The sequence below is a fragment of the Paramormyrops kingsleyae genome, chromosome 19, assembly GCF_048594095.1.
Source record: "Paramormyrops kingsleyae isolate MSU_618 chromosome 19, PKINGS_0.4, whole genome shotgun sequence".
NCBI classification, from domain to species: Eukaryota; Metazoa; Chordata; class Actinopteri; order Osteoglossiformes; family Mormyridae; genus Paramormyrops; species Paramormyrops kingsleyae.
The window spans coordinates 11595723-11665815 of record NC_132815.1 but is presented as its reverse complement, the minus strand read 5'-3'; the positions used below and the strand labels follow the sequence as shown (position 1 = coordinate 11665815).

The 70093-nt window shown below is 43.5% G+C and overlaps 5 protein-coding genes, 1 long non-coding RNA gene and 1 other non-coding gene across 23 annotated transcripts in view; 5 read left to right on the top strand and 2 right to left on the bottom strand.

The window, feature by feature from the left end:
* The window catches only part of mthfd1l (methylenetetrahydrofolate dehydrogenase (NADP+ dependent) 1 like), a 39277-nt gene extending 29121 nt beyond the window's left edge, over positions 1 to 10156 (bottom strand). The window contains exons 1-15 of one of the 3 annotated variants that reach the window (XM_023836965.2): positions 9829 to 10156; positions 8575 to 8659; positions 8128 to 8178; positions 7983 to 8036; positions 7020 to 7144; positions 6709 to 6809; positions 5944 to 6080; positions 5574 to 5685; positions 5296 to 5360; positions 4713 to 4810; positions 3591 to 3764; positions 1567 to 1703; positions 1401 to 1447; positions 983 to 1090; positions 439 to 513 (exon numbers count right to left, since the gene is read on the bottom strand). In XM_023836965.2, coding sequence (XP_023692733.2) covers positions 439 to 513; positions 983 to 1090; positions 1401 to 1447; positions 1567 to 1703; positions 3591 to 3764; positions 4713 to 4810; positions 5296 to 5360; positions 5574 to 5685; positions 5944 to 6080; positions 6709 to 6809; positions 7020 to 7144; positions 7983 to 8036; positions 8128 to 8178; positions 8575 to 8659; positions 9829 to 10055 — 1596 coding nt within the window. In that variant the 5' untranslated portion in view covers positions 10056 to 10156. Of the gene's footprint in view, positions 1 to 438; positions 514 to 982; positions 1091 to 1400; positions 1448 to 1566; positions 1704 to 3590; positions 3765 to 4262; positions 4270 to 4462; positions 4473 to 4712; positions 4811 to 5295; positions 5361 to 5573; positions 5686 to 5943; positions 6081 to 6708; positions 6810 to 7019; positions 7145 to 7982; positions 8037 to 8127; positions 8179 to 8574; positions 8660 to 9828 lie in introns of those variants that run through there. The other 2 variants (XM_072702752.1, XM_072702753.1) reach the window with 2 other exon arrangements.
* Positions 10157 to 13074: 2918 nt separating this feature from the next.
* stx11b.1 (syntaxin 11b, tandem duplicate 1) lies at positions 13075 to 15542 on the top strand. 2 transcript variants are annotated; one of them, XM_023836228.2, is made up of 4 exons: positions 13075 to 13148; positions 13537 to 13576; positions 13874 to 13899; positions 14660 to 15542. In XM_023836228.2, exons 2-4 carry the CDS (start codon positions 13569 to 13571, stop codon positions 15538 to 15540), a joined length of 915 nt encoding a protein of 304 aa, XP_023691996.1. In that variant the 5' UTR covers positions 13075 to 13148; positions 13537 to 13568; the 3' UTR covers positions 15541 to 15542. The 2 variants fall into 2 exon arrangements, with proteins under 2 accessions (XP_023691996.1, XP_023692005.1); XM_023836237.2 differs by lacking the exons at positions 13075 to 13148; positions 13874 to 13899 and having other exon boundaries at positions 13431 to 13576.
* A 49-nt stretch (positions 15543 to 15591) lies between these two features.
* On the top strand, positions 15592 to 20074 carry LOC111856351 (syntaxin-11-like). Of its 3 annotated transcripts, none has more exons than XM_023836262.2 (2): positions 15592 to 17433; positions 18423 to 20074. In XM_023836262.2, the coding sequence occupies exon 2, from the start codon at positions 18428 to 18430 to the stop codon at positions 19298 to 19300; it is 873 nt and encodes a 290-aa protein (XP_023692030.2). In that variant the 5' UTR covers positions 15592 to 17433; positions 18423 to 18427; the 3' UTR covers positions 19301 to 20074. The 3 variants fall into 3 exon arrangements, with proteins under 3 accessions (XP_023692030.2, XP_072559061.1, XP_072559063.1); XM_072702960.1 differs by having other exon boundaries at positions 15598 to 17485; XM_072702962.1 differs by lacking the exon at positions 15592 to 17433 and adding an exon at positions 17494 to 17815.
* A 2746-nt stretch (positions 20075 to 22820) lies between these two features.
* LOC111856861 (uncharacterized) lies at positions 22821 to 48409 on the top strand. Of its 5 annotated transcripts, XR_011984055.1 has the most exons (5): positions 22821 to 22849; positions 23500 to 23651; positions 46438 to 47561; positions 47681 to 47724; positions 47908 to 48409. It is a non-coding gene; the product is annotated as an uncharacterized lncRNA (long non-coding RNA). The 5 variants fall into 5 exon arrangements; XR_002841246.2 differs by having other exon boundaries at positions 46438 to 46489; positions 46565 to 48409; XR_011984054.1 differs by having other exon boundaries at positions 46438 to 47724.
* On the bottom strand, positions 25103 to 44197 carry LOC111856825 (uncharacterized). 5 transcript variants are annotated; one of them, XM_072702598.1, is made up of 24 exons: positions 43600 to 44195; positions 43273 to 43361; positions 42935 to 43158; positions 41582 to 41693; positions 40677 to 41166; positions 40156 to 40215; positions 39839 to 40040; positions 38650 to 38706; positions 38464 to 38575; positions 37559 to 38048; positions 37034 to 37093; positions 36715 to 36916; positions 36419 to 36476; positions 36030 to 36142; positions 35336 to 35447; positions 34431 to 34920; positions 33901 to 33960; positions 33584 to 33785; positions 33263 to 33320; positions 32583 to 32695; positions 31891 to 32002; positions 27055 to 27276; positions 26009 to 26938; positions 25103 to 25887 (listed from the first exon to the last, which is right to left on the bottom strand). In XM_072702598.1, exons 1-24 carry the CDS (start codon positions 43637 to 43639, stop codon positions 25465 to 25467), a joined length of 5031 nt encoding a protein of 1676 aa, XP_072558699.1. In that variant the 5' UTR covers positions 43640 to 44195; the 3' UTR covers positions 25103 to 25464. The 5 variants fall into 5 exon arrangements, with proteins under 5 accessions (XP_072558699.1, XP_072558701.1, XP_072558700.1 ...); XM_072702600.1 differs by having other exon boundaries at positions 42935 to 43171; positions 43501 to 43612; XM_072702599.1 differs by having other exon boundaries at positions 43501 to 43612.
* Positions 48410 to 51232: 2823 nt separating the features above from the next.
* trnal-uaa (transfer RNA leucine (anticodon UAA)) lies at positions 51233 to 51315 on the top strand. The gene has a single exon. It is a non-coding gene; the product is annotated as a tRNA-Leu (tRNA).
* A 5279-nt stretch (positions 51316 to 56594) lies between these two features.
* Positions 56595 to 70093, top strand: part of utrn (utrophin) — a 113293-nt gene continuing 99794 nt past the window's right edge. For 3 of the 4 annotated variants that reach the window (XM_072702686.1, XM_072702685.1, XM_072702683.1), the window contains exons 1-2: positions 58787 to 58934; positions 65226 to 67634. In XM_072702686.1, coding sequence (XP_072558787.1) covers positions 67550 to 67634 — 85 coding nt within the window. In that variant the 5' untranslated portion in view covers positions 58787 to 58934; positions 65226 to 67549. Of the gene's footprint in view, positions 57111 to 58774; positions 58935 to 65225; positions 67635 to 70093 lie in introns of those variants that run through there. The other variant, XM_072702684.1, reaches the window with a different exon arrangement.

The window sequence follows — 70093 nt, the reverse complement described above, 5'->3', positions numbered from 1 at the left end:
ATATCCTCCCTGCTTCTCCTCATCCTTGCAGACTTGGCCCTTGCTCTCCCCCCCCCCCCCCCCCCCGGCAACTCCTCGGTCCTACAAAGCCCCTCACACATCATCCAAGTACATAAGTGTCTCACATCCCAACACTCCTGAAGTTCAGACCCAAGACAAACAGAACATCCCTTTGTTTACAATTTGAGGATGAACCTCAGTCTTATCTTCTATTGTTTTTATTGTCCACAATGAGACACGTTGACCTTTGCAATTCCAGCTGTTTGCAGTTGTAATTGTGAACGCTCCCCTCTTCCCATTCAGTTATGGGTAAATTCATTTAGAAAGGTATTTCAAGTAATATTTGATTTCCAGCTCAGTCACGCCCTCTAGTGGAGGTATTAATAAGTGCAGTCACAAACATAATCAGGCAATATGACCCGAACGGTCCACACTTACCCGTAATCTGGCTATCTGTATGGGCGAGAACTTCCTCAGTCCATTAACAGAGGGCACCAGTCTGCTGTACAATGCCTGATGAGCATGCCGAAGAGGAAAACAGGAGGATTAAATCGCCGGCTTCCCACAATGGCCTGATATTTATCTCTCTGTTGGTCTAAATAAAATTTCTCAGAGAGATGCACAGTCAAAATCAAAATATTGCTAAGGGCTATAACTTGGTAGAGCAGAAATCCCCTCTGAAGGATTTCCACAGGCTTGGAGAGACATCTCCTCTTATAAAGGTTGCGTATATAAAACTATTGTAAACAAACCCAAATGTGTTACGATGCCATAAATAAATGGACACTTAAGCAATTAACCTGTGATGATGAATAGGAAATATTACAAATAAACAATAATAAACAAAAAGACAGCATAATTTACAGCTTTGTGTTAGAGTGGACCTCCATCAGGAGAATATGTGGCAGGTAAAAAAAGTTACAAAGAACATTAAAGGGGCGGAGCAAAGCACTAACAGGCCACGCCCTGCCGGACACCCTACCTTGTCTGATTGGGTGGCCTCATGTAAGATGCGAGCGTCGACAGCTGCAGCGACCAGGTTGTTAGCAGCAGTGATGGCGTGGATGTCTCCTGTCAGGTGGAGGTTGAACTGGGGGGGAAGGGCAGCATTCAGTGTGGCGAAAAGCTACAAATGGCGTAACAGTGGCCCTAATATTAACATGTGCCAAGTAACATCTTCAGTACAGATACGCTAAAAACATGGTGATTGACGTGGAGCTCTATGGGGAAAAATGTAGCTATGGGGCAAACAAGACTTCTAAAGTGACCAATGGAGAGTGATGATGTCACAGGAAGTGGGATGGAGCTAGGTAATCCCGCCCACTCTCAGCTTCAAAGCCTGAAGCTTCAGACCTGCTGCTGCTAGTGTAGAGCTGCCAATCCTGTTAGACTCCACATACCTCCTCCATGGGAATGACCTGGGCGTACCCTCCTCCTGCAGCTCCGCCTACAAAAAGAGGAAGCAGAAAATGACGGTGACCTTAGAGATGTGTGTGGGGGCAGGCGTGCCGTAAACCTCAAGGCCACTCCCAGCACCCCAGCCCCCGCCACCCCCACACTACTGACCTTTCACCCCGAAGGTGGGTCCCTGCGATGGCTGCCGGAGACAGGCGAAGGAGTTGACCTTCAGGTGGGCCGTGAGCGCCTGCACCAGGCCGATAGTCACCGTGCTCTTGCCCTCACCCAGCGGGGTGGGGGTGATGCTGCAACAAACACACACAAACGCTTTAATCACAGCACTCACGTCTTCCCCCGACGGACCGACACCGCAGCAATACAACATGAAGAGACGTCTTTATCCCGATATACAAGAACCACCCAATCCAAAGGATATGATGGACTAACAAGTAGCATATCATGGACCTTGGTTCTTATCCCCTCAACAGAACTGCAGTAAACTGTGGTCAAGGAACCAGCAACAGCAAGGTAAAATGTCCTTATTGTCACTGAACATGTGGCAAGTACAATGAAATTCTTTATTCGTCTGTCCCATTATGTGAGACTCAGCATAAAAAGCATGGCGTCAAAGGGCAGGGTCAGCCGTTTACCTGGCGCCCTTAGAGCAGGTAGGGTTAAGGGCTGTGCTCTGATTACCACAGGACTAGAACCAGTGACAATCTTAACATAGGCATGGGATCCTGACCTGCACAGCCACACAGTCCACGCAGATTGCATCAAAAACATCTATATTTTGCTAATGATATTAATAAGCGAAATGTCACATGATGCAAATCCCCGCATGCAACAGGGGTGGCGAGAACTTTCTGACTGTTAATCTTCCACGACTGCACAGCTAAATGGTGCCCTGCCTCCGGAGAGCCACATGACTGAAGGGCTTAGCGCTTCCAGGGCCCCAAATCGCCTGCTTTTCCCACGCTGTAATCTGTATCATCGGACTGAAAAACACATGTGATTTAATCGGTGTATGCAGTGCTCCTGGTGAACACAGGACCAGCTCATGTGACACATCAGAATTTGCCAATGCTCCTTAAATGAGCCAATGCTCCTTAAAGTCTGGCCAACCAGAGCAGGAGCGGTGAAAGCAGGGAGGTTCAAAGCTAGCTGTGAGACCGCTAGGGTCAACTGAGGCCATAACGCACTTATTACGGGCATCTCTGTGCTAGGGTAACCAGCACAGACGCGAATTTTCAGGGTGGGTTAGGGAAATCTCATTAATATTCATGAGGGAAGCGCTACCTGATTGGCTGGTGAACATGCAAGCTATTCTGATCCTTGGACACATCCTCTTTTTCATCTCACCAAATATGGTGACCCTGCTCCAGGCACAAATTAGCACTAACCAGATTAGCGGTAAACAGCTGGCAGCTAGCAGTTAGCCCTGACACCATGCAGGACAAAACTGTAAGAGAGCTGGCAACGTGTGAGCTAGCCACATGAAAGCTAGCTATCCAGGAGTTAGCTGTTTAGCAATAGGCTAGCAAGAACCAACTGAAAGCACAAGGGAGCTGGTCACATGTGGACTAACCCTTTGGAAGGCAACCGCATGGCTGGCTAACATGGCTAACCTGTTAGAGCTAACATTAGCTACACGAGAGCTACAGATGGTACAGAAATGCCCGTCTGTCTACATGATGAGAGCACTGCCAGGCCTAACTTGACTTCATGCTGGGTTTCTCCCACAGATCACTGGAAAGAGGAGAATAAGACATAACAGCTCATGGGTGACAGGGTGTGGGGAGGAGTATGGGGGGGGGGGCGACACAGCAGTCTGGGGGGAGTGGTCTTGTGCTGTTCCCACAGAGATAAAAAAACAAGCATCAGAAGGTTGTCCCAGCCATATAAGATAAGGCTGCTGCATGGTTTTGGTTGGTGGGGGTGATACTACTCACATCGGAATTTGGTAAAAAAAAAACCTGCAGATTCCCAGCTCCACCCACGCCGCCCTCACCACCATGGAGCCCCCAGGCACTACAGCCGAGCTACGCTGGGGGAAAATGGGCCTCTGTGACTCCTGCTGAGTCCAGGATGACTCCAGGCTTGTGCATTTATGCACCTAAACCAGCTTCGAAAAAAAAACACTTTTCAGGAAACATGGCCCTAAACGATAGAAGGGCAGAGGCGTCCCTCACCCAGCTACTAGGACGTATTTCCCGTCCTGCTGCTCTTTCAGCCTCTCCAGCAGGGACAGCCGCACCTTGGCCTTGGTTCTGCCGTAGGCCTCGATCTCCTCTGGCAGTAGGCCTATCTCCTTGGCCAGCAGTTCGATGGCCTTCGGCATCTGGCTCCGGGAGATCTCGATGTCACTGTGAATCATATCCGGGGTTTGCACATATTATGAAGAGAGACCCCAGCTGGTCAGGAGGTGCACCTACATCTGAATGTATCCTTTCATGAAGCTGGCCTTGTACATGATGTTCGCCTGGACAAGGTTGCCACCTCTACCGCATCTGGCGTGACACTCACTCTTTCAGACTCTCACGCTCATGCAAGCAATCTTAGGGCAAATCTAGATTATTCCATTATAAACCTAAAATTAGCTACATCAAAAGCATTGCTTTGCAAACCATACAGACTATTTGCATGGTACTAAAACTGTTACATACATGTAAACGCGTGTGCATGTGTGTGCAGACTGGAATCGAATTGAAACTCTCACTCCAGCCAGCTGACCAAAGTTGGCAGCCCTGCCTTTACCCTGAGTTTAGCTGCTTGGTCTATTTTTGGTCAGAGTTTCTGTGAGACCAAGAAGCAGAAGGTGGAGAGCACAGCTGAGGGCACGTCCAGGCAAGACCCCGGCCTGCCTGGGCACAGGGCCCAGCGGAGGGCACGTCCAGGCAAGACCCCGGCCTCCCTGGGCACAGGGCCCAGCGGAGGGCACGTCCAGGCAAGAGCCCGGCCTACCTGGACACAGGGCACAGCTGAGGGCATGCCCAGGCAAGAGCCCAGCCTCCCTGGGCACAGGGCCCAGCGGAGGGCACGCCCAGGCAAGAGCCCGGCCTGCCTGGGCACAGGGCACAGCTGAGGGCACGCCCAGGCAAGAGCCCGGCCTGCCTGGGCACAGGGCCCAGCGGAGGGCACGCCCAGGCAAGAGCCCGGCCTACCTGGGCACAGGGCCCAGCGGAGGGCACGCCCAGGCAAGAGCCCGGCCTACCTGGGCACAGGGCCCAGCGGAGGGCACGCCCAGGCAAGAGCCCGGCCTACCTGGGCACAGGGCCCAGCGGAGGGCACGCCCAGGCAAGAGCCCGGCCTACCTGGGCACAGGGCACAATGGCTGCAGCTTCAGGCTTCTCAGTCTCCACGGCTGGTACTGCTGCTTCTCCATCCACCTGCGGCTGCTCTCTACCACATTCTGCACAGATTGGGTTGGGGGGGGATTGTTTGCTAAGACATGCTGCATTCAGCACAGTGTTTTACAGATCCATGTGGAGAACTCCCAGAATCCAAGCTGCCACATGCACAAATTCTACAGGATACTTTTCAAGACTTGTCACACAGAACTGAAATTATAGGGGCCATAAACACACAGCACATTATATGCATATTTTCTTGTATTATATAGCACTCTGTTTGATATACTCGCAGTAGGAATGCCAATATGCCATAAAATGTGCCATTAAGATTTCTGAGTGCAGTACATCTTCCTCAGGGTTGAAGTCTCTGAGATCAGAAGAAGTCTTTGGGGTCACCAGCGGAGCAGTGGCTGCGTCAGTAAGTACAGAACCACAAAGATCCATTCAGCACCCAGATGCTGAAAAACTACAGCTGCAAAAGCAGAATTTATGCTGATCTAAAGAAAAAAATTAAAAATAAACTACATGACGATCTATATTCTACCTGCATCCTGAGAGCTGCAGCCAGAGGCTCCACCCTCAGCATGTGAACGGGGGCATCCTGGTGCTCTGTGAACACATGGAGACAGAAGGAGTCAGAGATCAATCCAGAGCCTGGGTTCCTCTATGATTTTATACAATCAAACCAATAACTGTCAGCTAAACAAATGAGGTTTGAAGCCCACATGTGGGCAGCTACTGTATAGGCTGTGAACCTGTATAACCCGCTTCCCACTGGACATTCAATTGGTTCATGTGATACTTTGGGTTACCATGGGTTACCTGAGAAATTGGCATGACGACAGTTGATAACAGAAGTCCCTGGTCGCAGCCAGCTGGCCAAAAACTCTGCAGGTCCTGTGCTGGTCAGTACGACAACATCTGCCTGCGAAACCTGCAGGATGGCAACTGGTTTAGTTATCGAACTGATTCTGAATCAGACACCCTAACTGGATCATTGTTATTATTGTTCCCATTCTAGAACTACAGCCGTTCTGTAACTGTAATTCTTTACTGCCACCTTGTGGTTAATATAATCATTGCATCAAAGTCATACTACAATGAGAAGGAACTGGCATGACTTAACTTCAATAACTATACATAGCAGAAGCTGTGATATTGTTTGTCCTGCGCTATAGATCCATAAAATAACCTGTTTCTGCAGGTCATCGGCGTTCCACACACTGCTGAGAGCCAGCATCCCTCGCTGTTGTATCAGGCACTGCATGGCCACCTCAAGGGGTCCATTCTCACCCACAATCACCACACTCTTCCCTGGCGCACACAGACCTGTTAGAAGATGATCAGAAACACCAAAGTTATGCCTTTCACTGCAGTTAGCGGAACCCAGGTTAAATGTGTGTTACTTTATCATTTGTTTGTGGTAAAATATATCCAGATTGACTACAGGACTTAAACACTAAAGACACTAAAGGATTTTTAGGAAATGACAGGCACCAGTAACACTGTATTTGAGGGGACATGAATAATGTAGTAGTATATGCTTACGTAATACATTAATTAACTAGTAACTAAGTGTTTAAGTACTGATCCCATGTTCATTCATCATTACTCATGCATGACAGTTCATGTATTTCATGGGGAAACCTATATTAGTTCATGATTTGTTCTTGAGTAGTAAATGAGTTAAGTAGTTTTGCCCCCTCAAGTGACGTCTTACCATAATGAACTAATTAGCGAGCTGTTAAGTAGTATAGTGCCTGAATGGAATACAAGTGTCATGATTGATTGACGAATGAACATAGGATCAGTAAATAATCACTTAGTTACTGGTTAATTAATGCATTAAGTAAGCATGCACTGCTACATTATTCATATCCCCTCAAGTACAGTGTGACCCAGGCATCACATGGTCATGCAGTGAACTTTGTGGGCACCCCTCATTACACAAACACACCAAGTCGTTCTAAGAGCTCCATCACTGCGCTGGCAAATGGAGGGACAAAGCTGTCTTTGAGATCGCCCCGCACAAGTCTTCCCAAGTTGAGGTCCGTCACCCTGGAATATGAGGGGGGTGGTTAACCTTCATTATCAACCACCAAAGCTCAGAAACGTTAAGTGAAGGCTCAAACCAATGCTATCCTACACCGAAAACCAATAGCAAGAGGCCCTGTGCAGCTCTACCTACAGAACTAACTATCTAGGAGGGACAGCCAATCAGCGTCCAGTCTAAGAGGTTCCATAATTAGTCCCCACTTAGACACATACCCTTCCACGTCCTTGTCTGGGGCGATGGCGTTGAGCACACAACTGGTGAGGGATGCGTGCGGAAGATGCAGGATCACACCATGCACTTTAGGATCCTCATTGAGCCTCTGGATCTCCTCCATGATCTACACACGTGGGTGACCCAGCAATGTAGAAGGTTCCACACACAGACTCTGGGTATAATTAATCTACTATAATTAAACATGGAAAAAAGCTTTCTCCTTCACTTACAGATAAATGCTTCTCACAGTAAATTTATTTTCAATACTATACAGACTTTACAGACTATACAGAGTTTATACATACTGGACAATCAATCAGCAAACTGAATATTTTCACATTTTAAATAACAACCAATCATAAAATTTGAATAAGCTGAAACAAATCACATCAGACTTTCTCTAAGGAATGTTGTATACAATCATTTTTCGGCACCAAATAATCCATCCACTCTCTAAACTCGTTTGTCCTATGCAGGACTGCGGGGGGTCAGAGTCTGACCAGAAGCCAGCGCAAAAGAGCATGTGACAAAAACCATAAGAAATACCTCTGGTTGCATTCCTGGACATTTCCACCAGTTGTAATATTTGACTATGTTTCTTGTGAAACAGATGCGAGCTAGCTAGTTAGCGGCCAGTTACCCTATTCCACTGAAATGTTTTAATATTATGAATTAAATTTCATTTTAATTTTGTTCTCTGCTGTTGTCGGGGGGGCTCCAGACACCCAGAGCCGGCCCTGCTGGAAGCTGGAGAGCAGCCTCTGTAGGCCTCTGACTTGGGGGGTCTGACAAGGGTCACTGTCCCCGGCCGGAGGTTAGGTGAAGCCCAAGAGCTACAGCCGGTTTGCCAGGAGGGAAGGGGAGGAGGGCGGGGGTGTGGCCATTTCAAGTGCAGAAAGAATAATTGTATAAGAAAAAAGCAAAAAGTTATCTAGAACACGTTTCCTGCCTGCACTCTTTACCTCATCTTCCATGCAGTCCGTCGGCAAGCAAATCTGCATGACGTTTAACCCAACCTGCGGAAACAGACGGAAACAAACAGTTAACCACTTCCTTACAGATTATAGGGACATTAGAACTAGATGAGAGGACAGGGACACAACTGACCTTCCCAGCTAGATCCTTGTTGGTCGTCAGCAAACTGTCGTCCTCACCGGCCTGTGGGGATGGGGGGGGGGGTGTGGAATAGGGGATGGGAGGAGGTGATAGTTCTTTAAGACAACAGGACAATGAGAGCAAATTTGGGGGGGGGGGGGGGGAGTGTAAAAGAGGGTTCTTGAATAATGCATGGGGATCTTTGTCTGGGGGGGTGGGGTGGGTGAGTGAACAGGCATTCTGGATTATTCCATAATGATGAAATTCAAGAGTATGCTATGAAGCAAATGGGATGATGAGATTGGAGGGAGTGTGTTTCAGCCCCAATAACCCTACTACCCGCAGTTATTATTCCCTTTAATGCAGCCCCACACTGGGATCCATCAACAGCAGCGGTGTCATGAGGTACTTTGTACAGCCGAACTAAAAACCAGGCAAAGGTACGGAGCGCCGGCCAACCTGTATGATGGCCAGCACCGGCTGGGGGGCGGGCCGGCACTGCTGCAGCTGGGCTATGCCATCTCTGGACTTCCTGATGATCTCACTGTAAGGGCGAGGGGACGACACTAGATTAAAGTAAAAACAACTTGCAGACCGAAGCTCTGAAATATAGAGCCGAGGCTGACAGGGGCATTTTCAGACTAGGCACAAATCGAGGGACACCTTAGCAAGCCTTTCAGATCCACTGTAACACTGTACTTGATGGAGCACAAATAATATAGTATTATATTATTACTTATGTACATACTGATCTCATGTTAATTCATCATTGATTGATTGATGCATCTTTCGTCCCAAGCAGTTACTATATTTGTTTGTGAACTCCTGAAGGAACTACTGAAAGAACAGATCATGAATAACAAAAGTGAAATACTGATCTCATGTTTGTTCATCATAAATGAATCGTGACATATATTTTTTCTCAATTAGCGAATATATTTGCTTAGGATTTGTTCATAATTTGTACTTCAGTAGTAACTGAGTTATTATTAAGAATTTGAGCCCCGTAAAGTAAAGTGTTACCCCTTATTATGCATAAAGACGGAACCGTTACGACCCAAATAAGGGTCATCTCCCTCGCGGAAAACCTGGTGGCAATCTGCCACGGTCTACGGTGCCTTCACCCTGATCGCTCATAGCCTAACTAAAGCGATAATAACGCGCTTGACTAGAAGAACACAAGTCCGTTCATATGCATAATCACGTGGATATATTTATCAGCTAGATACCACGAGTGAGTGACACGCATACATGTATAGTATTATTAAGAAATCACTAGATTAATAACTCTGAAGACAACCAAGAATACAGCGGCCACCGTTTGTCAGCTGCAGAAAAACGGCATGAGTAAGAACTCGGGAAGGTTGCATAAGCGGATCCCCCCCCCACCCAGTACACAGTATCACACGTGGTGACCAGGCGCTGTTCCGCATTCATTCAGAGCCGACAGCGGAGCCGGACACCGAGCTTGGAAAACCATCGATTCTCACACAAATCAAACTGCTGTGCTGCTTCACATGCAGGTTACTAATGTCAAATCGCAGCCGTTTGTCTCCTTTTTACTCTACTATCAGCAAGGAAGTACAATTAAAGAACGAAAGTAAAATCTATCTCTTGTAAAATTCTGTTCAAACAGGAAATTGCTTGTTCGTTGACCCAGCTGTAAGCACCATACGGTGTTATAAACTGAAACAGGATTTCTTTTTAACTTACCCGATCGCCTCTTCGTACCAGACATCGCCGCTTCGCTCCCGGTATTTCTCCACATTCCTGATCACCGCTTCTGATGAACCACCAGCGCCGGCAGAGGCAGCATCTCGGACCGGCGAGGTGCCGATAGCAGGAAAGGTCCTCAGGAGCCCGACACCGGAGCGGCACTGTCCGCGGGATGAGCCGGGAAAGATCCTGCAGGCGCTCCGAAATGCGGCGGACAATCTCATGATGTAAACCCGAAGGAAGTCCTGACGGCGCACAGACCTGTGTCTGCTCCCGAGTTCAGATGTTACCCTCTAAAGAGCCGAGTGCGGGGGCGCGACTAGTCGACACGTGTGCGCGCACGTCCCCATAAGGCAGAAATGTCGCGTCGGTGCCCTCACATCTGCCACTCACACCGAACAGATACGCCAGTTTGTTCGCAGATAAATAACACATTTTTAACCAGTTCCCTGTTTATGGAAATGTAAATAATTTACCTAATTTTTACGTTTATGGGTAAGGTTTGCCACATAGCGTTGCCATGATTCATACTTTCATATATAACTTGCCATAACACGCAAACATGTTTATTCGTGTTGTTAAGTTCTGCAAGGCGTAGCCTATCTCGAAATTCGCCCACCCCCCCAACAAAGTGTCATCTAGTCACCAAGCCCCCACCCCCCCGCCTTCCCTTAGTGTTGCCACAATACGGTATATGGCATTTGCTGAGCGAATGGGGGGCGGGTCCCACGTTAGAATTTGCCGAGCAGAGATATAATGTTCCACGAGGATACATAAAATATATATTTTCATATTTAGCAGCCCCTATAAAGTGCTTCCCCCTGAACGTATAGGAATCTGCCAGGGTATCTGTGTCTCTTTCATGGCCCTATTAGTATAGTGATATTTTATTAGCCCCGTGGAGAAATTTGCTTTGCCACATCTTGCTTTCCATACAGATGAGAGCAAGCTGGGGGGGGGAATCACAGACACCATGCAGTCTCCAAAGAGCTGGGGGTTAAGGGCCTTGCTCAAGGGCCCACAGACATGTTACTATTCTGCCAAATCAGACACGAAGCAGCAACCTTCCAATCACAGTCACAGAGGCTTAGCCCGCTGAGCCACACATACTTACTGGAACCTTCCAATCACAGGCACAGAGGCTTAGCCCGCTGAGCCACACATACTTACTGGAACCTTCCAATCACAGGCACAGAGGCTTAGCCCGCTGAGCCACGCATACTTACTGGAACCTTCCAATCACAGGCACAGAGGCTTAGCCCGCTGAGCCACGCATACTTACTGGAACCTTCCAATCACAGGCACAGAGGCTTAGCCCGCTGAGCCACGCATACTTACTGGAACCTTCCAATCACAGGCACAGAGGCTTAGCCCGCTGAGCCACGCATACTTACTGGAACCTTCCAATCACAGGCACAGAGGCTTAGCCCGCTGAGCCACGCATACTTACTGGAACCTTCCAATCACAGGCACAGAGGCTTAGCCCGCTGAGCCACGCATACTTACTGGAACCTTCCAATCACAGGCACAGAGGCTTAGCCCGCTGAGCCACGCATACTTACTGGAACCTTCCAATCACAGGCACAGAGGCTTAGCCCGCTGAGCCACGCATACTTACTGGAACCTTCCAATCACAGGCACAGAGGCTTAGCCCGCTGAGCCACGCATACTTACTGGAACCTTCCAATCACAGGCACAGAGGCTTAGCCCGCTGAGCCACGCATACTTACTGGAACCTTCCAATCACAGGCACAGAGGCTTAGCCCGCAGAGCCACGCATACTTACTGGAACCTTCCAATCACAGGCACAGAGGCTTAGCCCGCTGAGCCACGCATACTTACTGCAACCTTCTAATCACAGGCACACAAGCATAAAAAACTGAGCCAAGCACCATCATGAAAGGATGCACTGAATGCATGCATTAATACTGATAACTACACCCTTGTAGAAACCCTTTCCACTCATAACTACAAGTGCCCGATATGGACCTGTGATCCTGTGAGTTTTCAAAGGAGTGAACCTTTGGGCTCCAAACTCCTTTGATGCTGCTGGAATGCCAGCGGAGGCTCCTTCGCCGTAAGGGGCTGCGTTTCCTCATTCTGCTCTTGCTGTAGTCACATGCTTCCCTCCTCTCTCCTTATTATAAGCCCAGACTGGCACTAAATTTAAGGCCCTTTGTTAATTTAATCAGGCAATCAGTCACATGACTTAATTATAACAACATTAGCTTCATGGTCGCTCAGTAAGTAACGCTGTGGTCTCACGGTTTCAGTGTTTTGTCTGGGATGCTGACCCAGCTCTGGGTGTTCAATGGAAAGCATCGATTCAATATATGCTCGACCTATTTCTCCCAAAGACAGGGAACACAAATTGGCATGCAGTAGGAATTCCATCTGAGGCAGGGAAAAACCAGGACAGGGTACACTCACATATGCAGAGCTACAGTATGGGCAATTTGGTAACTCCAATTAACCTCGGCATGTTTTTGGACTATGTGGGGAAACTGGAGTACCCTGAGGAAACCCCACAACCATATATGGAAAATGCGTGAACTCCACACACATGGAACCATGGTGAAGATTTGAACGCAGGTCCCAGAGGTGTGAGGCAAGAGCGCTAACCACTGCATCACCATACCACCCAATGGGCAGAATTCTTTATTTTAAATTACAGGCAGCACAGGACACAAGTCAGGGTTACACTCTGAATGGGATGCCCGTCTATTGCACAGTCCTGCTCACACTGTCATGGCGGCAATGAAGAGGCAACCCAGATGCAGCTTATAGAGAAACTGAAGGGATTTATTAACAAGGGACACAATCAAAAAGAAAGAAGAGGAAAAGGAGGGGTCAAAGCAGAAGGCAGGGAAGTGAAACAAGAACTGGCTGTAGATGGGACATATTGTACTGACTACAATCTAGGTGAACATAGACACTAACTTCTACCAAGACTGACGTGGGAATCGACAATGAGTGGACTAGGGAATTGAACATCATACAGATACAGGAGCGAATGATTATGTTCAAGAGGGAGGAGATGGGGTGGCCAGCAGCGACATCTTCTGGCCAAACGGGAACATAACAGACTGGGATCCTGACGCACACTATGGCAAAGTCGGACGAACAACACAGGGAGAACATGCAAACTTTAAACCCAAAGCAACTGAGGGTGTAAGGCCACTGTGCTACAATGTCGCCATCTAGCGATGCACCTGGAGAAAAAATGAAACAACCCAAATTAAACACCTTGTCCAGCAACCGGTACAGCTCTGCCCTATATATCCTGAACTCCACAACTCCACCATTCACGCGATACCGTGCGTTTGTATTTCTTTATACATCTTCTAGCAGATCTTTTCAGGACTCGCAATGTGACATGGGCCGTTCGACACAAGAGATCTTTTTTGTACTGTTGAAATTGAGAATGTACTATACTCGTCTAATATGTCACAGGCATGCGTTTAATTAATGTTTAAAATGGCATCATGCAAATTAAAAAGGCAATGTCTTATGGCTGAATATATCCCTGAGTATGACGATGGTGAAGTATAGGCGCGGTCAAACCGACCGCGCTTCATTCCAGGCTGAGATCACCTGAACGTCCATTAATAGCGATGGTGTCTGAAATCCCCTGTCGTCCAAACAGTGCAGTGCACATATAAACATATTCCGTAGCTCAAGCGTGTAAATATTCTATTCCAACAGGTATTCCTGGACTTGTAGGACCTGCAGCGACAATGCGAGGGTGAGTAGCAGAGACTGTCCCTCTAGATATCGCGTTACAAAGGTGAATTAAAAAGTTATTTAACCGTTTACTTAGTTCTGCCTTTAAGGAAACACGTTAAGAGCATACCAAATACGGCCGAATTGATCACAGTAGATCACAAAATTGTCATTTACAGTAATAGATGTAATGTAAGCCATGGTTACGCGCATTTTGGCATATTGAAAAATGTTACCAAAGACTGCTAACATTTCAAGACATTGATGCTGCCTCGAAAGATACACCAATCTTTGCATTTCCCCCTCTGCATCGTCACAGGCTTCAGGTTGGACAGAAACGCGAAGGTGAGTTTTTAAAACCTTACTGTAGCACGCGAAATCAGATCGATCTGATTTGATCACATTGATACATTTTTGTAAGGCCCACCATATAAGGAGTACGGTGGTACATTCTGCGTGCCAATGCATCAGTTATCCTTGATTTGTAAAGCACATTTAATAAAGACGAAATACTTGATAATTAATCTTATTTTATGGTCTTATTTCTAAATCTATTGAAGACTGCAAACACACAAGACTGCTACAGTAGAAACTCTCTAAAACATCTTGGTTAACTTGTTCAGTGAGGTGTCCCACTCGTGCATTCCTTTTGCGAAAACTCGTCAAACTTGTATATTAAGTCACGTCGTAAGGAAGTATCTTGTTTCACTTGAAATTTAAAGTGACTTGCTTTCTGATTGGTTCTTTTCCTGAACTAGAATTAGGGCCCCGGGCTGAAAAAAAATAACTTAGCCTTCAATAGTTTCTGTGTAGATTATTTGACCAGAGAAACTGGAATTTTATTAAAGGGGCTGGAATAAAAACAATGGTTTGAGCACAACATGGCACTGACTTTGCGATATAGGCTATATTCAGTTGTTAAATATACACTTCAGTTGGCATACTGGGGCAGCTGGCAGAGCAGATATGTGAGAGTGAAAGCAGCCAGATACCTTGCTAAGATAAAGAATAATAGATGTCAGTCAGTACACAGTAGTACTATATGAGTACTATGTGAGTACTAGGTGTATTGCTAAAGTAAGCAGTGATTCATTATTTCATACAGGAATGAGGGACAGATTGGCTGAATTACAGGAGGTGTCTGATGGGCAGGATGATTCCTCTTCTAACTCCATGTCAGAGGTCTTCAGCAACATAGACCTGGATGATGTGCAGCCCCAGGCAGTTGTGTTTAACGAGGGGCCTTTGGATAATGTGTTTCAAGAGGCGCAGAGCATACGGCAGGAAATCCATCTGATCCGATTGGACGTCGGCCGGCTGAGGGATCAGAACACACGGATGCTGAGCGAGGTGACTCGCATGAGCGCCATCCGGAGGGACTCCAACGCCATTGCCGCTGACATCAAATCCCGCGGCGAGAGAGTGCTGGCCCAGCTCCAAAGGATGGAGGCGCAAGGTAAGGAGCTAGAGGATTCCGAAGGGACCAACTCGGCAGCGGCTCGCGTCGCCCGGACCCAGTACGTCTGCCTGAGCAACGGCTTCCGGGACGCTATGTTTAACTACAATGAGGTGGAGATGTTGCACAAGGAGAACTGCAAAGCCAACCTCCAGCGCCAGCTGGAGATCGCAGGCAAGGAGGTCACTGGCGAGCAGATTGAGGAGATGATCGAGAACGGCAACTGGAATGTTTTTACAGAGGACATAGTTGACAGCAAGACCGTTGGAGGTGCCCTTAATCAGATTGAGAGACGACACAAGGAGCTTCTGGACCTGGAGAACCGCGTTCAGAGTATCCATGAGCTATTTTTGGATTTGGCTCTGCTGGTGGAAGAACATGGTCCCATGACGAACACCATCGAGGCTAATGTTAACAAGATAGATGCATCCCTAGGGCAGGTCATGGTCAAGCTGAATACGGCCAAGAAGCACAGCAGGAATAACCCCTTCAAGAAGATGTTCTGTGGCTGCTTCCCATGCTACAAGTGAGAAGCATGTCTCCAAATTGTACTGAGGACACAATGACCTCTGAAAGCCACATGTGTTGTAATTGCGCTAGCTGTGTGATTTCTTAGGAGCCCCTATTGAGAAAAGCTGTGACAAGGATCTGATTTTGTTCAATAGCTCTGATTTCACCCAAATTCTGATCAAACCTTTTTAAAACAAGAAAAAACAAACTGTTGATAATGTACGACCTAAGTCCCTTCAATGGTTTAAATCTTATTAGAAATGCCTCCACACTTAAAAAAAAATTGATGTTTCCCTGGTTACTGTTAATCAATTTTAGTATTACTTCAGTCTTAAGGATGGTCCATCATTGCTTTGTAGCAAAGAGAATGAATTATGCAGCAAATGATCATTCCGGTAGACACACTATGTTGATCTCCATGGTCATCGTGTTGGGTGATGAAAACTCACAAAAGTTTGCCCATATGTCTTGCTTGTCCTTCTCGAGTCCTCAGTCCGATCTTTGCCCTTCAGGGAAGCCAGGTCTGATAGCAATCAGGAGATCCAAAGCAGCCGCTGACGACTTTGTTGGCATAACTGCTTTCCTCACTGACCGCAAATTCATTTGGACTCGTAAGTCCTGAGGCTAGTAGACAGATTAGTACAGGAGAGTGTGGTATTTCACCCTCTTTAATGACAAGAAACCAAGGAAAGAATTTGACTTAGTAATAAGAGACAATTTAATACACCAATACCACACAAACTTTTAACATAGTTGGAAAGTGACCAATGATATTGGATATTGATATTGGAAAGTGATACATGATCTTGTTATCCTAAAGACAAAAAAACATTTGTTAAAAGAACAATTTAAAAGAATTAAAAGCGGCTGGAAGATGGATGGAAATAAAAAGTTTATATAAATTAAATACATTTTCATTCAACTCTTAGTATGACATAGAAGTTAAGGATCAGTAACTCAAATATCAACTTCTACAACCAATTTGCTCGACAAGCTTTAACAAGCTTTAAGATTTTTAATTATCTTTAATATATACAAATGATAAATATAAATTTGAAATCAATTAGTGCTATCGAGAAACAAACGAACAAATACATAAATTCTTTAAAGTGTGTCTATGTGATTTGTCTGTACCAAAATGCATGTCATCATTGGATTGAACTAATTATTATGATCATTCAACCAGTTTAGCGTTCTGGCTTGTTATCAATTGGAAAACCAAACGGAAAAGCAAAACACGTGGGTAGGAACTAGTTTAATTTCCACTGTGGAATATAGTGCATGATTTTACATGGACCACCAATGTTCTAGTTGGGGGGTAACAGTAAAAGTTAGGCCTACTATTTCAGCAATTTAGCGATTATATTAAATCACTAATGATTGGTTGTCATTGTTGGCTGGGCATGGCCCACCCCAGCCCACCTGTAGCCACGCCCGTATAAATCAAATGCAGCACACATGTATATCAAGCGCACAGTACGTTTAGCATGCAGGGATCCCCCGACTTCTCTGCTTCCAAGTGAACGTACCTTAATTAACTACTATTAGAACTGATTTTGCAGAATACCCTAAATGACATTGTTTAATCACCTTTAATCCAATAATGAAAGCATTTTGAAAACGAATTTATCCACACACTGCTCATCAGAAGTACAAAACTTTTCCCTCAATTATAACGATTTTTTTTGCGAAATAGTACGTGAGTCTACTTATTTACGCGAGTGAGTAATATGATACAAATGAGAATCTGGTGAAAATTACGAAATTAATCTCGAATTCTGGCACTCCCAAGATTACCAGCTTCCTGTGACAGCTCAGCTATGGGTTAAATTGGCCGCTAACCTTAAGACCCGCATCCAGCGGCGGTGTAGGTCAGGCAGAAAGCGGCGAGCCCGGCTTTACCTACACTGAAGGTGCGATATTAAACTACGGGGAACTAAATAAGTTACTGATCTGCTTAACTACGTAAGTGATTTACTACATAAAACACAATATGTACTTCCGAAAAGTTTTGTTTTCCTCCAACTACTTGTATATAATCTAGTGAATGGTTACTAATGGTTAAATATTAGTTTGAATTGATTTAAAAGATTTTATTAAAGTATTCGAAAATGTATATGAATGCATAATTGCGAGGTCGTCAGCAGGCCTAAGTGTAGGTCAGTTTCTAGATCATGGCGGTGGTGTAATTATCTTGATTTGTAGGTAGTGGTTTAAGACTTCGAAGTGAAGTTTAAAATGACTTGGAAAGGATTTTAAATGTTCTTCATGCACGTGTTTGCACGCGAGTATTGAGTAAGTTTTGGAGTTTAATACTAACGGCATTGCGTGCACAAGCTGTGTATTCTATAAACATCCTGTTAATTGTTTGCTATGGATGTTGTACCTGTGTTTGTAGAACGTAGCGCGGTTGCGACGCCGTCGCTTTACTCAGTTCATCAAATTTGTCTACGAGATTTTTTTGTTAACCCTTGCTTTATTTATTTAAGCACCTTAAACAAAATTGGAGGCCCAAAACTGTGTTGCTGTCGATTGTTAGTCGATAGAAAACTGAATCTGAGTTGCAACGAGCTGTATCGTTCTTGTCCCGATTAAAAGTTGCTTATGTTGAGTGATTTATTTTTGGTTCTTCCAACTTCCGGTGGTTGTTCCGCTTTATGGCCAGTGGAGCACATTGCACAATGCATTTCTGTGCTCCCTTAAGAGTTAATTAATTATTGCATAACGTATCATGAAATATTACTGATACATATGACTGATGTATGATTGTAATCGTTGTTGGCGCACTGCTGGGTTAAGAAACACTCATCTGTATGTGAAATGATGTACCTGCCGTAGACCATGACACCAGCAAAGCATCGCTATGGGAGAGTGATGTGAGGTGGATGTGTCTGCCCCGCAGGCAGAATGAGGGACAGGCTCTGTGAGCTGCGTCGGATCTCCCCTGAATCCTCCGAATGGGGGGAGGAGGAGGTGTACACCTTCTGCATGGGCCCTGAGACATTGGGGCAGGAAGCCGCATCATTTGCAGACAAGGAGGACGCCTTGAAGGATGTGTTCGAGGAGGTGCAGTCCATACAGCGGGATATCGGCCTGCTCAGGATGGACGCCGGACGGCTGGCCAAGCAGAACGGGCGATTCCTCACCTCCTTCCGGCGCATCAGCAGCATCAAGCGTGGCTCCAATGCTATCGCTCAGGGTATTCGGGTTAAGGGTGAGGCCCTGTACCGGCGGCTGCGGCGGATGGACGGCCTGAGCCAGGAGCTAGAGGAGAAGATGGGAGCCGACTCTGCCGTGGTGCGTATTGCACGCTGCCAGTACGCATCCCTGACCAGCAGCTTCCGTGAAGCTCTGCTTTACTACAACTGGGCCGAAGCAACCCTGAGAGAGCACTGTAAGACGCGGATTCAGCGGCAGGCGGATATCCTGGGTCAGCAAGTGACTGGCGAGCAGGTAGATGAAATGATCGAGACTGGCAAGTGGAGCTCCTTCTTCTCCAAAGGCATCTGGACATCGCGCTCGGTACTCGTCAAGATGGAGGACCGCCACCGAGAGCTCCTGGATCTCGAGAGTCGCCTGCGTGACATTCGCGAGCTGTTTCTGCAGGTCGCACTGCTGGTGGAAGAGCAGGGCAGCTTTCTGGAGAACATCGAAGCCAACATTCTCGCCACACAGGGCTACTTTGGTGCAACAAATGTGAGGCTCAACCAAGCTGTGAGGTACAGGAAGAAAAATCCATGCCGACGTTGTTTCCGATGTTTCAGCTGCCTGACTGCCTAACCTCATTAGTAAGTTCCTTGTGGTATGTTTGTCCAATAGGAAATCAGGCCCCACAAATGTTATAGGTAGAATATTTATTTGCCGACTGGCTGCTGTGAAGCATGAATGCATGGATGGTGACAGACGCATGTTTTTTGTTGACATTGTGTTTCTTTGTGGTCTGGTGGCTTAGTGGTTTGGAAGCTAATGGTTAAGACAAGAAAATATTAAAACAGAATGCAAGATATTTAGGTCATGTTTGGTGTGTCATAACATTCTGAATATTTTTATTTTATAATTTTGGTTTTAAATGATTCATTTTTTACATCTTCCATAAAAGCCTATAGTTTTATATTAATGTCATTACATTGCATGCTTCGTTTAATATATTAACAAATGTTGACATTTATGGTAATTGGACCATGGTAATTCAACAACATATTTGCCAACAAAAAGGTTGTGCAGGAAATGTTTTAGAAATACTGTATTCTGTTGGAATTTTTGTTAAATGTCATTCTGAATAAGATTTTATTGTATTAATTTGGCAATAAAGTATTTTTGTGCCTAAAAATGACTGAACATTTGAATGGGAATACAGGTTTAGCCAGTTCTTCCATGTAATTGGCACATATTGCAGGCTTTAATGCTTTTTGCTTTTATTTTACTTTATATTTTATCCTCTAGTGTAGTTACGTTGAAACAAAGTTTCTTTTCCAAGTGAACCCAAGCCAATGGACTTTGTGTAGTATTTCTCTGAATATGCAAAGGTCTTGGAAGGAATTTGAAGGTTTTGTTTAGTATAATTGTGTAGTTGGATTTTATTGTGGTACCAAACTGCGCTGGAGTTTAAACTGAACCAAGTGGCTTTTAAAAGAGCAGAGGAGTGTCTGAGCTGACAATCATGGCAATTAGTAGTCCTGCTGAAAAAAAATCCACTGTATTTTTAGGCTTGGAAGACATGCAATATTGTGTGGTACTGCTTTGACGTATATTCAGTTTGTTGTCAAACATTTGTCATACACCCTCACAGGTGGAGGTGTGTAGGGGTAGATACACAAGTAGATGGGGGACATGGATAATCATAGGCATTGCAAGGGGGGGGGGGTGTGGTGTTACGCTCCCACTTTACTATATCAGTTCTGTTCCGTGTCTGAAAGCACACACACACTGGTCAAGTTAGACTGATTGAAAGGCCATCTGGCCAATTACCACACTACCATCACACTGCGAGTCAGCGAACGGCGAATAGATTCTAACGGCTGTGCCCCAGTTCAGGGTCTGTGGCCGAATGGGTCACAGCCGTGTGACAGGGCTGTCCCATTTCAAAGGCTCCGTCATACGTAGAAATGTGACCTTTTCCTTGGCAGCAGAGGATCCAGGAATGTAGTTATGTCACTCAGATTTATCATTAATATTAGTGTTTGGATGAACGGCGGCAGAGACAGCAAGAAGGGTTACAGACGAGGAGAAACTAGGGCCCAAATTGTTTTCTTTATTCATCAAGCCACAGTGCTCAATATTTACAGTAAACACTAATATACTGCTCAAAAAAATTAAAGGAACACTTTTTAATCAGAGTATAGCATCAACTCAACTAAACTTCTGGGATATTGACGTGATCAGCTAAGTAGCAGAGGGGGTTGTTAATCAGAAATTCACAACAGGTGCACTAGAGGGGCAACAATGAGAGGACCCCCAAAACAGGAATGGTTTAACAGGAGGAGGCCACTGACATTTTTCCCTCCTCATCTTTTCTGACTGTTTTTGTCACTAGTTTTGCATTTGGTTACAGTCAGTGTCACTACTGGTAGCATGAGGTGATACCTGGACCTTACAGAGGTTGCACAGGTAGTCCAACTCCTCCAGGATGGCGCATCAATACGTGCCAATTGCCAGAAGGTTTGCTGTGTCTCCCAGCACAGTCTCAAGGGCATGGAGGTGATTCCAGGAGACACGCAGTTACTCTAGGAGAGATGGACAGGGCCGTAGAAGGTCCTTAACCCATCAGCAGGACCAGTATCTGCTCCTTTGTGCAAGGAGGAACAGGAGGAGCACTGCCAGAGCCCTACAAAATGACCTCCAGCAGGCCACTGGTGTGAATGTCCCTGATCAAATAATCAGAAATAGACTTCATGAGGGTGGCCTGAGGGCCCGACGTCCTCTAGTGAACCCTGTGCTCACTGCCCGGCACTGTGGACCTCGATTGGCATTTGCTGTAGAATACCAGAATTGGCAGATCTGCCATTGGCGCCCTGTGCTTTTTACAGATGTGAGCAGGTTCACATTGAGAACATGTGACAGATGTGAAAGGATCTGAAAAGTCATGGAGAACGTTATGCTGCATGTAACATTGTTCAGCATGACCGGTTTGGTGGGGGGTCAGTGATGGTCAGGGGAGGCATATCCATGGAGGGACACACAGACCCCTACAGGCTAGACAACTGCACCTTGACTGCCATCAGGTATCAGGATGAAATCCTTGGACCCATTGTCAGACCCTACGCTGGTGCAGTGGGTCCTGGGTTCCTCCTGGTGCACGACAATGCCCGGCCTCATGTGGTGAGAGTATGCAGGCAGTTCCTGTAGGATGAAGGAACTAATAGCATTGACTGGCCCCCACGCTCGCCTGACCTAAATCCAACAGAACACCTCTGGGACATTATGTTTCAGTCCATCCGACGCCACCAGGTTGCACTTTAGACCGTCCAGGAGCTCAGTGATGCCCTGGTCCAGAACTGGGAGGAGATCCCCCAGGACACCATCCGGCGTCTCATTAGGAGGACGCCCCGACATTATCAGGCATGCCTACAAGCACATGGGGGCCATACAAACTACTGAGTACGATTTTGAGTTGCTGCAATGAAATTTCGGCAAAATGGACCAGCCTACCGCATCATTTTTTCACTTTGATTTTCGGGGTCTCTTTGAATTCCGCTCTTTGTAGGTTGATAATTTTCATTTCCATCAAACGATGTGGCATCCTTTCATTCCTAACACATTACCCAGTCCATATCAGTATAGATATCCAGCATGATTTTTTTCCCCATTGAGATCTGATGTGTTTTCAAAGTGTTCCTTTAATTTTTTTGAGCATTGTATAATATAAATATGAAAAAGAAAGAGAAACAAAACCTATGTGCTGGTATGCACTAAATAAGGCAAAATTACTGATACAAAATTTTGCTACACCAAATATATTTGGCCGAACAGCTCACAGACACGTATGCTCTCTCATAGCCTGCCAAGCATTAAAAACTCTCTCTCTCATTCAGGCCTTAGAAATAGGCCTCAGGCTATTCCATCAACAGCTTCAATCAATTAAGCTTTACAAAACTCCAACAATATAAATATATGCATTACATTAAAACATTCACATACAAATACACATTACCACCACCCTTGGCATCAAAAGACACACAGAATTTACACAAATAACATTTCCACAGTCCATTATTTCCCCCCTGTGGTCAAATTATGCAATGGTAGCTAACCAGAGCAAACCATGTGAAATAGGGGTGCAACTCCACCTCTTCCGGTTTGCCAGTGAAACAGCTCAAACTCCCTCACCAGGTTAGTACCCTCTCTGGTTAGAGCATTGTTTAAAAAGCTTCCGAAATCACAATCACCTCCTTTATACCTTACACTATGCAAAAGTAGCAAGTTACCCGTAGCATAACTAAATATATCGTTGCTCATAGACTTCCCGACACTTCAACGCCCCGGTAGCACACAAAGGAACACATATCAAACAAAACTTCAGACACACAAAAGGACAAGCATGGCATACGATTTCACATCAGTTCCACAAACAAGTTGTTGTTTTACCGGCATATATGTGAAACAGTGGATGAATATCACAAAAGTCCGTGCATATCAATGTAATGTTCATATCGATTATGTTCTCCGGCATGGTGTCGCGCCGTGACAATTATCATTTTGGTGGAGTCTTACGTTATAATAAAACACACCGCTTTAGGGACCCCTGGGATTTGGGCAATAGAATATCAATGAGAAAATAAACTGGATAAAATAGCCGGCCTATCATATTTTTTGTGCGAATTGTGCAACCAAGACATAAATTATGAGGTATACTGTTTAAATATACATACATTTTTAAAAGGCATACCTGCCAGCAAAAGATTAAGTTTATAAAAGTAACTGGAAAGTATCAAGATCCCTTGTCCTTCATATTACTCTCTCTCTCTCGTTCTTTTTACAAGACCTGTTTCCTCTCTGGAATTTGAATTTCAAATTGCTGTATGAAAATGTCTCTTGGAATGGACTCCATCCAATCCCAACTCTTGGAATCGACTACAGGATTTTAAGAATCGAAGCGCCTTAGGTTAGGGGCCTGGCTTCAGGGCGAGCAGACGTGAGTATTGTGCAGATGGTGGGCTCGAACCGACACCCTTCCGATCACGAGCATAGAAGCTATCAGATAAGCAGTCAGAGAAAGTGTCTATCCTTTAGAAGAATAATCGTGACGCCAGCTATCATGGCGTATTTCGATGACTTCATACTCGGTCATATTAAATGATAATAAGTTGCAGGCACGAACGCCAATAAGGCACTGTTACGCCTTCCGTGTACTTTCACTTTTTGGAAGCATGAGCAACCTGTCCTTTGTTACGGCTTATAGGAGCGGTCATTCGTCCAATTAAACCAGGGGATTTAATTACATTAGAACCATTAGATTACTAATTAGAGGACTGATTGGCTGAAGAGTCCTCACACCTGTATTTGAACAGCTGACCTACAGGTTATCCCAAAAACCTGCATACACACCAGCCCTTTGCAGATAAGATTGGCCACCCCTGAATTAAACTTTTCAGAGTTTGTTAGAGCGATTTTTGAATTACGAATGGTGCCGAAGTTGTCTAAGACAGGGTTCTTCAAATTTGGACCTCGATTCCAAATCCAGGCCTTGTTTTCCGTTCTCCCAGGTAGGTAGTTTAATAATTACTGATTCTGATTGGTCAGAGGCTTCACACCTGGCTCACAGGTAAAGGAAGGCTGGAAAACCAGCAGGGCTCAGACCTCGGGGACCGTGATTTGAATAATAGGGCTCTAGGATATTAAAGTGAAGGTTTAAAACTGCAAATTAACATAGCAAAGCTTTAGGAAACCGGTATTACGTAAATTAGCATCATAGCAAAACTGTTGTTTTTGTTAGTCTGTACGTAAAGGCGTTAATATTGCTGCTCATAGTTCACATCAAAAGCAAAAAAAAACCCCAATATTTAGGTATTGGTGGTTTTTGTTTACATTGGCCACCTGAGTTACGCTTACAATCTTATCCGCAAAGGGCTGGTGTGTATGCAGGTTTTTGGGATAACCTGTAGGTCAGCTGTTCAAACCCAGGTGTGAGGGACCCTTCAGCCAATCAGTCCTCTAATTAGTAATCTAATTAGGAGTTACAGCGAAAACCCGCATACACACCCACCCTTTGCAGATAAGATTGGCCACCCCTGGAGTAACTAATATTACTATATTACCGCATGTTGGCTACCGAGCTAAGGGGTCCTATGTGTTTTGTTGTGTGGAGCAGCTACAACGAAAGATGTTCCATATAACACTAGGACTATTAAGCCTGGGCAGATTTGTGTAGGCCTTCAGCTCTGTTGTCCTCCTGCTTTTGTTGTGCAAACACACTAATCACCTGTGAACTCTGGCACATTTGCCTTTACTCAGACTGGTTGCTTAAATCCAAGGCAGCCCAAACCTATGTTTGTGACATGGAAACCTTCACAAAAGCCTGCTATATCTATACAAAATATCCCACACTGACTGACCTGCAAATATGAAAGACAGACATTCACAAAATATATGGAAACACAAGTCTATTTTATTTATAAAAAAGAGTGAAAATAGAATGAAAACATGTTAACGCATCAGTCTCCAATGTATGTTTGTACACAAATGTCATAAGCTGAGTGAAGTCATGGTCCGTGGTTGATAATATGCTTGTACACGTATAGAATGAAATACTGTCATTTCATTTTGATTGGCCATCACTGAATTATAAAACCAAAAGTGAATTTTGTTTTGTGTGATCTCTCCAGCTTTGCATGTTCTTTCCTCTGGCTGTTCATGTAAAAAAATAGCAAAAATTGTTCCAGGTTCATCTCATCATCATCTTTCTGCCTTTTGTCTCAGTAGTTACTCTCCCACACAGTGTCTGTCTTTCAAAGTTTCTGTGTGCAGCGTTTGCAGATCCAGTGACCACTGTCCCTGCATTTGCCGCAGGTGAATTTGTGACACTTTACGCAGGTAAACCTGCTGCGATTTCTGTTGCAGCTCTCTTGTACCTGGCACTGAGTTGTCTGTACAGGTCGTGGCAGAGCAGCAGCAAACGCTGCAGCTGCAGCAGCAGCCTTCCTTTCTGTCTCCATTGCCTTTTGCTGCATGAATTGGTTACGGAGTTCCTTGGCTAGAAGACTCAGAAACAATCTTCTTTTGCCTTTCCACCCTGTGCATCCCTTGTACAGAACGTAGGCATTCACCGCCGCCAGGTCCAGCATGTTGTAAAATACGGCTACTGGCCACCTGCGTGTTGGTGCTCGTACTGAATACATGCGTGCCATCTGGTCCAACACATCTACACCACACTAAAAGCAGAGAGAGAGAGACATGAGTATATGTGCTTTTTTTCTACCCGATATAGGCCTGTATAGTACATATCAGAAAACATTGCAGCACTGATGTAAAATTATATGCACATTCACATACCTTCATGTGGTTGTAGTCTGTTATTGTGTTGGGTTTCCTTTTTTTGTCATCCCCGATCGCCACGTCTCGGTGCAAGGAACTCATAAGACACACAGTTTTCTTTTTTTTCGGTGAGTAGATCGTCAAGGAGACACTGCCATTTCTTAACACTGATGTGGAGAATTCCTCTCGCTCTACAGTGTCCTTTGCTGATGGAGGAAGTTCACGGCGAACTTTATTCACTGTGCCCAGTAGAGTCGTGTTGCGCTGAAGCAGTCTGTGTGACAGTGACAGTGAGGTGAAGAAATTGTCCGTGGTGACATTTCTCCCCTTGTCCAGAAATGGCTCCATCAGACTCATGACCACATTCTCTGCCAGCCTCTCCCCCTTCTGACGATTGGGGTCCTTTCCCAAGTAAGGGGACGCGTTGCAGACATATTTGGTCTCCAAATCCGTCGCTAACCAGAATTTGATCCCAAATTTGTCCGGCTTGGATGAGATATACTGCGTGAATGGACAACGAACCTTGGTCGGGAACAGCTGTTCGTCTATGGTTATGTGTTCTCCTGGAGTGAAACTCTCAACACAGTTCTTAGTGAAGCGTGTCCAGATGTCAGAGATCACAACAAATCTGTCTGCTTTCACCCGTTCTGTCCGCGGGTGCTTGTCAAATCGAAGGTGTTGCATAATTGAAATGAATCTGTCTCGGGACATAGTCTCTTTGATTACTGGCACCAGAAAGTTTTCTGACCAGCAATCCACTACGGCACCAACGGGACACATGACTGCTCTCACAAACAAAATAGAAATGAATGCCATCAGTTCATGAACTGTCAGCTTCCACTTCGGCTCTGTTCTGTGGGCGTGATGGACCGTACACTCTGTGATGATCTGCAGCATTCCCATGTCGAAGAGGCAGAGGAAGCTTTGGAGCACGCTTGTAATTTTACGCTGTCGGAAGATAAACAAATTGAGTGGTAAATTTACATGAACCTCACTCTAAATGGGTTTACATAAATAATACATGGGTTTATATAAATATCATATGTTCTATGGCAATGACAAACCTTAGCAGACTTAGTGGGTCCAGTGCGCGCAGTGAAGCGCGAGTGATGTGCTGATGCACTGGGCGTTCCACCTCCAATGTCCTCCTCTACCCAGACAGTGCCGTCTTTTGCCGTCTGGCGCGGATAGGGCTTCCGGGTACCACGGCGCATCTTCTGTGGAGGCATGTCGGGTTCTTGCTCCGTCTTAATTTTGGACTTTTTCCATGAGGCATCAGTGACCTGCTGGACAAACGAAACCTGGCCTCCGTCAGTCTGCTGCGTTCCATTTCATGAAGCAGGGCCAAAGCCTGTGGCGCGGAGAGGCTCTTCCTGAAGCGGAGGCCAACCCGATGTGCGTTTTCAGAAATGCGAAGACGACATGATTCTCCCGTAACTGCAGTAACAGTAACTGCTATTGTTTGAAAAGCTAGATCTGCAGACTCCTTGATTTATGATGTAGTGCTGCGTGGTTACTTACTGGGGCTGGGGCTTGTGGGCTATTGGCCAAAAGAATTTTTAAAGTCTGAAGTTACGTAGCAGTCAGCATGGTCTCCGGGGAAGTGGGCGATGACCCCCACATTTTACATTCTCTCATCTAACAGTTTGCATGGAATGTGTAAATGCAGTATCCATAAATGGTATTATGTATACAGTATACAAATGTCTGTTGTATTTACCAGTTGTATAAAAATGTCACCTATGCTTAGCTCAGTGTGAAGCATTCACAATATGCAAATATTTAAAATGCTAATAAAAATAACAATACGTATTTAAAAACATGTTGAAATAAAGGAACAAACATCTTCAAATATGCAGATATGTAATTTTACATTTGATATAGAGAGGAAACCTGATTATCCATTGACTTCATTGTCTTCCTAATCATTAAGCTACAAGTGCAGCTTCAGCTGAATGCCAGTCTGTGGCATGAGTTGGGGAAGCTGGGGGTGGTCAGCCTGTCCTCTGGCAGGTTCCTGCTGCTAGAGCAAAGAGGTGGCAATATCTGTCTTCATTTTCTCCTGTCTGATAGGGCCACACTGTCACAGTGTGGACATGTAGCCGGCCATCTGTCATCCACCTGCTCTTGATGTTCTTAGATTTCCAGAAGGCCTTTGATGTTGTCCCCCCACAAACAGGTCCAGCTTAAGCTCAAAGCAGCAGGGATTTTAGGAACTGTAGCAGCTTGAATTGAAAACTGGTTAACAGACAGGAAGCAGCAGGGTAGTTATTAGAGGCACAATGTCACAGTGGGCCTGCGTTCATAGTGCATAGTGAACTGCAGGGTTCAATTTTACATTAATGTTATTGGGCCTCATTCACCAATATTTCCTTAAGAATTCTCTTAAATTTGTTCCCGCGAAATTTGTTAAGAAAAACCTACGTCGGATTCCTGACGTGTTCTTAAGTAGCAGAATTGTTCACACCTTTGTTCTTAAGAATGGTGAATCCCACGTCTTCGTAACTTGTCCTAATTAGCATAGGGAAACGCCCTGCAATTTCCCATAAAAGGGCATGAGACTGTAGGGCCGTGTGCAAGGAATAGTGAAGAGGTGCGCAGGTAATGTGAGCCGCTTGGCACTAAGAGGAAAAAAAACCTTCAGTAATGCTGAAGTAGAATTATTAATACAGTAAAATCCCGTTGTAGAGGACTCGCTTATAACGGAATATCATCTATAACGGCCGTGCGCCTTAAAGATCATGCAGAAAAAGTATCGGATATAGTGGACTCGCATATAACGGAATTTCGCTTATAACGGACAAACAATTTGGTCCCCAGGGCCGCTTTTAGCTGTAGTTCTGTTCGGCTATAACAGACATGCAGCTCCGCCTACAAGGCGTGTGGCGTGCCGGTGATATCCAGCGCAGATACGTAGTCGGGATTATTAACAGTCACGCATCTGCTCAGGTAAAGTTGGATTACTACATGTACAATATATTAATTTATAATAATTTATTATAAATAATTTATAATAATTTAATGGGGTGTGGCATGAGTAAATGGTGTCCTGTAGTTGTGTTCTGGGCATACAGCAACTCGGCATATAACGGACTGTTTTGCCAGCTCCCTTTAAGTCCGTTATAACTGGATTTTACTGTACAGGGAGTAAATGCACATAGACACATGTTGTTTAGTAGCGTATCCAGTGGCTTTAAAGCCCCCAAGAAAGCTGATACATGGAGAGATATCACCTTCTGTGTGAACGCTGTGTGCCAAATAAATCTAAATGATCTTCAAACATGCGTTCCCTTCTCAGAGCACGATTGGCAAGCTCTTCAAGAAGCAACAGAAATGCCATTTTGATAGCAAGGCCAATGCACAGAAACAGACCTATTTATAATCCGCATGATCGCCGTTACTACCATGAAAATACTTTTTACACTTTAAAATAATTTTTTATATTTTACTTTTATAAATTATTCAAATACTTTCATTTTGTGAACTGTAGAATGAACAAAACTGCTATAACCGATTATTTTGAACAAACTATCATTACTCAAATGTGCGTACGAATGGTCTTGAGTGTGCGTAGATTCTGTTCTTAGCTAAGAACAAATTCAGATAAGAAAACATTGGTGAATGTCAGAATCTTTGTAAAAAAAAGTGCATATGTGGGGTTTAAGAACAAATTTGTTCATAAGAACAGTTGGTGAATGAGGCCCATTGACACCAATACATACAGTAAACTGGTTAAATTTGCAGACGACACCAAGGTGGGTGGTGTAGCAGATACTGAACTAGCAGCACAGAGGCTACAATGGGATCTTGATTTAATTAGAGACTGGGTTGATACCCAGCAGATGGAATTTAACGTAGATAAATGTAAGGTAATCCGTGCAGGGAGCAGAAATATAAAGTACAGATATTTTATGGGTTCCACTGAAATAAAGGTAGCTGATTACGAGAAAGACCTCAGTGTGTATGTTGATGCTTCCATGTCCCACTCTCACCAGTGTGGGGAAGCAATAAAAAAGGCCAATAGAATGTTGGGTTATATCTCTAGGTGTGTGGAGTTTAAGTCAAGGGATGTGATGCTAAGATTATACAATTCCTTGGTAAGACCCCACCTAGAATATTGTGTGCAGGTTTGGTCACCATACCTTAAAAAGGATATTGCTGCCTTAGAAAAGGTGCAACGTAGGGCTACAAGAATGATTCCTGGTCTTAGAGGAATGTCTTATGAGGAGAGGTTAGCTGGGCTGAATCTGTTCAGCCTCGAGCAAAGGAGACTAAGGGGGGACATGATCCAGGTATATAAGATTCTAACAGGTCTGGATGCTATTCAACAAAATAGGTACTTCAATATTAGTTTGAATACAAAGAACTTATGGCCATAGGTGGAAATTAGAGGGAGAACATTTTAAACTGGATTTGAGAAAGCACTTCCTTACACAGAGTGTAGTTAGAGTATGGGATATTCTTCCTATTAGTGTAGCGCAAGCTAAAACCCTGGGTTCCTTTAAATCAGAGCTAGATAAAATTTTATTAGTTGATTTCTCCCCAACCGAGCTTGATGGGCCAAATGGCCTCCTCTCGTTAGTAAATTAATTACGTTCTTATGTTGATATTGCCACAGTAATAGCCCCTTCCATCCACGTTCCTGACCAATAGGGAGTCATTCATATTCACTAGCTGGACTTACTTTCTTGAAAGAAACCATTTCTACAGACTACAGGTCATGCCAAGTTGTACACAGAGGTGAGGTGTCTCATCTCATAGATTTATTACAATTCCTGAATGAGTTAATTGGGTTTTCAAAAGGGGGAGATATTACAGTCTTTCACTGTTTATATTTTAAGGGTACAAAAAGTAAATAAAACAAACTGATGATGAGATCCATATTCTTTTGAAGAAAGAGGTGTTTTAAAAGGCTACTTGCTTGCGATCGGAATCAGTGTAGACGTAAGACAATTTGTAGCCCAAACTGACTTCTGTAGGGACAGTTACCCCCCATTTACCTCCTCCATAACCTTGGCTCCATCATCCTCCTTCAGTTGATTCCTGTCACCGTCTAACCCAGTGGCTCAGCTTAAAACACTAAATTGTAAACTACAAATGCAGAAGATCCATGACAAGAGTTGGAAAGTAACAGGAAACTATATGAAACCTTGTATGTATCTAGCAATGACCTGTTGCTAGAAGGAACAAATCCTGTGGCTGGCAGAGTGATTTTACCTTTGGGCCCCTGGGCAAGGCCCTTAATCCCCACTGCTGCAGGGGCTGGCTGATCCTACTCTATAAACTACACTTGTACATCACTTTGGATTGTAAATTATTACTTGATACACCTTTACCAAAGTCAACCATAAAATACTGTGCTCAAAGGTTAACTGGCTCTAAAGACCGATTATCTTCCATTTCTCAGCAAAATAGGTTGGTAAGCAGGGCAGTACTGCTGCTAAACTAAATCCAAGATGCTCTTAGTTTTCTCTATGGTTGACTGAATAATTTGATTAGAGATGAACATGCTTAGGCTGTCAGTGTATCATTTCCAGACCAAAAGCATGCAGTGGCACCTACAGCCCCATGTAGACCCCCTGATGCTACAGGGGCATTCGACTGCCTTCCACACTGATCTTGGCAGCACCCTGAAGTTGGCACAGTTTTCTTCGTTCTGCAAAGCGATGCTTGTGCTTCTCCAATCTGTTTATCCCCTTTATTAAGCCCATCTACTGGAACCAACCAGACCTCAGCTGCACCATCATAATGCAAAGAGGCAGCATAACGGCAGCAGTGACCATTACAGAAACATAATGCACCTCCTCAAAACTTAATATGCTCCAGAATTTTTTTGTTTAGGGGGAAAAACAGCATGAATACACCCAAATGTGCTACCATTTAGTGATCTGGGAACTTACCCGATTAGCTTCTACATCCGCGTTCCACTTTGGGCGAACTATGTAGTCTTTATTTGATGGCACTGGTACCCTAGCATGGGCACAGAACCCAGGATCACCATGTCGGAGTGCCCTGGGGTTCGAAGAGACCAGCTGTTAGGTCTTCAACTTAAGATGCGCATCAATCAAAGGAGACTGAATACTATACATCAGGGGTCACCAACTCCGGTCCTGGAGGGCTACTATCCAGTAAGTTTTCTATCCTACCTGGCTTCTGATGAGCCACACTAGTTCTCAGGTAAATACCAGGAGCAGGTGTGGCTCATCAGAAGCCAGGTATGATAGAAAACTTACTGGATAGTAGCCCTCCAGGACCGGAGTTGGTGACCCCTGCTATACATATATAAAATTTCATTTTTAAAAAATTACATATTTTTGAAAAACCATCAAATGATCACCAGATGAAAACTGTAGGTTACCCAAAATTTGTTTTAAAATGTACAGTTCTGCATAATACACAAATGGTATATATTTATTTTCCTTTTAATCTTTCCCATTAATGTGCACAGAACTCCAAAAATGTAGTAATGCTTGATAGTTTTGGTTTGCAGTACAAACTAGGTATGCAATCCTATTATTAAGAATGTGCAAATCATAGCTTTCTGCTTTAAAAATTCAATCCAGTCTGATTTGAACATGCCTGACACACTTACTCTTTGTCTCCTCCTCCCACTGCATCATCAGAGTCAGAATCCTTAACTGCTGCTTTTCCTGATGAAACTCCTGATTGACTCTTCTCTTCTTCCAAGTCTTCTTGTTTGAAGCCCTACAAAAAAGTGCCACCATAAGGTTGGATTTAACACCAGACGGACGGATTTAACACCAGTTCTGGTGGTGGCTTTGATCCTTGCCCCTTAATTAGTGTGTACACATTCTCCCTTTTCCTTTGTGTACTTACTACACCAACTGACATACAGTCATTTGCTTCCTCAGAGTGTGCACCGTGCAATGGACCAATATCAGGGGAAGATGGTGGCGCAGGGGACAGTGCTGTCGTTCAACAACCAGAGGGTTGTAGGTTCGAGCCCAGGTTCCTCCTGGCCCCGTCAAATTGTCCTTGAGTAATACACTGAACCCCAAATTGCTCCAGGTGTGCAAATTGGCACCTTGCATGGCAGCCTCTGCCACCGGTGTATGAATTTGTGGTAGATAAGTGAATGTGAGGCATGTATTGTATAGCGCTTTGAGTACTCGTAGGAGTAGAAAAGCACTATATAAATGCAGTCCATTTACCATTTATTGCATCCAGGGTGTACAATGCCCCTAAATACAACCGGTCCTGGATGAGTGGCTCTAAAAGATTGATGGATATAAAACAAATCAGCACAAATACCATAAACTCTTCTTCCTCCTCATCCCCTGACTCTCCAAAGACATCTGCCATCATCTTCCTGTGAAAATGCAAAATCCAATGTGTGGTTGGACTTGATAGTAAAATGCACTGGTTCATACGCAAGTTAACCCTTCTGTACTTACTAAACAACAACTAAAAGACCACAATTCCGTGAGATGTTTTAGAGTGTGTGTGTGTGTGTGTGTGTGTGTGTGTGTGTGTGTGTATATATATATATATCCTTTTAAACACTATCCAACTACAATATTATAAAATTGTAATTGCTATAAAATGAATTACACAAGACAAACACTGACTTACTCTTCCTCATCAACCGAGTCACTGTCAGAGCTAAACAAGTTTTTCTTGTCTTTTTTTCCAAATTCAGTTCTTTTTCCATCTTCATCTTCCTCACTATCAGATCCCAGCTCCTGCAGTTTGGCTGCCATAAATTTTTCAGAAGACTGCAAACCTCCATCACTGGTTGAGATTTCACCATCCAACAATAGGCTTTCCTTCTTAACTAAAACACAAAAAATTACAAAGAGCAAGGGTTTACACCAAATCGTGAGGAAAAAACATTAATCTTTGTAGGTGAAAAACAAAATGGACTATTCCTTGCATGCCAACAAACTCACTTGGCTTTTTCTCATGCTCTTCATCCTCGCTGTCAAAAAGAACAGCTAGCTTTCTTTTCACTAAAAAGAAAATATGGCATTCAATGTGACCCAGTACATGAACATTTGGATTGTAAGATTTTTGTGTTACATTTAACATGTATTTATAGACAGTGATTTTTAAAGTACCTCGCAGGACACTCATATTGAAGATTAGAATGACTGTCACATACCAAGGTAAAACTAAGGTGTGCTACTGTGTAAACTGCATAACTTTGGTTGGCAGGAGAACTAGTTAACACATCTGGATGAGATCAACGAGATTAATTGTTGTTTACTTTTAATTTGTGGCTGACTAAAATACCTTTAATACCCATTTTGCTTTATAATTTTAAGTCTAGTACAAGCAAAACATTTAACAAAAAAGGGATATACTTACAGCCATGTAACTGAAATGTCTAATTTGACACAAAATGCTTAAAATAGATAAATAAATAAATTTATATTAAGTTAACTATAAGCACAGACTGACTACAGACAAGTCTAACTACCTGGTTTTGCTTTCCTGTCATCACTTTCTTCCATCTGCTCCAGCTGGTTATTCTCCTTTTGGTTCCTCCCTGCAGGCTGCTTCAGAGTTTCCTCTTCCTCACTATCTGACTCTATGATGGCCTTATGTTTACCTTTGTCCCTCCCGACCATCCTGTCATCAGATACAATCTCAATATTCTGTTTTCTGGCCTCAGTCTCACAGTCAGCCTCCCCAGACTGGCCTCTCTGGACTGACATTTGCTCCTCAGTATCATTGTCATTGATAAGCTGCTTTGGTTCATCATCTTCAGAGTTCCCCCTTCTTTTCAGGAGGTCCACCTCATTTCTGTCGCTGGCAGTAGATCTGGAGACACCCTGTTCCAAGTGACTGTCATGTAGACCGTTCTCAGAGTCGCTGTCGCCCTGCCTGAGGTCATATTCGTTTTGCGTGATGTGCTCATCATTAGATTGGTTATCATGGGCTTCACCTTCTGCCTCACAATCTTCATCCTGTGTATTGAAGGGGTAAAAGTTTACATTGTTTAACATGAAAGGCACATACCGACTAAGGTATTTCTAAGCTAATTCAGGATCTTAAAACTGTCCATAGATTGCAATTAATTACACTTTATCCGAACACAAACTGGGAAAGTTGGCATAATGTATAAACGTTTATTAGTATATTACAATCCATAAGGAGAAAAACACCACTGTTTATCCCCTTTCTTAAGCCCATCTACTGGAACCAACCAGACCTCAGCTGCACCATCATAATGCAAAGAGGCAGCATAACGGCAGCAGTGACCATCACAGAAACATAATGCACCTCCTCAAAACTTAATATGCTCCAGAATTTTTTTGTTTAGGGGGAAAAACAGCATGAATACACCCAAATGTGCTACCATTTAGTGATCTGGGAACTTACCCGATTAGCTTCTACACCCGCGTTCCACTTTGGGCAAACTATGTAGTCTTTATTTGATGGCACTGGTACCCTAGCATGGGCACAGAACCCTGGATCACCAGGTCGGAGTGCCCTGGGGTTCGAAGAGACCAGCTGTTAGGTCTTCAGCTTAAGATGCGCATCAATCAAAGGAGACTGAATACTATACATCAGGGGTCACCAACTCCGGTCCTGGAGGGTTACTATCCAGTAAGTTTTCTATCCTACCTGGCTTCTGATGAGCCATACTAGTTCTCAGGTAAATACCAGGAGCAGGTGTGGCTCATCAGAAGCCAGGTATGATAGAAAACTTACTGGATAGTAGCCCTCCAGGATCGGAGTTATTGACCCCTGCTATACATATATAAAATTACATTTTTTTTAAATTATATATTTTTGAAAAACCATCAAATGATCACCAGATGAAAACTGTAGGTTACCCAAAATTTGTTTTAAAATGTACAGTTCTGCAAAATACACAAATGGTATATATTTATTTTCCTTTTAATCTTTCCCATTAATGTGCACAGAACTCCAAAAATGTAGTAATGCTTGATAGTTTTGGTTTGCAGTACAAGCTAGGTATGCAATCCTATTATTAAGAATGTGCAAATCATAGCTTTCTGCTTTAAAAATTCAATCCAGTCTGATTTGAACATGCCTCAGACACACTTACTCTTTGTCTCCTCCTCCCACTGCATCATCAGAGTCAGAATCCTTAACTGCTGCTTTTCCTGATGAAACTCCTGATTGACTCTTCTCTTCTTCCAAGTCTTCTTGTTGGAAGCCCTACAAAAAAGTGCCACCATAAGGTTGGATTTACCACCAGACGGACAAGTTCCGGTGGTGGCTTTGATCCTTGCCCCTTAATTAGTGTGTACACATTCTCCCTTTTCCTTTGTGTACTTACTACAGCAACTGACATGCAGTCATTTGCTTACTCAGAGTGTGCACCATGCAACGGACCAGTATTGCATCCAGGATGTACAATGCCTCTAACTACAACCTGTCCTGGATGAGTGGATCTAAAAGTTTGATGGATATAAAACAAATGAGCACAAATACCGTAATCTCTTCTTCCTCCTCATCCCCCAACTCTCCCAAGATACCTGCGATCATCTTCCTGTGAAAATGCAAAATCCAATGTGTGGTTGGACTTGATAGTAAAATGCACTGGTTCATACACAAGTTAACCCATCTGTACTTACTAAACAACAACTAAAAGACTACAATTCTGTGAGATCAGTTTTAGTGTGTGTGTGTATATATATATACTGTATCCTTTTAAACACTATCCAACTCCAAAATTATAAAATTGTAATTGCTATAAAATGAATTACACAAGACAAACACTGACTTACTCTTCCTCATCAACCGAGTCACTGTCAGAGCTAAACAAGTTTTTCTGGTCTTTTTTTCCGAATTCAGTTCTTTTTCCATCTTCATCTTCCTCAATATCAGATCCAAGCTCCTGCAGTTTGGCTGCCATAGATTTTTCAGAAGACTGCAAACCTCCATCACTGGTTGAGATTTCACCATCCAACAATAGGCTTTCCTTCTTAACTAAAACACAAAAAACCCAGAGAGCAAGGGTTTACACCAAATCTGATGAGGAAAAAAACATTAATCTTTGTAGGTAAAAAACAAAATGGGCTATTCCTTGCATGCCAACAAACTCACTTGGCTTTTTCTCATGCTCTTCATCCTCGCTGTCAGGAAGAACATCTAGCTTTCTTTTCACTAAAAAGAAAATATGGCATTCAATGTGACCCAGTACATGAACATTTGGATTGTAAGATTTTTGTGTTACATTTAACATGTATTTATAGACAGTGATTTTTAAAGTACCTCACAGGACACTCATATTGAAGATTAGAATGACTGTCACATACCAAGGTAAAACTAAGGTGTGCTACTGTGTCAACTGCATAACTTTGGCTGGCAGGAGAACTAGTTAACACATCTGGATGAGATCAACAAGATTAATTGTTGTTTACTTTTAATTTGTGGCTGACTAAAATACCTTTAATACCCATTTTGCTTTATAATTTTAAGTCTAGTACAAGCAAAACATTTAACAAAAAAGGGATATACTTACAGCCATGTAACTGAAATGTCTAATTTGACACAAAATGCTTAAAATAGATAAATAAATTTATATTAAGTTAACTATAAGCACAGACTGACTACAGACAGTCTAACTACCTGCTTTTGCTTTCCTGTCATCACTTTCTTCCAGCTGCTCCAGCTGGTTATTCTCCTTTTGGTTCCTCCCTGCAGGCTGCTTCAGAGTTTCCTCTTCCTCACTATCTGACTCTATGGTGGCCTTACGTTTACCTTTGTCCCTCCCGACCATCCTGTCATCAGATACAATCTCAATATTCTGTTTTCTGGCCTCAGTCTCACAGTCTGCCTCCCCAGACTGGCCTCTCTGGACTGACATTTGCTCTTCAGTATCATTGTCATTGATAAGCTGCTTTGGTTCATCATCTTCAGAGCTCCCCCTTCTTTTCAGGAGGTCCACCTCATTTCTGTCGCTGGCAGTAGATCTGGAGACACCCTGTTCCAAGTGACTGTCATGTAGACCGTTCTCAGAGTCGCTGTCGCCCTGCCTGAGGTCATATTCGTTTTGCGTGATGTGCTCATCATTAGATTGGTTATCATGGGCTTCACCTTCTGCCTCACAATCTTCATCCTGTGTATTGAAGGGGTAAAAGTTTACATTGTTTAACATGAAAGGCACATACCGACTAAGGTATTTCTAAGCTAATTCAGGATCTTAAAACTGTCCATAGATTGCAATTAATTACACTTTATCCGAACACAAACTGGGAAAGTTGGCATAATGTATAAACGTTTATTAGTATATTACAATCCATAAGGAGAAAAACACCACTGTTTATCCCCTTTCTAAAGCCCATCTACTGGAACCAACCAGACTTCAGCTGCACCATCATAATGCAAAGAGGCAGCATAACGGCAGCAGTGACCATCACAGAAACATAATGCACCTCCTCAAAACTTAATATGCTCCAGAATTTTTTTGTTTAGGGGGAAAAACAGCATGAATACACCCAAATGTGCTACCATTTAGTGATCTGGGAACTTACCCGATTAGCTTCTACACCCGCGTTCCACTTTGGGCAAACTATGTAGTCTTTATTTGATGGCACTGGTACCCTAGCATGGGCACAGAACCCTGGATCACCAGGTCGGAGTGCCCTGGGGTTCGAAGAGACCAGCTGTTAGGTCTTCAACTTAAGATGCACATCAATCAAAGGAGACTGCATACTCACTTTTCCTCCCCAGTTAACACTTTCTCAAGGTCTCTGCGTGGTGTCTGTCCCCCCGAACTGTGGGGAAAGGACAAGTGATTAAAAATAATTTTAAAAAAAAGATATCTGCAATTACATTTTTACTAGTCATAATATGAATTGTGGATATCCATAAAGACATTTTTGCTAGTCACAATGTATTTTGGATATTCAAAATTACATTATGAATATCTAAAACGGTGGTATCCTTTCGGATATCTGAAATTAAAATTATGACTAGTAACAACTGGATTGGAGATATCTGAAATGGGAGTTTTTCCTAGTAAGAATTGAATTGGAGATATCCAGAATGAACATTGTTGATATCTGAAATTAAAAGCTCAACAGTCATAAATGACGAAAGTGACGTAATTTCTCCCAGGAAGAATGTCATTGTGGATATCTGAAATGCTCTTTTTGAATAAGAAGAATTGAATTAGAGATATCTGCAATACATATCCAGTCTAGCGATTAAATGTTAAAACGGCTTGCCATAAGCGTTTTTTTTTTTTTTCCCCTCTCGCCGGTTACAGTATTGTTTTCATGATCCACCTCGACGTATACATGGTCTACACCAGGGGTGCCCAATACATCGCAAAGGTAGTGTGGGTAGATCGTATGGCATAAAAAATAGAAGATGGATGACGCGTTCAACCTCGCCAGCTGCTGCAAATCTCTAGCGAGCTACTGAATCCCCTAGTTAGCCTCCAATTTATTTCTACTAAACTTAGGAAAGGGTATAAAAAAGAATGCGGGAGCTGGACCAAGTAAGAAGCCAAAAACCTAACACTTCCATACGGAATGGGAGGAGGACTGTTTTTTTCACTATATATTCGTGTAATATAAAGTGCATTTGCCTTATCTGTCAGTCTACTGTTGCTATTCCGAAGAAGGGAAATGTGGAGCGGCATTTTCGGACTGTTCATAACAACTACGACATTAACTTCCCTCCGAAAAGCAAGCTGTGGTTGGACTTGATAGTAAAATGCACTGGCTTATACACAAGTTAACCCATCTGTACTTACTAAACAACAACTAAAAGACCACAATTCTGTGGGATCAGTTTTAGTGTGTGTGTATATTTATATATCCTTTTAAACACTATCCAACTACAGAATTATAAAATTGTAATTGCTATAAAATGAATTACACAAGACAAACACTGACTTACTCTTCCTCATCAACCGAGTCACTGTCAGAGCTAAACAAGTTTTTCTGGTCTTTTTTTCCAAATTCAGTTCTTTTTCCATCTTCATCTTCCTCACTACCAGATCCCAGCTCCTGCAGTTTGGCTGCCATAGATTTTTCAGAAGACTGCAAACCTCCATCACTGGCTGAGATTTCACCATCCAACAATAGGCTTTCCTTCTTAACTAAAACACAAAAAACCCAGAGTAAGGGTTTACACCAAATCTGATGAGGAAAAAAACATTAATCTTTGTAGGTGAAAAACAAAATGGACTATTCCTTGCATGCCAACAAACTCACTTGGCTTTTTCTCATGCTCTTCATCCTCGCTGTCAGGAAGAACATCTAGCTTTCTTTTCACTAAAAAGAAAATATGGCATTCAATGTGACCCAGTACATGAACATTTGGATTGTAAGATTTTTGTGTTACATTTAACATGTATTTATAGACAGTGATTTTTAAAGTACCTCACAGGACACTCATATTGAAGATTAGAATGACTGTCACATACCAAGGTAAAACTAAGGTGTGCTACTGTGTCAACTGCATAACTTTGGCTGGCAGGAGAACTAGTTAACACATCTGGATGAGATCAACGAGATTAATTGTTGTTTACTTTTAATTTGTGGCTGACTAAAATACCTTTAATACCCATTTTGCTTTATAATTTTAAGTCTAGTACAAGCAAAACATTTAACAAAAAAGGGATATACTTACAGCCATGTAACTGAAATGTCTAATTTGACACAAAACGCTTAAAATAGATGACTTTATATTAAGTTAACTATAAGCACAGACAGACTACAGACAGTCTAACTACCTGCTTTTGCTTTCCTGTCATCACTTTCTTCCAGCTGCTCCAGCTGGTTATTCTCCTTTTGGTTCCTCCCTGCAGGCTGCTTCAGAGTTTCCTCTTCCTCACTATCTGACTCTATGGTGGCCTTACGTTTACCTTTGTCCCTCCCGACCATCCTGTCATCAGATACAATCTCAATATTCTGTTTTCTGGCCTCAGTCTCACAGTCAGCCTCCCCAGACTGGCCTCTCTGGACTGACATTTGCTCTTCAGTATCATTGTCATTGATAAGCTGCTTTGGTTCATCATCTTCAGAGCTCCCCCTTCTTTTCAGGAGGTCCACCTCATTTCTGTCGCTGGCAGTAGGTCTGGAGACACCCTGTTCCAAGTGACTGTCATGTAGACCGTTCTCAGAGTCGCTGTCGCCCTGCCTGAGGTCATATTCGTTTTGCGTGATGTGCTCATCATTAGATTGGTTATCATGGGCTTCACCTTCTGCCTCACAATCTTCATCCTGTGTATTGAAGGGGTCAAAGTTTACATTGTTTAACATGAAAGGCACATACCGACTAAGGTATTTCTAAGCTAATTCTGGATCTTAAAACTGTCCATAGATTGCAATTAATTACACTTTATCCGAACACAAACTGGGAAAGTTGGCATAATGTATAAACGTTTATTAGTATATTACAATCCATAAGGAGAAAAACACCACTGTTTATCCCCTTTCTAAAGCCCATCTACTGGAACCAACCAGACCTCAGCTGCACCATCATAATGCAAAGAGGCAGCATAACGGCAGCAGTGACCATCACAGAAACATAATGCACCTCCTCAAAACTTAATATGCTCCAGAATTTTTATGTTTAGGGGAAAAAACAGCATGAATACACCCAAATGTGCTACCATTTAGTGATCTGGGAACTTACCCGATTAGCTTCTACATCCGCGTTCCACTTTGGGCGAACTACGTAGTCTTTATTTGATGGTACTGGTACCCTAGCATGGGCACAGAACCCTGGATCACCAGGTCGGAGTGCCCTGGGGTTCGAAGAGACCAGCTGTTAGGTCTTCAGCTTAAGATGCGCATCAATCAAAGGAGACTGAATACTATACATCAGGGGTCACCAACTCCGGTCCTGGAGAGCTACTATCCAGTAAGTTTTCTATCCTACCTGGCTTCTGATGAGCCACACTAGTTCTCAGGTAAATACCAGGAGCAGGTGTGGCTCATCAGAAGCCAGGTATGATAGAAAACTTACTGGATAGTAGCCCTCCAGGACCAGAGTTGGTGACCCCTGCTATACATATATAAAATTACATTTTTTTTAAATTATATATTTTTGAAAACCATCAAATGATCACCAGATAAATTTTGGGTGACCTACAGCTTTCGTTTTAAAATGTACAGTTCTGCATAATACACAAATGGTATATATATATTTTCCTTTTAATCTTTCCCATTAATGTGCACAGAACTCCAAAAATGTAGTAATGCCCTCTGGGGTCGGCGGTCCCGCCGCCGGGATCTGACAGAAATTTCGCCAAACCGTTTAAATAACTCTGCGAGGTTTTGCCATATACACATTTAAAAAACACCCTCAGAAACCTTGGACAGTCTACTTTTCAAATATATATATAGGTAGAAACTAAATATATTTTTACAGCTTCATGATACGAATAGAAAGAACAAGAGTGACTGACTTAAGCATCTGCGTCTCGAAGCAGCTCTGATCGCCTTCCCACTTGCAAATCGCGCTATTCGCATGATAACATGATAATCCGACAGTTAGTATTGGATAAAGAAATATGTGAATACGCCCATTGTGACCGAAATAAACAAGAGCACATGTCTGGGTAGTGTTTACACCGATCGGGTACAATATAGCAAACGGATACGTCTCTGCCGCTGAAGCTTTGCACCAATGTTTCCATTTTCAGCAGCAAAGCTCGTACCTGTGTTCATGGCTCATGGGCTAAGCCTGTGTGCCTGTAATCACAGGGTCGCGATTCAAACCCAGCGTATTTAGAACGTGAATAGCGATCTTCAGCTGAGATGCCACAAAACTTCATACTACTAATAATAATTAAATATATATAAAAAAACATTTTAAACCGTTTAACTGATAGTAATAATCGGTCAAAATTAATTCTTTCGGTTAACGGTCAAAATGAGCATCCCTACTAGGTATGCAATCCTATTATTAAGAATGTGCAAATCATAGCTTTCTGCTTTAAAAATTCAATCCAGTCTGATTTGAACATGCCTCAGACACACTTACTCTTTGTCCCTCCCGACCATCCTGTCATCAGATCCAATCTCAATATTCTGTTTTCTGGCCTCAGTCTCACAGTCTGCCTCCCCAGACTGGCCTCTCTGGACTGACATTTGCTCCTCAGTATCATTGTCATTGATAAGCTGCTTTGGTTCATCATCTTCAGAGCTCCCCCTTCTTTTCAGGAGGTCCACCTCATTTCTGTCGCTGGCAGTAGGTCTGGAGACACCCTGTTCCAAGTGACTGTCATGTAATTACACTTTATCGGAACACAAACTGGGAAAGTTGGCATAATGTATAAACGTTTATTAGTATATTACAATCCATGAGGAAAAAGACACCACCTCGAAAGGACGTACGGCACTGTTCACGTCATCTTCGTCGAGGGATTCGGCCGCGAGCTCGTCCTGCACGGGGGTGCCACCGCCTTCATCTGCAAACACAAGGCGGCGCTCTGCTAGAATAATATTCTTACCGTCACCATTATCACCATGCTAGATAGCCACAATTGCTTAGCAAAGCAACACACATCGTGAACAAATACTACTACACTAATACTAAATAATACTTACCTAACCATCTATCCAGCTACCCAATGCAATTATTTTGCTTTACGTAAAACTACGTTATTTTTTAATAAAAATTTTTGCCTGAAACACCAATTAAACTACCTGAACGGGCTCCGGAAAAGAATTCCTCTTCTCCAGCCATCCGGTCTTTCAGCTTTTTGAAACTCTGTAAAGTTTAAGGTACCCGCGTTGCTGGAACGTGGCTGAATAATATTACAATATAGGTTGTAATCACTAATAATCCTGAAAACCACAAAACAACGACCAGCTGATTCACTGGTAACGAAAACAATGCAGCGGTCGGGAGAGCTAGGCCTCTTAAGACTAGTGAAGAAAAAAGTTCAAACTTAAAATTAAAAACTAAAATAAACATGCACGAATACTTTAAATTATAAGCGAATTACGCCACCATACCGCTCATGCACGCTGCATGGACAATAGGCAGAAATGGACCAATGTTTAGTTAGCGTGAGATTTACGGAAGTGACGTGGTATTATTATTTTTTTGCATGAGCTCTTTAGATCTTTACAATTAAAAAGACATTTGCTCGTATTTTTTTTTAAATTACGTGTTCAATCTAGGGGTGCAACAATGCATGTATAGATTCAACGGCAAACGATGCGATGCATCGACGTGACCGCATAAATGTCGATGCAAGCGTTTTTTTTCCCTCGCCGTTTCCAGTATTGTTTTCATGATCCACCCCGACGTATACATGGTCTACACCAGTGGCCTGTACTACGAAGCGGGGTTACTGGCTTATCGGGGTAACTTGTCGGATTTAAGGTAGCACCGTTTAAATGGACCTCATATTCGTTCATTTACATTTTGCCCAGACTACCTTAAATCTGACAAGTTACCCCGTTAAGCCAGTAACCCCGCTTCGTAGTACAGGCCACAGGGGTGCCCAATACGTCGCAAAGATAGTGCGGGTAGATCGTATGGCATAAAAAAATAGAAGATGGATGACGCGTTCAACCTCGCCAGCTGCTGCAAATCTCTAGCGAGCTACTGAATCCCCTAGTTAGCCTCCAATTTATTTCTACTAAACTTAAGAAAGGGTATAAAAATGAATGCGGGAGCTGGACCAAGTAAGAAGCCAAAAACCTAACACTTCCATAACGAATGGGAGGAGGACTGTTTTTTTCACTATATATTCGTGTAATATAAAGTGCATTTGCCTTATCTGTCAGTCAACCGCTGCTGTTCCGAAGAAGGGAAATGTGGAGCGGCATTTTCGGACTGTTCATAAACACTACATTAACTTCCCTCCGAAAAGCGAGCTGAGAGACAGAAGGGTGAAGGAATTAACTAAAATCCCAGTTCAATTAAAAAATACTTTGTCCCAAAGGGAAATTAATAATAGTAGTAATAATAATACTCAATATTTTTATACATAAATATATGTTTTGTATTTTTATATAGGTAGATCATTCTGACTTGGTCATTTATAAGTAGCTGACAAGCTAGCCTACCTTCAGAGCGTGTGTTTAGTACGTCAGGTGACATATAGCTACGCTCAGAACACACAATCTCCTGAAAACGTTGACCATTTAATTTTTCTTAAAGAAAACCTCTCAAAGAAGATTACTGACATACTTGTTTCACCGCAGAAGTCAGTCATGTTAATCTTCCTCATTCTACATGTCTGTCCATGCAATGTTTTTTATTTTTACCTTAGGCCACTTGAAATTAATAAATTGTTTTACATGACTCAAACTTCTAAAATATTGGTGAGTAGGGGATTTTATATTTTATATTTTTAGCGAAAAGACGAACGGCAACAGAGATATACTAAAACTAGAAAAGTTCTCAAACAGCTCGCGAAGGGTAATAACTCGGTATTTTGATGCCCTGCCAAGATTTTAATACCGTGGGCCCACACACAATCTGACAAACGATAAAAACCATTGTCCGAGAAGCGTCAAATTGAAAAATCCGAGGCTGACATTCAAGATTTTTCACCCACAGTTTTTGAGGTGAAAAAAACGGATTTTTTGAAAAATATAAAATATAAAAAAAATCGAGGCGGCACCAAAAAATTGAGGCGGGCGGCCATGTAAAACAATTTATTAATTTTAAGTGGCCTTATTGCACTTTATTTTGCTTGTTTTATAGGACATACTTGACTACACTAGATTTTGTTTACAGTACCCAATAAAATATAATAAAATGCTAATTATGTTTGCCTTTTTTAATTCATTGAAATGTAAAGAATTGTGTGAAATTTCATCATTTCGACTACTAACCCCAGTATCGAACTGAATCGAAACGTATCGTGGGAATTTCTGAGGTATCAGGAAAAAAAGCAAACCGTTGGCTTAAGAAATGGATATTGTATCGTATCTCGAGGAAAGCTGTGATTTACACCCCTAGTTCAATCGCATTGAGACGTGCTACCATGAATGCACTGATCAAATATAGCATGATATTTAACATGTTTGAGTTTCAAAAGAGTATCAAACTATACTCTCACTGTGAACAAATGCCGATTCCTTGAGTCATTTCATGTAAATACGTTACACACTAACCATAATTTGGCACGCTATATTTCTTCGATTCTTTGTTCGATCCGCGCTTCAGTAGTATATATTTCGACAAGGTAGTAAACATTGTCAGAAGTGGCTGAATTCCAGGCACTTAATTCTTTGCATAATTATTACAAAAACATTATTAATAATAAAAGTTTTTATAGGCCACGTTCATTGGCTTTGGTGTATTGGTAAGTTATTCTCTACATGAATTGTTGCAGTTTTATGAGTAAAGTGATTAGTGTGTTTAATAACACCTTTTCTTATGTGACTTGCAGAGAAATAGCCAAATTCATTGACCCTGGACCATGGACTGAAAAAACAGGCCTGGATATTCAGGTAATAAACAATTAGATTCATGTTTTCTCAGTTGTAAAATCAGTATCTCACTTGTTTTTGTTCTCACAGGATGTTCCACGGCAGACATCAGGGAATGACTGTGGAGTTTTTAATGCTTATGGTAAGTTACAAATCATTTGGTCAAGTTCTGTAAGTCATTTCCAGTGGTAACACTGTATGTTTTTCTTTTCTCTAGTATGCACTGCATTCTTATAGACGGCCCATTCAATTTCATATTGGTTAGTATTTTCGTTTTTTAATAAAGTTGCTACCACATTATTGTCAAAGCAGTCATTTAATAACACGTTTAATTGTAAAAGCAGTATTAGTCTGTTATAATATATATTGTATGTATTTCTGTTTTTAAGCTAGATATGCCATCAATCAGGGAACGGTGGTGTATAAATTTAATGGAATGGTTTCAAACTGAAGGGTATGCTTTGGGAAGCTTTCATATTTGGGTATTGGTCAAATTAATAGTAAAAACTTATTTGCCCTTTGGACTGTTGAGGCAACTGACCTTCTTCAGGGCAAATTGCAGCCTGTATACAGGGTATCCAGTCCGTCTAAAATAAGTCACGGCACCCCAAAACATGAGGTGGTGCTCAGTGAGCGTACTTCAAACAACGAAAAACTTGTGGACCTTATAATCAAGGAACAAGAGGCAAAAGAACAACTGAATGTAAGATATTATTCCTTTAGTGTTTTCATTGATTATAAGAAGAACTAACACAGGTAAATTATGCATTTAGTAGCCATGATACACATTAAAGTAACATAAATGTGTTTTGGTTGTACCAAGAAATCCTACTGTTTGCAATTCTCAGCAGCTATTATTTGTTATACAAAATGAAAGAATGTGTTTTTCATATTATAGGTACTGAATGGTTAGTTAAGGAAAGGAGAGAGTAGATTACAGTCTGTAATTTGAAAATTATAAAGTGCATTATATTATGTGGTGGGTAACTGTTTAGTGTGCTTCCTTGTCATAGGGTATATTAACAGGCAAGGAGAAATCAAAGTATCTGACAAGGTTTCTGAAATCATCTTCTTACATCGTTCCTGTGTATTTCGAGGATGATGAACAGCAAAACAAAATATTCATATACCTTAAAGATTTCCTTGACAGGACCCCTACTGTTTTGCTGATCGAGGATAAAATCAAGTTCATTCTTGATGTGTTGATGCCAGATGTAAGTGTTGGATTAATTTTGAATGCACTTGATTAAGTTGCTGAGCTTAATATTTGGTAGATAAATCATGAGTTTTATTTGTCTATGGCCTTTCTGCACTCCTTAATATTGATTTTCAGATGGCAGAGGAAATGATCCTTGCAGGCCCTCCGTTAGATCAAAGGTATGTATTCGTGTTTAATCTTGAAGGGTTTAATTTTTAATTATTCTGTAAAAATGATTAAGCAATTTTCTTCTTTTCAGTGAGAAAGATGTATTCAATGAATCAATTGATAAGTACATGAAAAGGAAAGGTTTTGGTTGTAAGAATCGTACTTTCTATGTTTAATTTTTTTTTGTTTGTCAGCGGGGACTCGTTTAAGACACGTTGATGGAACGGAACTCCCACTTAAATGAGCCAGACTTGTCTCTGTCTTTCTCTTCCTTTTTTATCATCCCCTCTCTTCCATTCTCTCTTTTCATTGCTCTCTTAGTACTATAAAGTGTACATATGCATTTTTATTTTTATATAGTAATTTTTTGTATTTATAAATGTTATTGATGTGTTTTATATATATATTAGATTGTTATATCATTGTTTTTAAAAAAAATGTTGTTTCAACTTCAAGTCTGTCATATGAATTTTGCATCATAATAACCTACATCCACGATATAACTGATTTCTGTCAACATCATTTTTAAGATAAATATGCTTTGTTTTACTTATAGTATTAAAATATTAACAGATTAATAATAAATATATGTAGTGTGTTCGTAAAGAAGTTTAAAGAAAAATTTTATCGGCAGTATGCAATCATAATTTTTTAATATTAATAACCCGCCTCCCCATACATTTATATTTATTACCAAACATGTAATAATAATAAAATTTGCAAGATTTTTTGCGTTTATTAAAATCTTCTAAAAAAGAAATATATTGGTGCGTTTCCCAAAAATGTTGTCTCTTGGTGTTACGAAGGCTCCAAAGGTATGTCTTAGCGAAGTTGTTCCTTTACCAAAGAGAGAGATTGAATACCGCTTCTTTCAAAAATGTTGCGGATAAGGACTTTGCACATTTTGTGCAAAGCACTCGGAGATTGTGAGAGCGATGTTGGAGCTTATCCCTGTGTTGCGCGAGTCTGAAAGAAACTGTGTGAAAATGAGAAAGTTGGAGCTAAGAATGAGAGGAGGAGGAGGAGGTGGGTCTGACGCTATCCTCCAATAAACGCTTAGCAGCAGCAGTTTGGCCGTGTGTCTGTGAAAGCTGACCCCCCCTGCAGCAGCAGCAGTTTGCCTGTGTGTATACGTGTGAAAGTGGCAGGGAGGGAGTGAGGGTGGTCCCCCCCCCCCCCCTTTTTTTTTTCTTGTTTGAAGTTTGGGTTTTTCTCATGCACCTGTTATTTACATCCCCGTATGTCATCCCGGTCAACTGTATGGGCCACACATCGAATTGGACATTTTGTCTTACAGTATATAACATGGTTTTTTTTGTTTGAAGTTTTGGTTTTTCTGATATATCCGTTATTTACATCCCCGTAGGTCATCCCGGGTCTGCGCATAAGTACAAATATGAGTTAAAAGAAAAACACCGCGACGTACATCAAATAGACATAATTAGGAAAATAAGATAATCCTCGGTATCCTAAAACTTGAGAGGCTGTATATTTCAACTTGAAAAAAGTAAAAAAATAAGTCCTTAGAGACATTATTTAACCTTCCTGCGCTGTTAGGGTCGGCACCGACCTGTTTTTAAGTTTAAAAATGCATAAAAGCAGCACATATATTTATTCATACTCTTAAAACAAAAGGCTCCATATTGAAGGGTTCTATAGCTTGGTACATATACGACACCCTCAAAGGTTCTATATAGAACCATTATAGAGGGTTCAATTAAAAGAAATAGCACCTTTTTGAAGGCAATGGTTCTATTTACTCTGGTTAGAACCCCTATAGTTCTATATAGCACCCCCCAAGAACCCTTTTTTCTAAATATATACTGCATCAAAGCTTTTTGACTTTGTCAGGAATCTCTATTTAAACTAAATAAATTAAAACAAAATCAAGGTAAGGCACGTCCATACATGTAAGGTAAGATAAGACCAGTTCAGCTTTAATTAATCAAGGCTCATACAAGACAGACTTGCATAGTACGTCTCACTTGGTGCTCACACCCGAGATATTTAAGAAGCCCAGATGAAATGGACTGATGAACTATAGATCGACCAAATGAGTCGGAAAGCCTGTAAAACGAGAGCGGTGCTTTTTTTCCGCCGCAGAACAAACGCTGCTGATGGAGCTGTATGAAAAATGCAAAGATATAATCGCTAAAAAAGGCAATACTGTGGCTATAAAATACAGCCAGGGAGTTGGCTTAGCAATGAATTGCAGACAGACAAAATGCATAAGCTACGTAAATGTTATAAGTGCTTAATATGCATGTACAGTGGCATGGTGGTACTATGGTTTATGCTGTTGCCTTACACCACGAAAGTTTCTGGTTTGAGCCCCGTAATGAACGAGGAACCTGCTGGCCGGGTTAAGTTCATGTGTCATTCTTACTGTAAATGCTATTATGTATGAATTGATCTCCGTACAATACTTTCAATTGCATCTCTGTTCTGCACAAATAACCAAACGTATCTTGTCTTTGCTTTTTACTAATACACTTTCAAATTACACTGTGACTAAACAAAATATAAAAGTATCTTCCTGTTTATATTATTTTAACGGATTTTTTTCAGTTTGTCATTGCATTTCATGTTTGACCTTTGTAATATGGGTACGCTTTTATTTTAATTATTTTGGAATTAATTGGAATGCTGAGGCATGATTTTTATAGGCTTTATTATATTGACTATGTTGCAATCTCAGCTCTGTTCTCCATATTATGGATATATCGCGCAGATAATTACTTCAGTAAAGATGATTTTTATTCTCTGCTTTCTCGTCTTGATTTTACTCACAGCACCGACTACAGGGTTCCATTTTTAAATATACTTATATACAAGACTCACTCGATCTCCCGCTAACTCAAACGAAAACGTCACTTAAAACAGAGAAACGCACTGTAGGTAATAAACTCGCACACGAAGATCGTGGTCGTAAAATCAAATATATCGGGGCATGTAATTTTGGTACATTACACCTTACAGGTTAATAAAATAATTCAATCAGATAATGTGAAATTTTGTGACAGATGAGGACACATAATTCAACAAATTACATGACACGAGTAGTAAGATCGCGGAATTTCGTCCGTCGGAACGATCTTTTGGGAATCTGTTCCCACACGTCGGACGTTCTTTGAGACAACGCTTAACTGAGCGAGACAGTTAACCTGGTCCGGAGCAGACTTATTCAATCGCGTAAGTTATCATGGTACTTCAGCGGGGACTCGTTTAAGACACGTTGATGGAACGGAACTCCCACTTAAATGAGCCAGACTTGTCGAAATAAGTTAGACTTTCCCTTAATCCTGCTTCGTGGAACACCCCCCCCCAGGAGAACTGGGTGGATTGTCTCTGTTTTGCTTTCCCCCTTCACACTTTAGATGTTGTGTGATTGGACCTCACACTAGTAAAAGGGTTGTAGCAAAAACGGATTGATTAAGGGCCAAAACACAAACACTCGAAAAACAGATGTTTTTGTACTATAAATCCATGAATACCATGAAAACCGTATTGGTTATGTTCACCAGGATGGCCGAGTGGTTAAGGCGTTGGACTTAAGATCCAATGGATGTATGTCCGCGTGGGTTCGAACCCCACTCCTGGTAAAGCGTTTTCTATTGATCGTGTGGTGTAGTTTTCGTCATACTTCAAAATTGCTCACTGGAATAATACCCATATTGAAATTCTAGAGAAACGTTTTTGTTCGTGTTTTTTTCTCCTACTTTTGATAATTTGCTGGGAAAAGAACATTTAGGTAAAACTTAAAGTGATTTTTTTTCAAGGTCGAAATAGAGTTTTACATAAAAAATACAGTTAGGGTGAGTATTGTTAAAATGGGATACTTTCTGAAAATTTACTTTCTGGAAAAATTTACAGAATCATGTCAATGTCTTGATTCCCAACTTGATACCATTATAAATTGCCTACATTAAAGAGAAAATAAAGTATTACTATGGACTTGACTGTTTTAAATAAATACCTTACGTTTCACAAGAAACGTAATATACGCCTAATAAACGCAAACAAAATTAATTGTTTCGTAGAGGTGATATTCGGCCTATAACCTAAAATTACGCCTAGAATGTTCACTAAAAGCTCTCTTTGACACTGTCGTTTATTAGCCACAAGATGTCGCGCGTGTTCTTTTACATCCATCCATCTTCCAGTCGTTCCAATCAGCTGGCGTTTGTCACAAGGCAGGGGTGTACCCTTGATGAGATGCCAGTTGCATCGCAGGGCACATACCATAGATATAAACACTAGATGTCGCGTTGAATACAGTCGTCAATGGGAGCGAATGCGTCAACAGAGCCGCCATCTTGAGACGGGGTAGAGCTCCTTTTAAATGAATGAACGTCTATCAGGGCCAAGGTGGCTTAGAGAATCAAAGAACTATAAATTCGCAAATTTGAGAAGCGATTTTTATTTTCTTGGTTCCTTATAAATGTCAGACATGTATTTACGACCGAGCCGCGAGTAAAATGATAGCGAAGCGGTTTTTGTTAACATAGCGTAGTTTTATGTTCAAAATGTAATGCGCATATATATGTACTTTTATTACACTCCTACTACATGCAGAACAATGCAAATACAAACACCACAAAAAAGGCCAGCAACGTTAACTAAAATACCCTGGCAATCTCCATGATAAGCCACAGGCATCTTGTATAGATATGTCAAGAACTATAGACAATGAACTGCAATATATACAAGTGTCAGTACAGAAGCTGTGTCTTTCCTGTAGGGTGGGAGTGGGAAGACAGATGGAGGCGGTGTCTAGTATGTAGTATCCATGTAACAATACTACTTTACACAGTTTCTTTCTCAACCTGCTGCTCTGTAGTTGGTAGAGGTGCACCGATCCGGTATCGGCGCCGATGCAGATCTATTTGACGGATCGGGTATCGGCCATGCGTGACCGATCCACGTCCTATACTTACTTATTTAGTTTTTGGCAATCTCTAAAAAGACAGCTCCTATTTCGTGTTAAATCTATTTGTACAATCAATCGCACGACAGCTCTTTCCCATTTTACATGTGCTTTTTGTGGCATTCAAATCGAACGCTAACGCTGCCCCTCGGTCTTTTTTGCTACTCAGTGGGTGTGAGTACAGTGACTTCCGCCTGCTGAGACGTCATGCGTATACCTTTCGCAGTATGAGGCACGAGGAGCGTAAGATATAATTAAGACAGAAACCAGTAGCACAGCGATTTGCAACCTCTGTAAAATAAAGTTTTGAAGGGTAGGAATAGCGTTTAATGGACAACCCCACTTAACAAAGCGAAAAAAAACCAATGGATGATTTGGGAGTCGATTTGGGAGTAAGCATTCGGCACTTGTGCATACTTCTTTTGAAGATATTCATATTGAACTGCAAATGCCTCAAAAACGCTTAAAACAAGACGTACAAACGAGGTGGAACAGTACGTTATGTGTGTTTGTAGTAGCTTAATTCAATATTTTTGTCATATTTTTTTCCACCTGTATATATATATATATATAATAGCTTAGAAAAATTAATAGGCCTATATAAAGTATAACAAAGTAAAAACAGATCTTGTATCGGAATCAGATTGGAACTGAAAAAATGTGGATTGACCCATCCCTAATAGTTGGAAAGTATGTAGGCCTACTTTTTCCACATGGTGTTCTCTCAACTTGTGAAAGCAAGACAAAATAAGTGAAATTAAATTGAAGTGATGGTTGTCGATGCATGCCATCTTGAGTTTCAGCAATGTGATAACAAAGATTAAATATATCCTGGTCGAGAACCTGTATCTGCTTTCACAACCCTGTTCAGCAAAAGTCCGGCATCTTCGCTGGTACTGACCGTCAAAAAAGCGTGGTTGAGTGAGCTTGGAAGTTGGAACCCCGTCCCAATATGGCGGCGGTATTGACGCATGCTGAGAGGCTGAATGCGACATCTAGTGTTTATATCTATGGGCACATACGCGCGCAACACAGAGTACGGGCAATTCAGAATTTCAGAGTCCTCAATTTCCCTAACAATGTGTTTGAACTGCAAGAGGAAAGTGGAGCATTCAAAACAAAAGAGGCTTCTTTTTTACAGAAAGACCCAAAGAGAGAAAATTGGAAATTTGCGCGTATCGCTTTGTAAGCGATAACCGCCAATTGCATATAACGTAACTTGTCCCAAACGCATAATTAATGTGGTAGTTCCGTGTGTGTTTGGGGGGACAGGGGTTTGGGCTGATTTGGTTCCGACCAATGTTGAAACCAAACCTACGCCCTCATTAAAAAAGAAAGAAAAAAAAAGAAATAAGTCCTTCTTTGACTTATTACATTTTATGCGTGGGCTATATTTAAGCAAAAAAAAAAAAAGAGTTTGTGATGCATGCAATAAAACAGCACACAGAGGTGGAACGGGTGGCGTGTACATTACAGTTCATTTCATTTTAGTTGAAATATCGTTCCAGAGCGCTGTTGTTTTTTCATCCACTCCGCTACTCCACATTTTACAATAAAACTTTTGTGCCTTGACTTCATAATCCGATATGATAGTTAGCTTCTAGCGCAGCAACATCCATCCATCCATCCATTGGATTCAGCTTTTCCAAAGGGTATAATTGACTGAAAAATTGCGACGTGGACCTGTCAGCATGAAGTGATTTTAGCTGCCTCCGAAGACCAGACGACGCCTCCAGCGACACATCTACGAGCTTCCCGGGCCAGCTGGGACGCAGCCCGGCATTCCTAACCTGCGTGTCAACGCCCCCACCGCTCTACCTGCTTCTCCATGCGACACCCGCGTGAGCACACGACAGAGTGCTAATTTGTGAAAAATAAAACCCTCTCTTTGTGCTGCATGAGGAAACAGGCACAAAAGACAGCTGTGCAGAGAGGCAGCGAGTCCTTAGCAACTGAATACTGGGATCAGTATGAATATATATAACTCTGCTCTGTGCGGGCAATAGGGTTACAAGTAAAACAACTCCAACTCCAAAGCAGACTGAGATCTAGTAGTGTATCCCCCTATATATATGCCCTTTGCTGCCACATGACTGTTGGCTTCCAATGGCAGGGGGCAGTGCAGAAGTTCTAGAAACCTCCCTAGGTGGCCATGATTTGCTAGTGAAGCAAGTGTGATTGCTGCTTGTGATGTGTGACAGCATGTCGCAAGGTCCACCAAAGGCAGAAAGTTTGATGTGACAACTCAGGATATGCTTACCCAACAGAATGAGTTCTCCTTGCTCCAACTGTGTCGCTGATTGTTCACTCTGTCATTGGTATGACCTGCCTGGGTTTGACCCATGTCAGAGTGGAGATCTCATTCTGTCACAACACGGCCAATCACATGGCTAACTTTTTAAGCGCAAGATCTCTACACTTCAGTTTGTTAGGTACTCCTGTTTGCTAATGCAGATAGGCTGCTCCACAAAACAGTGAGTCATTTAAGTACAAGAGTGTATACGGCACACAGGGATCAAGAGCTTCAGTTCCTGTACGGCTCACAATGGGAATAGCTAAAAGGTGTGATCTATGCAGTTTTGAATGTGCCGTGACTGTTGTTTGAGCATCTCCACACACTACAATGTCTACGGCAGTGTTTCTCAAACCAGTCCTCAGGGATCCCCCCCCCCTAGACATCTCATGTTTTCGCTCCCTCCCAACTCCCATCTGGGGATCCCCGAGGAGTTTACATGCAGAGGATGGCGAGAGACAAAAAACATGTAGTCAGCGGTGGTTCTATGGCTGAAAACACTGTGTTAATGACAGAGGTAAGAGGAAACTGGCCAGACTTGTTAATGCCAACAGGAAGGATACAAGTGCAAAAAGAACAGCTCACATAACAATGGTGCGCAGAAGAGAGGTACGTACCTACCCTTGAGGGAAAAGTGGGGCCAATTTTGTTCTAGCTAGGTGTACCTAAAAAGCTGAGTGGCTGGTTAGAATAACTAGCACCATATTTAGCTGGTCCACGGGACAGGCTTAAGGAGCACTGATGTACGTGAGTTCGTGCTCAGTTTTTTTTAATTTGATTTTAAAATACTTGAATTATAAATTTCTCTCTCAAAAACAATTGAAGTTAGTAAGCCTTAAAATAAGCAAGGCCTAAAAATTAGATACACAAGTTATAAAAGTTGTGTATCTTTTTAGACTTGAAGGAATATTCATGAGTCATGAGCGTCTTTATGTTAATCTACGGTTAATGTCTACAGTACAATTTAAGATTTAAACATTCCGACCACAATTTTTAACCACTACTCTGCTTTTTCACAATGTGGAACTAAATACTGTATAAACCAGGTCAATGAGTTATTGAAGACAGTAGTATATAGATTACGTATTGGCCACACGTGTAATGTGCTGATTCTCAAAGGGGGGCAGGTGGACCCCGCCACACGGAAACGGCGAGCCCTGCTTCAGGCATCGACTCAAAAGCGCTGGACTAGGCATGACAACGGAGTAACTTTATTTTATTGTTCCCACCCAACTCGTTGTTGTATTAACTTACGAACCCATAGTACTGTTTTTGTAGCGAAATTTTACTCTAAAATGTCCTTACTAAATCATGATTTGGCTGCCGAAATAAATTAAAAGATCCACTGAATTCCAACGCCCACCCCCACGCGACTGGCCCCTCCCCTTAAACTTTGGCATTACATTTTCACCGCGTTCCTTCAGACACGTGACAATAAAACTTGGATCTCAAAAACTACAATATCTCCACATATTTGTAGCAATCAGGAATTAACCAGACTGGAGTGAAAAAAAAGTTTATTTCTAAATATGGTGGACAGTTTTTCATGAGGATAGGACTCTCCTAGTGCACCTTAAGTGTTTTACAAGCTTGGATATCATTTTACAAAAGTTAGCAGTTCATCCAAGATCCTTCCCACCTCTGACTTTTGGGTGTGTGAGGTTGGCGTGCAGGGGAGGGGGGACCGCTCGGCCGCGTGGTCACGTGACCCGGACCGCGCCATGTTCCCATCGCTGGATATTATAACTTCACGGGCGCTCGGGAAAAAGGTAGCGACGGGAATAAAGTTCGGGACCAAGCTGCAAAAGCCTGCGGCGCTGTGCGGCTCAGGGAAAGTACAGTCACTGAGCGCTCCCAAGTTGCCCCGATTGCTTCTGGAGCACGGGGAGCTGCAACATGGATCGTCCTATGGGAGGATTGGCTTAATTTTTCACTTACAGCACATTTGAGTTTGGAAACTATTGTGAGGAATTGAATTAAGCCAAGGGTCGTATGCAGACTGGCTGTCGACATCCGAGTTTTTAGGAATGCTTCAGTATAAAGTATCTTAAAGCCCGTACTGTGATCATCGAACGAAGTTTTTCGAGAAATACGGGTTTTTAAAGTCAATTTTAAATATTCCATCTACACCCTTAACCTGCACGCATCCCTGAGGTTTCGGAGCAGCTGCGGAAAAGGTGAGTGGCGCTTGAGTGACTGTGTACAAATAAACCAGTCGAATGAAATAGCTGTTACTGTTTTACTAACACTGGAAAAGTAAATATGCTGAGCTGTTTTATCTCGCCATTATTTCAGTTTAGGTGGCAGTTGCGCTGACTACATTTAGAAATGCAGCAGGCAGACTTAGTACTTCCATCAGCTTTAGGGTGTTTACGTATGGCCCGTTTAAGGACTGCGTACAATGTAACTTTTAAAAGTGGTTCAGTATTTAATTTGTAATCATGACGTGCGGTTTTCGTTTTTTTTTTTTACAGGGTTTGTTTGATCTGCATGCCTGTTGTTGTAATTCGAGTTTAAATAGCGACACGGACCGGATTAAAATGACACAAGAGTACTGGTCTGGAAAACTCCCGAGGCTGGTGGTTGATTTACAATGCAGTTAAAGGGAGGGTCTTTATTTGTATTCAGTACAGAGCATTTTTAAACTATACATGTAACAAATTACCTCTTGACCCGTTCATAAATGTAGTTATGGTCAAATTTCAGTTCGCATCGTCGCAGTGTTTTGAAAAATACTGTAGTATTGTATTATATACTTGTCATGTCCTCTTTGCATGTAAGAAAGGTCTTTTTTTAGCTGCAGAGCTGTTTTACGGAACCGAAATGGAGATCATAACCGTTTCGTTTTGGCCGGAAGGCACACTACGTCTACAAAACTTTTATATCTGAAAACCTCATAGAATAGTGTCGTGGACAGTTTAAAACATGAGGTGTATATTATGACAACGTCACTTCTGCTAAACTTACATTTATAAATGGACAATGTTGCCTTTTCAGTTCTCGATAAGAGTTCGAAAAATAGAGAATTTTATTAGTGAAAACATGCAGCGATATCCCCTGAAGCGGTTCAGCTATCTATCTACCTGGTATTTATGAGAGAGGTACGCTAGTTGTATGGTTTATTTTCGTGACGTTAACTTTTTTTCTCTCTTTTTTTTTTTTTAACTCTTAACCTTTCGTAGTGTATCGTAGTGTTCTCAAAGTTATCCTCAAACTGGTGATCAAATGATCGAAGAGGGGGAAAAAAAATCAAATACCCTGAGAGGAAAATGAAAAATGAATCCCAAACAGGGTCGATCCCTGTAAATTCGCTGAAATGAGTGATCTTTAAGATATCCAAAGGCAAATTTCTTCTTAGAATCTGTTGACGTCCTTAGGGTTGTGGGACACTCCCGCCAGTCATCCTAGTTGGGATAACTAACCCCAGATTGCCTTAATTTAAAAATGGCTCTCCTTTGCCCTCCTGTACTTGAGAGCTTCTCTTGTATCCAGCTGCCCCAGCAATACCCAGCAATATACACCAGCTGCCGTAGGTGGGCAGGGTGGTAATAATTCTTTGGACCATACAGATTAATTTCTGCTCCATGGGTTCTTTTTAAGATCTGTCTGAACTTGAGACCTGTTCTCTAGGGCAAATGGGAATGCTGGTGAAAGGCATGATGGACAGTGGATGAGTAGGGGAAAAATGGAATATCATTAAAGCTTAATGTTTTTTTAATTTGGTAATCTGCTGTTGTGGGTTCCAGTCTATTGTAACTGAATTGTCAAACAAGTTTTAAGCATTGCAGTATTTGTGTGTTGTGATATATGCATGATGAATTGCATTTAAATTACTTTGTAGGTGTTGCGCAAGAACTGGTGCATGTAAAGGAGTTGTTTTAAGAAAGGAACCTTTATTTACACTGGGGATCTTGAGGACCCGGCCAGCATGGCGTCCGTTACCGTCAGCTCTGAGGGGGCGGCCAACAGTGAGTTCAGCGACATCATCAAATGGAGATCAGGTAAGTTTGGGTTGGGTCTCCTACCAGAGAACGGTCATGCATCATGTGACTGCTGAATGCAGGCGTTGCATATGCTGTTGACCTGACGATGGAGAACATGTGAATTATGCTGGTGGCTGCGTTGTGGTTTTGTAGAATCGTGGCCCGTAACTTATTTGATGTTAAAAGATTTGTGTTTGCGCTGTGGGCGTGGTGGGGCCCCCATCGGCCTGGGAAGTGGCCAGGGTCTGGGGTGAAACTGAGCACGCTTGGGCTCATAGGAAGGGCTCAGTTTGACAGATGACATCCAGGGGGCAAAGTACATACCTGGTGGAGGTATTCTATAGTGACAGGAAGCCTGATCTGAGGGCTGGAGTTTTGAACACCAATGGGATTGCAGATGTGGTGCAGGTCCGGGAAAATAGTGAAAATGGAGGAAGCGGCTCCTGTGATTGAAGTTGTCTGTTCTGCTGGATAAGCTGCTGTGAGAATATGGAACTGTCGGAAAGTGTATGGAACTTTGTTTGCTGGTGGGGTGGGGGGGCATGCATGTTACTGTATCAGCATTTGGCACGTACACCTTTATGGCCTCAGCTCTCACCCAGTAGGACCAACTTTGGTTAATCTGATATCCAGAAATGTAAATTCGACCTGATTGTCGTCATGCTGCCAAGCAGACGTGACAGAACCAGAGAAATGTGTTGTTTGTCCTGGATTTTACATTTTTTCTTAAGGGTGTGTTTTTGAACCGTTTCTGTTGCCTCTGGGTCGCGTGAGTGTTGCCCTTGAGGAGACCCAGATGGGGGTGCTGCTCTTTTTGATGATACATCCTGCCATGGGGGGTCTCTGGTATTGCCTGGGACACTGTCGTCTGAAAGGAAGTTTGGGGGCCGGCGCCCCACCCGGAAGGTGTTCTGGACCGGGGGGTGAGGGTTTTCCCTCTGTCGGATTGGACGCATACACCATATGAGCACTGAGCTCCTCTGATTGGTCCGTCTACCAGCCGACGTCTAACTTAAAACACTCGTCTGCTGGCCTCTGTTTTTCTTGCGCTTGTTCGGTTGCCAGGCAACGTTAAAAGTAATGTTTTCTTTGCTTTTTGCCCAGAGGGGACGTCATCGCGTCTGCATCCAGAACAACCAATGGAACACCGGGATTAAAGAACTGGGTGCTGTGCCTTTAACCCCCACTATCCGCTCGGGCCAGTTTCCCAAACTTGGGATATTTTGAGCCCGGGCCTCTCTGCTCTGTAGCAGCCAGGCTTGGGCTGAGATGCCTCTCTGCGTTGCCCTGCACGCGATATTCCCACAGTATGCCGCGGAGGTTCGGTTAAAAACAACTATCCAGGAGGGCTTGCGTTGCTAAGCTTCTGATTGTGGGTCATCGGGGGGGATATTTTAGACTGGGAAAACCGGATGTTTCCAATTTGAAAGTGAAAGGACCCTTTTTTTTATTTATTTAATCGAGTAGGTTTCTGAACGATGGCTGTGATGATCCACGTCTGGCAAGGGGGGGCCGGTCGGCGCTCACATAGTTGACTCTTGACAAAGACCATATTGCCGTTAGTGGACTGTGGGGGGTGGGGGGGTGGCTGGCCTGCTTCTGCTCATAAGTTGATGTCGCCTCGCCTCTGACACAATGACATCATGCAGTGACTTTCTCTTCCTGAGAACTCGCATGCTAGTGAAGAGGGACCTCACACCCAAACTTTACCTTCCCCCCAGTGAGTGTAGTACTGAGAGCATTATTTTTGCAGCTGAGGAGTGTTTCCTGCACCTTTTGAAGTCTACCCCCTGGCCACGACCTCTTGCTCTATTGGTAAACACCTTCTGCTTAGGGTGCCTTGTACCATAAGCATTTGGACACACTTCCTGTCTTTGATCACTAGCATTTTAATGGCTGCTTGCAGTAATTGTCTTGATGTCAGCAAAGCTTCGAATTTGCTCATTTACTTATCTGAAGTTCTTCAGACAGCCTGCCAGGTCGGGGGCGTATTCAGTCGGGAGGTGTAGGTACAGTGTTGGTGTCCCACATTGATTTAAGGTGCCCCTGAGTGGCAGGAAATACCGAGAGATCCGAACGTGCTTTCGGTGTCCACTAACCTGGGCCGTCTAATCCGGGGCCTGCCTTCTGAACCGTGCCTATCGTCAGTCTCGCCGTGTTCCGCCACAGGTCATTTCGCTTGTGAGCAGAGTGCCTTATCGGTGGGACGAGCGAGGGCAGCGAGTCCCGTTAGCCGGGGAGCAGAGCCCAGCATCGCAGCCCCATCTGGGCCCCCGCCCCGGGATGACGGAATGCAGGAATGCTGAACGGGGCTGCCTGCGCTTACCGAGATAAGGGTCTATTCCGGGGGGGGGGGGGGGCATTGCGAGTTAGCCTGCGGTTATGTAGGAGTACCACGGCATTCCTGCCTCAGCTCCCAGCTCATGCCTGCCCTTTTCTGATCCACGAATGGCCGTTTGCAGGCAGCTAGCGGTGTGCTAAGGCGTGCTAGGCGTGCTAGGCGTGCTAGGCGTGCTAGGCGTGCTAGGTGTGCTAGGTGTGCTAGGTGTGCTAGGTGTGCTTGGGGATGGGGGGAGACTTGCTGTGTTTTGCTTGTGTTGTATGATGTGAATTACTTTGCGAGGTCATTCTCTTAATTGGCTCATCTACTCTGTCAAAATGTATTAAAGTGTAAGCTGGGAAACTGCATTCCGTGCCCATATCTGCTAGTAAACCACCTTTGAGGACCTGAGGACACGGCACTGCTGGCCGGACCCGTAACGTAGTCTGTACACCTGTTAGGAATCGCAGCGCAGGGCCTTGGATTGTATTACATTCATTTATTAAGTAGATTCTTTTGTCCAGTGTACGGTGGAGAAAACGGGGTCGGACCGTCCCTGGGGACACTGGATGTTAAGGGCCATGCTCGGGGGGGGGGGGGGGCATGGGATGTGAATGGGTGACCTATCCATCACGGGCACCGTCCTAACCCACAGAGCCGCACATGGTCCCTTGGCAGCAGCCGCCACTGGGCACTTTTCCTCATTGGACTTTTTATGTTAGGTTATGAAAATGTGCTTGACGGTTGTAGCTCATAGCGGTGATGGAATTCTCAGTGAAAGTAGCATTATCCCATATAGTCTGTTTGCCGGTGGAGCTGTAATTGGGCAATATAATGCAAAGGTCGCTTACCATGGAAACATTCGTTTTATCTATTTATTTTCTTAATTGCAGTTTCAATAGTTTTGTATAAAAATTAACCATGCAAGCATGTGTCTTCTGCACACTTCTTGTGGGCAGTGGTGGCTTAATGGTCAGGGAAGTGCACTTGTAGTTGAAAGATTGCTGGTTCGAATCCCCGACCAGCAAGGTACTGCTCCCCGGGCACTGAATTAGCTGCCCCCAGCTATGTCACGATGTCACATATGGGTTAAATGCAGAGGACACATGTCGTCGTGTGCTGTGGTGTGACAACAATGACCACTGATCACCAAATTCAATTCTATTGTCAGTGGTTCTGATGCGTCCATTTGTAGCGTAAAAAAGTAATACCCATAATACTAGTTCTTCCTTAATATTTTCAAACCTATACTTATTGTGTTGAATCATGTCCGTCTTGTGATACACATGTAATGATTTCCCCACTTGTAATGTTTTTGGAAAATCGGTCATCTCCTATAAAGGTCCGTCCGTTAGGTGTCACGTCCGTTAGGTGTCACGTCCGTTAGGTGTCACGTCCGTTAGGTGTCACGTCCGTTAGGTGTCACGTCCGTTAGGTGTCACGTCCATGATTAATAAAATGCTATGTATTTATCACTTGTAAATTTTTTAAAATATGAATTTTGAGGATTTGTCTTTTTAACCCAAGAAGCTACATGAAGATGTGCAAGCTGACACTCTGATACTCAGCTTGTCCTTTTCTGAGGCATTTGAATCTCACATCCATAATACTGGAATTGTTCTTTTTTTAATGCATACAGGGGTTTTGCTGTGTAGGTCATGGACTCTGAAACAGGCTAACATTTTTATTTTAATTAGTTATACTAAATGTCAACATTTGTTTTAGCTAATAGCAGGCATTTCATCAAACGCAGCTGGAGAACTCGTTTGCTTTTTAATGAGGAGGCTGTTTTCGAAGGAGATGTGAGAGATTGGTTTATGGTGTTAGAGTTCAATGTCAGCCTTGCATTGTTTGTGGAATGGCTGTTCAGGTGGTGATGGCGTGATGTCAGTCTAATGTCCAAGATTGATCTCCTGGTTGCCTAAACGATGTGTCTTCCATAAGAGCGTCTTAGGGAAGTGACAGAAAATGTCAGTCGTGGTTATATTATAAGAACATTATATCATGAGATTGCAGGTCACCACGAGCTACGTGCTTCTGCATGTGAAGTTGGCACTTGGTTAATGTCGTCTTGTTTCTGCATGTAGCTCCGGGAAATGGGCCTTGTAATCATACTCCTGCCATCGTCAGTGTCCGACGGAACAATGCAGGCGGTGTAAAATCCATCTGTTTGAGGGACAGTTCTCTGGTGTTGCACCCTGCCGCCTTAGTTTACAGCTGACGGCGTCGTGTGCATGTTTGGGGTGGGGAGCCGCGCCGTTCGGCTTCTCAGGAGTGCCCATTGCGGAGGGCGTAGGACCTTCTTTGGGTGGAGTCTGAGCTGCATTTTAGTCATTGTTTTTATGTCTTGTCTGACAAGTTTGGCAGGATCCACCGGAGAAGTGTCAAGGGTTTGGTGGCCTGGCAGTGGGGTTGCTGGGACAGGGAGACTCTGAATTGACATGCCGGTTTTACTCGGGTGTAGAATCTTCGACAGATGCTCCCTCCTTCCCCCGACTTGGGGGGGGAGAGACACCCTGTCTGCGGTGTCCTGGTTTGTCAGTACTTGGCCAGCTGACCCTTACTCTGACCTTCTGTTTTGACACTTTCCTCTTCACTTCGCTGGCTTTACCATCCACGTGCTCAGGGGTTTAGATCAGTCTTCCTCAGATTTTTTTTCATCGGGCATTTTACGACTGCATCTGTAATCGTTGTATCATTTGTGACCCGTCCCCCCCATTTTATTTAGCCTTTGATTTCCAGTAGATAAGTGTTTCTGATCCCAGTCTTTGGAGACCTCCAGACAATCTGTGTTTTTTTTCTCCCTCCAAACTGCCTGCCAGACAGTCCAGGTTTTCCCCGGTAGAGAGCTGGAAGGTGGTCTGCTAGGACCAGTTTGAGAAGAACTGCAATAGATGAATAATTCCTGTTGGTACTCAAGCTACTAAAGTAAATACTAATTTCCTTATTTAAGAATGTTATGTAAGTTGGATGGTGATTTGAGGTAAGCAACCTGTTGTTTTTGATGACCTCTTGATGTATTAATCAGCATTTTGCTTGTTTTGTATGTGCTGATCTTGGACTGGGTGAGGATTGTGTACGTCTCAGTGCAGGCGTGTGTTAACCCTGGGGGGCTGTTATCCTGTGGACAGATGCAAAATGCAAGAGGACTGATCCTATTAGGGCACTGTCTGGGGGGGCTTAGTGATGAAGTTATAGGATGTGCTGTTCTGGGGTTAATACAACCATATGTGTGGGGCCACCTCCAGTAAGCTACCTGTGGGCGTGGCTAGTTTGTTAGGTGGGGGAGGAGCCTGTTTAGGGTCTCTGTGCTTCCTCTGCTGACCCTGCTGGAAGTGCTGTGCGTGTGTGTAATGGAAAAGGGTAGGCCGACCGAAAAAGTGAAAGTGTGAGGAACTAAAAGGGAATGGAAAATGACCCCCCCCCCCCCCCCCCCCCCCCCCCCCTCTTTTCTCGAAATTAGTTGCTCAGGGCAAGTCAATGAACTGACAAGCTCCGTCACACAAATTGCTGTTTGGGGGTGGGTGGGGGGGGGCGGGGGCTTGTTCCAGATGTTGGCAGAGCGTCCCTTTCGGCTGGGTTTTGAGATGATAGTCTTGGGGCTGCACTTTCGCAGGCTGGCTTCCAGGCCTGTGCCACGGCTCTGCCTTTTAGCGAGGGCTGTGGACGTGCGCGGAACCATCGCGGAAACTTTGGACAGGCTCCGGAGTCGCCGTCAGTGTGGCGCGCGCTCGCTCTCCAGGGTGTGGCAGGTTTAGGTTATTACAGGAAGAGAAAGTAACATGTTTTGGAGGCTGGAGGGGAAAAAACAAATTCAAACACCGTGAACTGGTTGGCATTTGGAACTTTCACTGAGGCCTTTTTGTGTGTGTGTGTGTGTGTGTGTGTGTGTGTGTGTGTGTGTGTGTGTGTGTGTGTGTGTGTGTGTGTGTGTGTGTGTGTGTGTGTGTGTGTGTGTGTGTGTGTGTGGCTTCTGGTTGTCTTCCTAGGATGCAGATGGCCGGAAGCTGCCTCTCCCAGGCCACCCCCTCGCTGGGTTCCACACAAGGCTTCCCCGTACAGCTTCACCTTCCAACCGACACGTTATGCAGCCGGAGTGTGACGCTGCACCTGCAGTTTTTTGTTGTCTGTAAATTATAAAAATGTGTAATTCCAGAATTCCACCATCTCAGTGAAATTCTGGTAGAGATCAATTTATCAATTTGCACGATCTTCCTCACCAGTCAGTTTGTCTTTCTGCAGTGTCTTTCTGTCTTAATTTCGTGTCTTAAAATGTCATGTCTGTTATGGTTATGTCTATATTCTATTTTATTACTTATTTTCATTTGCACTATGAAGAGAATGATACTTCAGCTCAGTGTGACTCCACGCGTCACATATCTGAAGCTGACAGTAAAAGATACTTTGACTTATTCCAGCTTGCTACTTATTTCCTTGGTTTTCCTACAAAAAAATAACCGCTTTACGGCTCTGTACCTGATCTAGCCGTCCCACCAAAAGGCTGCATGTTAAGCACATGGCTTGTAGTAAAAAACACTTCTGGAAGAGTGATGTATGTATATTTGGTGTGTCGAGCTCCCCTCCCATGAAACATGGCATCTTTCTTCTGAGTCACATCTTTCGTTAGCCTTGGTATGTTTTCGAGCTGTGCCCAAACCACCGTCCCGGCCAGTGCGGGTACGGCTCTGCACTGTTTTGGTAGAAGCAGGGTGTGGCTTTGAATGGGCAACAATTACACTCGGGGAAATTGAGCCACGATATCTGTTTGTGTGGCGTGTTTCGCCTGCGAATGCCTGAGTTGTTTGTCTGTATTTGTTTCTCAGACGTCTGGAATGTTTGTTTCTCCTCCTCGGCAGCCAGGAGCATGTGGTCTGGAAGCGTATGTCCCGTTTCATAACTTCATAACTCCAACCTCTGCCCGTGTCCCCCAGAGTGGCTGGTGCCCCCGGACCTGTACATGTCACCATTAGACCGTCAGATCATTGGATGCCAGTCCCTCCCAATGCGAGTGGCTTAATCGGGTGTTGACGCTGGTTCGTAGCTTACAGGAGGCATCTGATGCTTTACGATCATGCCTTATGCTGTCCGATTGCAATGCTGCTTGATCATGTGTTTTCCATGCTGTCATGACCTGGAATGATCCGTTCCTTCTCAGTGTTCTGTAATGCTAATCAATGGCGCTGGCTCATCGGTGTCGTTCTCAAGCTCCCCGCTGCGAGCTGAGCTCCCTGTTTTTTTTCCCCCATATGGCATCAACACAGCCCCCCCTCCCCAAAAACATTGTAACTTTAGCACATTTGTTGGCGCTGGTGCTTAATTCCAGCTTTGGGTTTCCTTGGTAACCAACCCTAGAAGACCTGGCTGCAGAGGTTTGGGGGTGTGGCCACTGCGACTTTAGATCCTGGGTTTGTGTGTGCAGTGATTTTGGTTTTTTTTTGTCCCTGCATCTGGGCCTCCTATTTTGAAGCTCTCCTCGCCCGAGTCGGAGTTGGCACGGCAGTGGAGGACTGAGGCGGGTCACCGGCGGCCGCCGGGGTGTGAAGGAGCCTGCGGTATGTGAGGAACGCGACCTCTGTCCGCACAGTAGGCGGAAAAGAGCCCAGGCTGACCGCTAGCGGAGGGACAGGAGCGACGGAACTGCCGAATTCCAAGGGCAGGAATGGCGCTGCCGTGAGAGCGGTCCCGACCCCGTTCCGGCGCTGTTCTGCTGTGGGTCCAGGCCTGTTCGCCTAAGAGTTTGACCTTCATACTCCACAAAAAAATTCAACGTTGTCTAAAAAGTCTTGGCAGTAGTTTTGCCCTTCCTGCTGTGCTCTGACTGAGGTTGTGAGATTGGCATGATGATGTTAATGAATGGGCTTTTGTGCTGTCAGCCTCCCAGTTTAACCTGCTTTTACGTTATTTACTATTGGTTTTATCACTTCCCTTTCCTTTAAACCAAACATGCAATTAATAACATGTGAGAGTCCTGCCCTCTCACCATGGCTGTTGGCACGTTAACCCTCCGTGTTTCCCGCACATACTGTATGGTCAGTATTATCCTGCGACAGTGAATGAATATGTGGGCGTGGAGGTAGTGCTGCTCATTTGCACGGTTGACGTAGGCAGCCTTTTCCTGTCATTGGGCCGAGCAGGTGGGGGGGTGGAGAGTTCCTTGACTTGGTGGCCCTCAATCATCTTTCATGTGGTTTCTGGGGTTGTATGCGGTGACTGAGCGTCACATACCCAGCATGCACTGCAGGCGGCGGCCGCTTCCTGCTTTGTCGTCTTTCGGGGCTCCGTCGCCGGAGCCGTTTTTCTTTTCCCTCTTGCGATGAATTTCAGCAAGTGGCTGCCCTGGCGGAGGAGGCACGGTGCTTCCAAGCACAAGAGAAAGCAGCCTGGCCTTCCTGCTGTAGGTAAGCGTACCGCAAGGCCCTCCTCTCGGCCCGCTTCCCTTCCTGCTTCCTGCCAAAGAGGAAAACATGGCGCTTTGCCTTTTGTGTTTGTTGTCCCTTCTTTTGTTTGACTTCACAGCCTCTCTTCCTAGCTGTGAACACTTTAGAGGCTCCATCTCTGCGTCGCGGTGCTCCTTAAGGAACCGGGTCCCAGACATGGACCGAATTAGCTGTTGAGGTTCTGGCTGAGGTTGTGACTCCTCAGGATGGGGACTTTTTTTAAGGGGGTGCCATCCTCCCTGTGGTCTTTACTGTAGATATTCCTGAATTCCTGAAATCGTACTGATGTCGACTCTCTCTTCATACCACCCCCCCCCCCCCCCCCCCACCACCACCACATCGGGGCCGCTGCTTCCCCAGACTGGCAGTATATGTACCCTTCCCCTCTCCTCCGTTCCGGCGCTTCGTGGCACAGTAGGAGTGCTGCACCTCTCTCTGTACCCTGCTGGCCAATGCACGTACTGTTTCTCTGTCTGGACCCGTATTTAAGTCCTTGATGACAGTCATTAATTCCAAGAGAATTTTGACATTCGGTGGTGGGCTAAGTCATAGAGCGCTGAGGTTGAATGTGGCCAGACAGAGCTGATTACGTCAGCTGTCGCAGGTTAATACTGGTTTTGGTTGGTGTACATTGGCTGGGTGGGTTATAAGACATGCTGGTGGTGCTCGTCTGTAGCTGTTGACGTGTTTAGTGGGTGAGAGAATGACTCGTCCCCTATGGAGTGATTGCCTGACCCCTGCTTGGGCTGGTTCGTCTGTTTTTGCTTTGATATGTGGTGGCACATGAGGGGCTTTTGGTGCCAGGTCCTAACAGACCAGGAGGACTGGAGTGGGGGGGGTGTCTCCCCACAGGCTGATTGCTGACTGGTGGTGGGGGGCAGCTTCCTTCACCTGCAGTGATGTCCTTCCGTCTTTGTGTTTAGTGTCCCTCTTTAATGAGTGTGGTCTTGGCTGGAGCCCTCGGCAAAGGTGCAGCTTTGATCGGAGCCAAGCGGTAGTCTGGGGGGGGGGGGCAAACTGAGGAGGTGGAATCCATAGGCTGCACACTCACAATAGAAGAGAAGCTGCATTATGAACAAGGGTGTAACTAGAAATTCTAGGCCCCCTGACAAAATTTCACATAGGACCCCCCCCCCCCGAACTGGAGAATACATAGTAGGGCTGGTCATCGCCACTGATTTGATTTCTGATTACATTCGTTTTGATTCAATATCGATTGTGGTGCCCAAAAATGAGTAATCTGTATAAATTTGGCATATCCTAATGTTTATTAACTTGGGCCAGCGGAGCTCGCTGCATGCTGCGGTTCTGGTAAGTCATGGCGGTGATTTATAAGCGCTGAAATGGTGCTGAAGATCGGGGCGGCTCGACAGCCAGCCGTCTTTTGAAAGAGGAGATGTTGAGGATAAACAAGCTAAAAAGATATTCATAGTGTGCTGGTACATTTTGCAGTTTAAAACCCGACTTGTTTAATAATCATAAGGATACGCTGAATTTATACAGATTACTAACTTATGTTCATCAGAATATGCCTCTCATTAATGCTGTAGGTGCACTACGAACCCGTTTGTCAAATTTTGAGCGTAAGTAACTGTCTGGATGGTACTGAAGAACTGGGTAGATTTTTTTTTTTTTTTTTTTGTCTGTCGTGTAATCGCATCACATCTGCTGGCACTGATTAGTGTCTGACACAACTTGTGGCATTTTTTTGACTCCGTCTATCGGTATATAATAGCAAGTTCTGTTTGGCTCTAGTTCTTTGGATAAATGTCTTTTTAGTTTTATCGATAGTCATTATTGGGAGTATTTGTGCTTAATATTGCACGATGTGGTATCGTGCAGCCCTGCCTTCAGCGGAGCAGCTCTTACCACATTTATCTGTTTTTATTTGCCAGTTGGGCGCAAGATTAACGAGGTTAAAGCCTCACACAACCACGGGAAAAGGCCATAGACTGTAAAATGCACATATAAAAAAAAAAAAATCAATTTTGGAGTTTTATGAATAAATTTTGGGATTATGCAAATGAACATCGATTTGAATCAGGAAAACTATTTCATTTTTTTAAACCAAACCCTAATACGTAATAATTACTTGTATTCAGGGGATCCTATAAAGCAAAGCAGTGTTTCCCAATCCAGTCCTTGGGGACCCACAGTCAGTACATCAAAATGGGGACTGTCTGGGAGGGAGCAAAAACATGGACCGACTGTGGATCCCCGAGGGCCGGACTGGCAAACACGGCTGTAAAGTGCTGAGCCCCCTGAATCTGGCAGAGTCTCCATGTCGTCATGACGTCCCGGGCTTTGGCTCCTGCCTGCATCTGGCCTTTAGCTAAGAAACCAAAGTGTACCTTTTTGCCTTGCTGGTGATTTTCCGTCTTCTGTGGGTGTATTGCAACTCATGCGACCCCCCCCCCCCA

Coding starts and splice junctions, on each gene's coding strand:
- stx11b.1 (XM_023836228.2), top strand. Junction 13,900..14,659: donor GGTTGGACAGAAACGCGAAG/GTGAGTTTTTAA, acceptor TATTTCATACAG/GAATGAGGGACAGATTGGCT.
- LOC111856825 (XM_072702598.1), bottom strand. CDS start 43,639: ATGGCTGGAGAAGAGGAATTCTTTTCCGGAGCCCGTTCAG. Junction 43,362..43,599: donor CTTTTCCGGAGCCCGTTCAG/GTAGTTTAATTG, acceptor TTGTGTTTGCAG/ATGAAGGCGGTGGCACCCCC. Junction 41,167..41,581: donor CGGATGTAGAAGCTAATCGG/GTAAGTTCCCAG, acceptor TTCAATACACAG/GATGAAGATTGTGAGGCAGA.
- LOC111856351 (XM_023836262.2), top strand. CDS start 18,428: ATGAGGGACAGGCTCTGTGAGCTGCGTCGGATCTCCCCTGAATCCTCC.